A 60948-nucleotide genomic window follows, 5' to 3' on the forward strand; every position below is an offset into this window, starting at 1 on the left:
AATAAAAAAAAAAACCTGCTTACAATACTCAAGCCAAACTTTGTGCTGGTATGTACGATGAACCTGTACTGAGCACACCAAAGGTTTGGCTTGGGGGATGCTGTGGTGCCCTGTAATAGGCTGAATGTGTGTGCCCCCCACTCATGAGTCACCTCCTGAAACCCTATTCTTCAAGGGGACTTTGGATACAACTTAGGGCATGCGTATTTGCTCCTCACAAATAGTATTATTTGTGAAGGGGACTCATTTACTAGCTGTTATTCTATGGCTGGTATTCCATTACAGGCTCTGACCTGTCCTTTTCCAAGCTGCCCTTCCCCCCTTAGTTTATTTTACGTATGAGGCTCACAGGTGGACAAGCACCCCAACAGCAAATGGAGATTATTCTCTTTCAGTGTCACAGACCTGGGTGGGTTACCACGCTGTGAAGCAATTGCAGACTGCTTCCTCAGCCCTGACGGTTTGCTGAGACGGAAAGAACATCCCCAGAGGTACAGCCTCTAACCCATTCACAGAGGGGACGCCCTGCCTTTCTTATCACCAAGAAAGAAATGAAATACTTATAGGGAGGCTTATTTGACTGTTGGAGGCAGAACATTTCTCACTTGAGTCTATTCCTCTGACCATAGGTAGTTTTGAGGGGGACCAGACAGCAGAAGGCTCTGTAACTGGTCCAGTCTGATCTTCCACTTGGGACATGTGACCTCAGACCTGGCGGCATGTGACATATCAGTGGGTTGTATACGGATCAGAGGAAGCTCTGAGTGAGGCCCTGAATGGGAATGGTTGCCATGGGCATGGCCATGTCAAGATAAATGCCTCTGCCTCTGGGAGTGGTAAAGCATTCTCTGGTGAGGCTCAGAGGGATGGGAAGCCTTTTCTTAGGGGGTCCAAGTCACAGGACCCCAATGTTTCTCAGTGTCCTCACTTTAACTGCAGACACCCCTCCAGGGTGAGACATAAACTTGCATCATAAATTAACCAAGTGATGGGTCTTTGCTCTTAATTTTTGACAATTTTAGCCCCAGTGGCTGGAGAAGATCATATCTCTGGGCTCATTTTTCCTCCTTTGTTATTTTATCCAGCAATGCTACCCATAACCAGCCATATTTCTTAGTTTTCCCAGAAATACCTAAAAGCTTTTTATATAGAATCATTAAGTCCCTTGCCTGTCATGAGCGGTGAATCAGGAGCACCTTCATTCTTATGTAATTCATTAAAGAGTTCTCCCCGCACACAATGTCCCCTCTGTTATCGAGAGAAACTTTTTGTAACTGTAGGCATAGTCAAATTAGAGTTGGCTCCCAAAAAAACCTACCTGGGCGTATTAGAAACATTTATCGTTACAGTTTTGTTCCTTAAGGACATTCTTCCCAAGAATTCTGTATTAGTTAAGGTTCTCCAGAGGAGCGGAACCAATAGAGTGTGTGTGTGTGTGTGTGTGTGTGTGTGTGTGTGTGTGTGTGTGTGTATTTGTATGCTTGTGTGCATATGTCTGTGTGTGTGTATGTTTGTGTGTGTATATGTGTGTATGTTTGTGTATACGTGTATGATGTGTGTTTGTGTACATGTTTATATATGTGTATGTGTGTGTTTGCAGACCAGGAGTCCTTCCGTCCAGTCATTTACTCTGCATATCCTCGGCCCAGAACACATATTAACCAACCACTAGGAAATATCCCATAGTACTGACCACATACCCCTAAGTCCCATTTAGAACAGAAGTAGCCCCCAATTAGATGGCCTTAAGTATTGCAGCTTGTTGCCTACTTCGGTCCATTAAATATATGCCTTAGTTAGGGCGACTATTGCCGTGACGAAACACCATGAACAAAAGCATGTTGGGGAGGAAAGGGTATATTTCGGCTACACTTCCATATCACAGGTTGTCCTCTAAGGAAGACAGCAGGAAACTGGAGGCAGGAGCTGATGCAGCAGCCATGGAGGGGCGCCTCTCACTGGCTTGGTTTCTTCAGCCTGCTTTCTACCCAGGACTACTTGCCCAGGGATGGCACCACCCACAGTGGCCTGGGCCCTCCCCAGCAATCACTAATTATAAAAATGCCCGACAGGCCAGCCTACTGCCTGATCTTAGGGAGGGGTCCCTCTTCTCAGATGCCCGTAGCTAGTGTCAACTTGACATAAAACTAGCCAGCACAATGTGCCTGAAGAAATGCATATTAAATGGATGGATGAATACCAAGAACCTTAGAGGTATTCAGCTGCTGACATCTGGGAAAATACTCCAAGATTACATATCTTATTTTTTTAAAGATTTATTTATTTATTATATATAAGTACACTGTGGCTGTCTTCAGACACACCAGAAGAGGGCATCAGATCCCATTACAGATGGTTGTGAGCCACCATGTGCTGCTGGGATTTGAACTCAGATCCTCTGGAAGAGCAATCAGTGCTCTTAACCACTGAGCCATCTCTCCAGTCCCTTACATTTCTTTTTGAATTAAAAAAGAAAAAGCTTCAAACTTGAAATACATCTAGTCCCAAGCATTTTAGGCAAGGGATAGTCTACCTCTAACTTAAATTGTTTTATTGAGATAAAACATTATTTGATTTATTATTTTTAAGTTATTCTTTTTTAAAGTATTATTCTTTTTAAGGTTAATTTATTTATTTTACGTATATGAGTACACTGTCTTCAGACACAGCAGAAGAGGGCATCAGATCTCATGACAGATGGCTGTGAGCCACCATGTGGTTGATGGGGACTGAACTCATGACCTCTGGAAAAGCAGTCAGTGCTCTTAACCACTGAGCCATCTCTCCAGCCTCCTAATGAATTCTTTTCCCTATATATTAATTTGGTATGTTATAGTATGCCAAAAGGTTACTGCTTTCTTATTTGGGGGAAAGTTCCTTGTCTTAGTTAGGGTTTCCATGGCTGTGAACCGACACGATGACCAAGGCCACTCTTATAAAGGACAACATTTAACTTGGGGTTGGCTTACAGTTTCAGAGGTTCAGTCCATGATCATCATGGCGGCACAAATGGCTCTGGGACATAGGGGCCACTGGAGGAATGACTCCATAGCCTTGTGTTAGACACGTGCACTGCCACACCCCTGGCCTTTACTCTTATTTTGAGGTGGACAGATCTTGCTAGGTTGTTTAGGCTGAATTTCAATTCATCTTGTATCCCATTGATGGTCCTCCTACCTCAGCCTCCCAGTCACTAGGGTCACATGAATAAGCTACCAATTATCTAAACATAATTTACTTAAAAATTAATGGGTCAGACATTATTACAACCATTATATGACCCAACAGGGAGTGTGCTAATGGGAAAATTAACTAGAAGGCACACGTACTTAAATGGGTGAAATTGCTTCTTAGCTAACGCAGCCTCCTGGTTAATATGGTGGTGCGGACAGAATACAGCGAGGAATTTGGCCACGCTAGACACTGAGAGAACTAGGAAGGGACAGGATGCAAGATGTTTCAAAAGCGCACGTGACAGGAACAGGCTTAGAAGAAGAACAAAGGAAAAGACTGCAGTTTTTAAATATGGGAAAGTCAAAGAAGTATACCGTAGGAGGGAGATAAATTCGTTTAAAAGTACAGCGAGTTTAATATAAACTCTATTCCTGGAGAATATAATAGGCCTCGGTGTGGTAGGATTCAGAAATGAGCCCTTTAAAACTGTCAGGGGGCAAAATTGAGTTGTGTACAAAGGAAGAACTTGAAAAATACTTTAATTATACCTTGTGCCAGCTGGATGGCATTTTTTTTCTACATTTTTCACTTTCTTTTCCCCCCCTCTTGATCTCTGTTAGCAATTCTGATTTGCATCTTCCTCTCCAAGGAGAGAGATGTGATTATGAAGTACCTAGCTGAAGTTTAAACATGCAACAATCTATCCTAGAGTGAGTTCCCAAAGTGCACTTTGGCTTTTCTGGGACTCTGTTTGAGTCGTTCTGGAGTGGACCTACAGTCACATGAGAAATCCAGTTCTACGGCCTGGGACATGGCTCAGTAGCTGGTACTCACCGCCAAGCCTCATTGTGAACTTGAGTCCCAGAATCCACTTGGTTGAAGAAAAGAGTCAACTCCTGACCATCGTCCACTGATTTTTCACAAGTACACTGTGACACACGTACACACACTATGTATGTATTATAATATATATATATTACAATATATAAAACCTGAACTTCTGTAGAGTTAGAGGGTTCTCACAGTCTACCCTCAGGAGTCTGGGAGAGGGTGTTTGTCTGCCCGTGTCTTCGTAGTTTTGGTTGTTTTCCAAAAAACGAATGATTAGGAATATGTACTGGGTGGTTTTGTGTGTCAATTTAACACAAGCTGGACTTATCACAGAGAAAGGAGCCTCCCTTGAGGAGATGCCTCTATGAGACCCAGCTATAAGTCATTTTCTCAATTAGTGATCAAGTGGGGCGGGCCCAGCCCATTGTGGGTGGTGCCATCCCTGGGCTGGTGGTCTTGGATTCTATAAGACAGCAAGCTGAGCAAGCCAGGGGAAAGCAAGCCAGTAAGAAACATCCCTCCATGGCCTCTGCATCAGCTCCTGCTTCCTGACCTGCTTGAGTTCCAGTTCTGACTTCCTTTGGTGATGAACAGCCATGTGGAAGTGTAAGCTGAATAAACCGTTTCCTCCCCAACTCTCTTCTTGGTCATGATGCTTGCACAGGAATAGAAACCCCGATTAAGGCAGAATATAAATACAACATTATGTCTCATAGCTATTTAATAAGGCCGTCTAATGGTGATGATGATGATGGTGTGTGTGTGTATGTGTGTGTGTGTGTGTGTTGTGTGATTGTGTGCATGTATGTATATAAGCACAGACCCCTACCTATCTGTTCATATCTGGATGCTAGGGGTCAACATGGAGTGTCTTCCTCTATCACTTTCTGCCAAGGTTTTGAGATAAAGTCTGCCATTGAACCTGTAGCTCACCAACTGGATAGACTGGCTTTCGTCTCCTTCTGTTCTGGAGTTACTGATGCATCGCTGCCCTCAGCCTCTTACACAGGTGCTCAGGATCTGGACTCTGGTCCTCATGCTTGCTAGGTCTGCGGCCGTGCATGGACTGAGGCAGATAAGGGGAACCCATCTTTCCCCTGGAGAACTGAGTGGGTGTTAATCATTGCTAAAGCACTGTTGAAATTTGTTAAAAATTAGTTATTATGTTTGCTAAATATATAGTCATATACAATTATAATATAATGTCAGTAATAGGTTCTTTGAGTTTATATCGTAAATACCCCTGATATTTCTTTTTCTGTAAATGAGTAAAGACACTGAGTCTGGGGCAGTTGACAATTTAGCTATTAGACACTCCCTTGCTGCTCTGGCTGCTGTTAAAGAAAAAAGAGCTATCGATGAAATGGCCCGCCAAACTGCACTCTGTCACATTCTGTCATAGTTAGGGTTTTATTGCGGTGAAGAGACACCATGACCAAGGCAACTCTTATAAAGGACAGCATTTAACTGGGGCTGGCTGACGGGTTCTGAGGCATGGTGGCATCCAGGCAGGCACTGTAGGAGCTGAGAGTTCCATATCTTCATCCAAAGGAAGCCAGGAGCAGACTGGCTTCAGGCAGCTAGGAGGAGGGTCTCAATGTCCATCCCCACAGAGGCACACTTCCTCCAACAAGGCCACACCCACTCCAAGACCACACCTCCTAATAGGGCTATTCCCTGGGCCAACCATATTCAAACCACCGTACCTTCCAAAAATACCCAATAACCAGAAGGATTTTGAAACCCTATTATGCTACCTCAGTTCATGCCCAGAGTTGTGGGTTTCTGCTTTGTTTGCTCTGGGCCTTATTGGGCTGCTGATCTGATTTTGATGTGAGGTTTCTCTTAGTTACTGGCTGTCTTTACACTCAAACAACTACACAACGAAGCAGTGGTTGTATCTCACAGGGTGGGAGTTCGTCTCTAAGACCTTCAGTCATGGAGAGAGGGGTCCCACATTAGGTACAATGAGATCAGAAATGAGTCTATAGCGGCGGTTCTCAACTTTCCTAATGCTGTGTGACCCTTTAATACAATTCCTCATGCTGTGGTGACCCCCACTACAAAATTATTTTCATCACTACTTATGACTATAACTTTGCTACTGTTATGAACCAGTGTAGATATCTGATATGCAGAACACCTCATGTGTGACTCCTATGAAAGGGTCATTTGACCCCCAAAGGGGTTGTGACCCACGGGTTAGGAACTGTTGGTCTAGGGTCTCAAGAAATGACCATGTGATCCAAAGTATTTGTTTATCACTGTGATGAACCACCATGACCAAAAACAACTTGGGGAGGCAAGTATTCACCTCAGCTTCTACACCATAGCCTGTAAGCAGGCCATTGAGGAATGCTGCTTACTGGCTCTCTTCCCAGAGCTTGCTGAGATTGCTCTTTTATACACGTCCCCCCAGGACCACCCACCCAGGGGTAGGACCACCCACAATGGACTGGGCTCTTCCACATCAATCAGTAATAAAAACAAAACAAAACAAAACAAAACAACAACAACAAACACCACAGGCCAATCTCGTGTGGGCATTTTCTCAATTGATGTCCTCTTCCTAAATGACTCTATGGTTTGTGTCAAGTTGACAAAAACCAACCAGCACAGAATTTTACCAAGGCAAAAGTTATACTTCTACAGAAGGTTGAATAGCTGTGTCAAATTAAGCAAGCAAGCAAGCAGCAAGCAAGCAAGCAAGCAAGCAAGCAAGCAGGCAGCAAGCAAGCAAGCAAGCAAGCAAGCAAGCAAGCAAGCAAGCAAGCAGTTCATTCCTACGCCTCTCTAACTTGTTAGAGCTTAGCCTCACCTTCTTACCCAGTTGACTAACGTAAATGACACCGTTTATAAGCAGTATGGAATGCAACCTTGTGCATCTGTACTGACTTCAGGAAAATGCTGTCTCAGGAAAGATTTTTGATGAATGACATTCATCCCTAGAGTAACAGAAGCTATAAAACGGACCTCTCTATACATAGAAAGTTTTGTAGGATGACTTACAGGCTATGGTCCAGCTAATCCAAAGATGGCCGTCTATGAACAGAAGATCCAGAAATCCAGTAGTTGTTCAGTCCATGAGGACGGATATCTCCAATTGTCTTGAGTATTCTCCAGGATCCAGAAGACAAAGGCGAATGGACTTGGTAGCTGAGGAGAGAGCATGCACACGAAAGCTTCCTTCTTCTATGACCTTAGATAGGCTTTGGGTGGCAGAAGGTCTGGCCCAGATAAGAGGAGGTCTTCCCACCTTAAAGATCTGGATTTGAAGTGGATCTTCCCACTTCAAGTAAGGCAAAATCCCTCACAGGTGTGCCCCTCCATTTTGAGGTTCTAGTTGATTCTGGGCGTAGACAAGTTGACAATGAACAATACCCCTCACAGACATTTTCTTTTAAAACGGTTGCTTGCCTTGCCTTATTTCTCCATGTTTGATAGAAAAGGCAGTATTTTACATTTCCCACACAGCCTAGCTCCAGGTTCCATGAGAGAGACTCTCTCTCAAAGGAAGAATATAGAGATTGAAGGATCAGGACACACACACACACACACACACACACACACACACACACACACACACACAAGGCACAGCACCAGCAGAAACCTTTTGTACTCAATAAACTTCAGAGGACCCTGCAACCATTTCCATTTTGACCAGAGGGAGAGCACATTCCATGGTCAACAGAGATAATCTAGGTGGTGGTAAGACTGTGATTGGTCCAAACGCAAGTCTCGAGTTTTCTGGTTGGCACCAAGAAGCAAGGCCCCCATTGGTTCAAAACACAACAAGCCTCAGTGACTGATTGGTATTAAGAGACAAGACTGTGATTGACAATGGTTCTCAACCAGTGAGTTGTGACCCCTTTGGGGGTCCCACATGAGATATTCTATATATCAGATATTTATATTACGATCCATAACAGTAGCAAAAGTTACAGCTATGAAGTAGGAATGAGCTCATTTTATGGCCGGGGGTCACCACAACACGAGGACCTGTATTAAAGGGTTGTAGCATCAGGGAGGTTGAGAACCACAGGAAATGGTTGTGTTGATCCAACCATGGGCAAGTCTTTAAATATGCGAGGATTGCCCAGAAGTGTAGGGGAATGAGCCTGCTTAGACTAGCTCAGTGAGCCAGTTGGGAGATACTCGTGTGTTACCCAATGACAGACTTCTCCCCAGAGACCGTCTCTTATCTCTTTTCAGTGGTGTGGGCTGAGCTGGTGACCTGGAGAAAGAAGCAACAGAGACAGATGGCTTGTGGCAGAAGAGAGACAGGCTTCTGGGGGGTGGCAGACACGTTGCACCCAATCAATCTTGGCAGGGTCCTGACTACAGAAGTGGTCCGTGTGGTGGTCTGGCCAGATGCCTAACAGCTGAAGAAACAGAGCCACTGTTTCAGAGCAGCCCAGGGAGTAAAGAATTGGGAAGAAAAGGCAGAGAATCGAGATTATTCGAGGATAAAAAGTCCTACGGGGCCAGAGAAGAGAAACCATAGGCATTTGTCACTGGAAGAATTCCAGGCAGCTGTTATGTTTCCAGGGCCAGTGGTTTCAAAACCAAGACCGAGAGCTTGTAATACAAGCCTAGGCCCAAGGCACGAGAACTGTAACATTAGAGGGTGTTCCAGCCTGCTAAATTCCTCTGCTCATTGCTGCCAAACATGAGGGGGAAATGAAGTCTGTTAGAATCCAGTGCTTGAGGAGCTTCCTGCCTGTCCATAATGTCTAATGTGGTGGAGCAAAGGAGCCCTTAGCTAGCTGATGGTTGATTCCCTTTTGAATTTGTATGGCCTGGTTGAATTGGAGAATGGCGCTTTGCGTCTTATTATTGTGTTTAAAGCTTCTGCTTGTGATTCCCAGTCACCTCTTCATTGTCTGGCCTTCTATGGTACGTCATACACCTTACCCACAGTGAGAGAGTTGAGGAATATAGTTATTGGAAACGCAAGGTTTTGGGGTACCCAGACAGTTTTGTGAGAATATAACTTCCCACTGAAAGAGAGGGTCCTACTCTTTAAAATCCCACTCTTAGGTCCAACTTCTGAATATTCGGGGTAGAGAAGAGCTCATTCCAAGTATCAGGAGATCAACTATGTCTTACCAGCAGCCAACATACTGGCTTGGTCGATATTGTGGTCTCGTTTATGATGTCTGGAGCAATGCGTAATGGCCAGCCTTTCATGCATGAGGACAGCCTCCAAGAGTTTACATACCTCCTATTTTAATGCCTTAATTATTTAGATTGAGCCCTCTCTTTCCTCAGACGGCTCCATAGTGTGGATCATCAAGAATGATATTTTGAATCAGCACAAATGATACCTCATTTCTTTTTTTTTTAAAGATTTATTTATTTTATATATGTGAGTACACTGTTGCTGTCCTCAGACACACCAGAAGAGGGCATCAGACCCTGTTACAGATGGTTGTGAGCCACCATGTGGTTGCTGGGATTTGAACTCAGGACCTCTGGAAGAGCAGTCAGTGCTCTTAACCACTGAGCCATCTCTCCAGCCCGATACCTCATTTCTTTTTCTTTTTCTTTTCTTTCTTTCTTTCTTTTTTTTTTTTTTTTGCAAGCTCCCAAGTTCAGGTGAGAGCTATTGATTTTGTCTCTTGGCCAAATATATCTAGTATCGTCTATGTGGAAGGCTGGGTCACTAATGCCCAGTCAGAATTTGTCTTCTGAGGTCTGGAAAGCCATTTCCAGATGGTCTGATAGATCTGATTTGCTGGGGTTGGGGGTGCGGGTGAGGGGAAACAGCATCAAATACTCGCACATAGTTCTGGAGTGGGTGTCAGAGGCTTGGAGCTTGCAGGCATCAGAGTGGTGGGGGACTTGAGTCCATTGTTTTTCAAAGAGTTACATTGGGGTTATCACATTGTATGTTGGGGGTGTTTACCTAACCTCCTAGGGGGTCAGCCAGTATCCGTCCTATTACTCCATCAGGAGTTAAGACATAAATATGGCGACTGGGCTCAAATATAACATCTTCGGCTCCTTTTAGCAACTCAACTGATACCAGGGCACTCATCCTGGAGGGCCACTGAAGGCTTGTGTTATCTAATTATTTTTGAATCACAGTATTAGTGAGAGGGTGTCTCCTAGTAGCTGCCGGGGACTCCCTCTCCCTGTGGTTAGTGTGCACACTGTCTGAATGGCTTTCATAGAACGAGAGCGGACATTAATTGATCTTCGAGAGCTTTAGGAACAGTTTGATGTACCGTTTATCCGGATTAGGCTCTCAAGGTCTGTTCCTAATTCGGGCCTTTGTTACAAGCCTGTGCTTGTGTACCCATATTCTGTAATAGTCTACCATTTACGGCAGTTTTCACTAGCTCCTGAGGGGGTCTTAGACTCTTGAATGCTGGAATTGCCTGTTTTCTGTTGGCTTCTAAGCTTAGCTAACCTGAAACTGAGCCACTCAGAACTTAGGAGTATGCTCTTGGGGAATATGTTATATCTATATTCAGTGAGGGGATTAAGAGTCTGGATGGTGTTTCCCAGGCAAATTCTTAAGTCAAACTGGCAATTAGCAAGTTGTGGTGGGTCAGAGTCCCAGGCAGCGAAAGAATTCACTTAAACGCAATAGAGGAAAATCAGTGTATTGAGCTTCAGGGCAATCACAGAACAGCAACCTAGATAGCTTCTAGCTGGTGGTCAGCAGTAGCCTTAATTTAGGAGATACAATCTTTTTTGTGTGTGGATTCTCCTCTATAGAATTCTCATCGTGCAAATGAAGGCAATCCTGATTGGCTAATGTTTGACTCTGGGTGGTGATGGTGGGAGGGTTTATAGGGCCACAGCACTATGGTGTTCGGTTATGGTTAACTGGATTGTCCATGTTCAGTCATGTGACCCTCTACTCATGCTATGTACAGAAAGGGGCCAGCGTTTTCTTTTATGGCATTGTTGGGGGGTGCTCCCTGGACCGCTTTGCACTGTGGAATGTCCTCAGTGGGCACCCATCTCTTTTTTTGGTCTCTCCATCATGGTTTTCTTTCTACCCAAGTGATCTGCATGTTCTAAGTAGAGTTTCCTGTTTTAATTATAGCATTTAAAACCCATTTGCTAGTATTTCTTTAAAAAAAAAAAAAAGAAAAAGGTGGGCAAATCTTTAAATACGTGAGGATTGCCCACAAGTGTAGGAAGGTGGGCTTTTAAACTTTTTTTTTTTTTTGGTTCTTTTTTTTTTTTTCGGAGCTGGGGACCGAACCCAGGGCCTTGCACTTCCTAGGCAAGCGCTCTACCACTGAGCTAAATCCCAAACCCCGGCTTTTAAAATTTTTACTTTGAGGGGTGAGAGGTCTGTTCATTAGAACTGATTGTTGCAGGGGTAGGGAGAGATGGCTCAGTGTCAAGAGCCCTGGCTGCTCTTCCAGAGGACCTGAGTTCTATTTTCCCCAGCATGGTGGCTCACGGCTGCTGTGAACGGTATTATTTCCCTATTTTTTTCTCAGTATATTTGTCATTTGTATATAAGAAGACCACGGGGCTGGGGATTTAGCTCAGTGGTAGAGCACTTACCTAGGAAGCACAAGGCCCTGGGTTTGGTCCCCAGCTCCGAAAAAAAGAACCAAAAAAAAAAAAAAAGACCACTGATTTCTGTCTGTTAATTTGTATCCTGTTACTTTGCTGAGGTATAGGAGATTTTTAGCTGATTTTTTAAAAAAAGAGTTTAAAATCATATTATACAAATAAAGACACTCTGACTTCTGTCCTATCTATTTGTAGCTCCTTGATATTCTTCAGTTGTCTTTGCCCTAGCTAATACTTCAAGTACTAATAGGTCTACAGAGTGGCCTACCTTGTCTTGTTCCTGATTTTAGTGGACATGGCTTTGGGTTTCTCCGTTTCAGTTGATTTTTGCTGTGGGCTTGCTGTAGATCGCATTTACTATGTGGAGATGTGTTCCTTGTATCCCAAGTCTCACCAAGACTGTCATCATGGAGGGGTGTTGGATTTTTGTCAATGGCCTTTTCTGCATCTCATGAGACGACCTTGGGGTTTTCGTCTTTTAGTTTGCTCATGTGCTGTATTATATCTATTTATTTGCATATATGAGCCATTCCTATATGAAGTCAACCGGATCATAGTGAGTAAGCTTTATGATGTGCTCCTAAATTCTGCTTGAAAATATGATTTTTTTTGCATCTATACTCATAAGGAATATTGGTCTGTAATATTCTTTTTTGTTAGTCTTTTGGTGATTTGGGTATGTGGTTATAATGGCTTCAAAAAAGCATTAGGAAATGTTCTTTTATTTTCTGTTTTTCGGGATAATTTGAATAGTATTAGCATTAATTCTTCTATGTAGGTCTCCTGGAATTCTGTGTTGAATCCATCTAACCTTAAACCTTTCATGAGAATTTTAATTAGTTTCTATTTTATTAGGTGTTATGGGTCTGTTTAAATTGTTTATTTGATCGTGATTTAACTTAGGTATGTCATATATGTACATATATATGCATATATATATCAAAATTTCATCCATTTCTTTTAGGCTTTTCAGTTTGGGGGATGTTAAAGAATTTTATAGTATATCTTTATGACTGAACTTCCTCAGTGTCTGTTGTAATGTCTCCCTTTTCATCTCTAACTATTCATTTGAATCTTCTCCATCTTTTAGTTAATTTGGCTAAGTGTATATCAATCTCATGGATCTTTTATCAAAGAACCAACTCTTTGCTTACCTGATTGTTTTTGTTTGTTTCTATCTCATAGACTTCAGGCCAGAGTTTGGCTATGTCTTGTCCTCTAATCTCTTTTGGTATTATTTCTTTTTGTTGTATCAGAGATTTCAGGTGTGCCACTAAGTTACTACTATGCGATCTCCCCAGTTTTGTTTGTTTGTTTGTTTTGTTTTAATGTAGGCTCTTTGTGCTATGGACTTGACCCTTAGGAATGCCTTCATCATGTTCCTTAGGTTTGGAAATGCTCAAGTTTGTACCCTTCCTCCTGTTTCTGTTGTTGATATTTAGCTTTCATCCATGGTGATCAGATAGGATGCAGGGTGTTGTTTCATATTTCTCATATCTGCTGACACTTGCTTTGGGTTCTATTATGTGGTCAATTTTGGAGAAAACTCCATGAGCTAGCTGCTGAGAAGAAAGTATATCCTGTAGTCTTTGTGGTGTGTTCTGTAGCTGTCTAGTAGGTCCATTTGACATTATTTAACTCTAACATTTATGCTCCATTTTTGTCTGGATGACCTATTCAGAAGAGTTTGGTACTGAAGTGACACCATCTGTGGCTCAACATGTAATTTTAGCTGTAGCACTATTTCTTTTATGAACTTGGGTGCTCTTATGCTTGGTGCATAGATGCCAAGAGTCATAATATCATCTTGGTGGCTTTTTCCTTTGATGAATGTGCAGTGTCCTTTCTTATCTCTTACTATTAGTTTTGGTTTGAAGTCTATTTTTATCTGGTATTAAAATGTCTACGCCTGCTTGCTATTTGGATCTATTTGCTTAGAATATCTTTTTTTCATCCTCGTACCTGAGATATTTGTTCTTGATGGTGAACTCTGTTTCTTGGGTGGGGTAGAAAGATAGGTCCAGTTTTCTAATCTAGTCTGTTGGTCTGTGTCTTTTTACTGGAGAATGGAGAACATTAATATATAAGTTATTAACGAGCAACATGGGTGACCGGTGACATTCATGCCTGTTTGAAAGCTCACATTAAATCTCAGCCCTCACACCCAAGCCGTGTGACCAGGAACAAATTATTTAGTTCATAGTTTGTAGATTGACTTCCTCATCTACTGGATGGTTCTAAGGAATCAATGAAAAAAACTTAGTTAGGATTACAGTGCTGTGAAGAAACACCATGACCATAAGGAAGTTGGGGAGGGAAGTGTGTGTCTTCATTATGTTTTTATTGCTGTGAAGAAACCAGGACCACAGCAAGTCTTATAAAGGAGAACGTTTAGTTGGGGCTGACTTACAGTTCGGATGTTTAGTCCATTATTATCCTCATGATGGGAAGCATTGTGGCAAATAGGCAGACAGGGTGCTGGAGAGTTCTACATCTGGATCAGTAGGCAACAGAAAGAGAGAATCACACTGGGCCTGGCTTGAATCCTTAAAGCCCACTCCCAGTGACGCATTTCCTCCAACAAGGCCACACCTCTTAAAAGTACCGTTCTCTCTGCGTCTTTGTCGGCCATTTTCACTCACACCACCACAGGGTTATTTGGCTTACATTTCTACATTGTAGGTCATCACTGAAGAAAGTCAGCCCAGTTACTCAAGCAGGACAGAAACTTGGAGGCAGGGACTGATGTGGAGATCACAGAGGAACACTGCTTACTGGCTTGCTCAGCCTGTTTTCTTACAGAACCCAGGACCACCAGGCCAAAGGTGGCACCACCCACAATGGCCTGGGCCCTTCCCTACTAATCACTAATTAAGAAAATTCGAGACAGGCTTCTCTACAGCCTGATCATAAAAAGACCAGGAGACATTTTCTTAATCGAGGTTCCCTCCATTTCAAATGGCTTGTGTCAAGCTGACATAAAACTATCCAGTACAAGAACCTATAAAAATTGCCAGACATAGAGAACACTAGATACATAATTAAAGAAAATACTACACCAGTTGGAGTCTGCCAGGTTTATACTTTGGGAAAAGAATTTTCAGAGAGAATCGTAGATTCAAGACCTCTGGGCTATGATTCAGCCAGAGTCAGCAGTCAAATTTTCCCACAGCTCAACGGAAAGTCACTGAAGTCCATCAAAATGATGGCTTCTCTCCAGCATCAGTCTGCTGAGATTGCCTTGAGGACTCCTGAGGTCTGACACAATACTGTTCTGTCAGGAACTGGAATCCAAGCAGGCTTGGTAGATTTTTTTTTCCAAACTAAAATGCTAAGCATCTCCAACCACTTGCTATCTATCTATCTATCTATCTATCTATCTATCTATCTATCTATCTATCTATCTATCTATCTATCTATCTGTCCATCCATGCATCTATCCATCTACCCACCCTCCCTATCCATCCATCCATCCATCCATCCATCCATCCATCCATCCATCCATGCATGCATCCATCCATCCATGCATCCATCCATCCATCCATGCATGCATCCATCCATCCATGCATCCGTCTACCCACCCACCTACCCCATCCATCCATCCATCCATCCATCCATCTATCCATGCATGCATCCATCCATCCATGCATCCGTCTACCCACCCACCTACCCCATCCATCCATCCATCCATCCATCCATCCATCCATCCATCCATCCATCCATGTTACTATACCCATGATGCACTAAGAACTAAGACTCCGGTCTGTGGGTCAACTTAAGAATCAACCAAAGAAGAAAAATTTAGGCTTCAAACTGTTTCTCCAACAGGGTTAATGGTGTAGTTAGTAATTGTCATAGATTATTCCCAAGTCCCTAATCAAATGTATGGATGCCCTAGGCTCCAGTCAGTGGTGATAAAGTTATGAACATGGATTCTAGGGGTGTGATGGTCACAGGTCTTTGTTGGCTGTGCAGATTCCAGGGTGGCCTGTGCTAAAGAATCAAACAGGAAAGGGTATGGATGTCTCCTTAAAAATACACACACACACACACTCACACACATATGTGTGTGTATATATACACACACACAGACACACACACATACATATATATATATGTATATATATGGCACCAGGTGATATTTTGGTGCATGTGTGTATTACATAATATTTAGCTCAGGCCAAAGATATCTCTCCTTTTTTAAACTTTGTTTTCTAAGAGGCAAGCCACCATGTGATTGCTGGGAATTGAACTCAGGACCTCTGGAGGAGTAGCCAGTGCTCTTAACCACTGAGCCATTTCTCCAGCCTGATACCCCTCTTTTTATTTACTACTTCTTGGAAATAAAAATATTGGCATTAAGTACAAAGAATAGAGGGAAGGGGTCTCTTATTGAAGGAAGGTTTCGAACCCAGGCAAGGACGGGGCTCTGGGGAGGAGAGAGAGAGAGAGAGAGAGAGAGAGAGAGAGAGAGAGAGAGAGAGAGAGAGAGAGAGAGAGAGAGAGAGAGAGAGAGAGAGAGACACGGGTAGAGAGAGAGACGGGTAGAGAGAGAGGGAGGGATCTCACTGTGGACAGACAAGGAGGTGCCACCGGGTGAGACAAGGACATACGGAGAGCGGCCCACTTGAGAGTCTCGCCCAGGCAAACAGATGCGCGTGCTCCTCCGGGTCTGCGTATTTCCACAGCTGCGACTCAAGAGCTGCTTATCTTCGCCCCGAGTGTTTCCTTGGCGCGAAGCCAATGGGAGTCCGGGCTCTGGGAGAGTCTCAACGGAGCAGATGGGCCAGCGACAGCCAGCAAGCTTGTTGCCTTTGGCTGAGAGCACCATCCTGGAAGTGGATGTCTCGTGAGCCCCAGCAGGCTCGGCCTGAGTCAGGCAGCCTGCTTCTAGAAGGTTCCCCCTCTGCTCTGCGTTTTCAGTGCTCGTTGAGAACTGAGTGCTCTTGGTCCCTTGGAGTATTCACGAGGGCATGGAGCACAGGCTCAGGGGGCCCGGGTTCTGGTTGCTCCATAGTTACTTCTCCAAAATACCTTCCTCTTGTGGCCAAACTGTCCTTCCCTGGGGCACAGTGTTGTCCAGTATAAGGTTATTCTTTCAACAGTCTCTGATGTGTGCGCCGTTACCGGCTGACTTTACAGGCGAGGAGGCGGAAGCGTAGACTTTCACATCCTAACGACCCACTTAGACTTTGACTTGCAATGGTGAGCTACATCTGTCACCTCGGCTATTCAGGAGGCTTAAGCAGAGGATCGTTTGAGCTCCAGAGTTCAAGACCAACCTGGGTAGCCTGGCAGGACCGCGTCACCTTTCTTATTTTTATTTTTTCATCATTGGTTTACTAACTGGAGGACAGAAGAGTACGCTCTTATTTTACCTTTTCCTCTACCCTCTCTCCCACAAGACAATGGTTCCGTTAGGAAAGGCGTTTGCTATTGTCTTCATTGTTTAATCACCGTGTCCTCCAAGGCCTAGAATTATGCGTGACACTCAAATATTGGGCAAGTTAAAACAGTGGTGCTTGGTAGGGTTGTAAATTGATATAGATTCGATGGAAGTTCATTCAACAACAGTAACTCGGACATATCCTAACTTTGGACCTTGCACCGTGTAACTGTGAATTCATCCCATAGGTGAGAAATTCATACCTGTAAACAGGATCATAAGTGAATGGATGTTTATTACAACATTGTTTTCTAGTAAAAGACTAGAAACGATCACCTTGTTCACCAATCTAGAGACTCCTTACATAAGCCCCTAGGTGCTTAGGTGGATTCTAGATACAATGAAACAAAAAGTACAAATGTGTATACAATGTTACACATCATCTAAGAGGCATACTATTAAGCAAGAAAAAAAAGAAAGGAACATACTGTTAAATAAGCAAAGAACAGAATATTACTTCTTTCTATTTGTATTAAAGTAAACATATATAATATATTTTAAGAAGTATTTGCTATGCCACAACTATTTCTAGAAAACAAGAAAAATAGCTGTCTTTAGAGGAGGCCTGAAGTTCTTGGTTGGGATGGAAATATATTAAGATGTATTCTGGGGTTGGGAATTTAGCTCAGTGGTAGAGCACCACTCTACCTCAGGTCAAAAAAAAAAATGTATTGCTCTGCTGAGTGGGGTTGGAACATACCTTCTATCGTAAATCTTGAGCAAAGGCAGGAGTAACATGAGTTTTTGGGAGGGGGCTTAGGTATAACCAGATGTCATTTAAAAATCAAACAAAACAAAATAAAAAATAAAATGAAACATGATACATTCACGAACCACATGACTGATGCATTCAAAATGCGTAAACTTCAATGCTTTTTAGAATACTACATAAGTTTTTAACATGATGATCAAAAGTTTACAGGTTGCAAATTTACCCATTTTACCCTTTCAAAATGTAAGGTTGGCTGGCATTGATTAAAGTCATGGGATTAAGCAAACACGTCCTCTCCTCTATAGTCAAAACTTTTCTCGTACATTCTGCATGCAATTATAATGTGTTTTATTTCTAAAAGTTATGTGTGGGTGTTAGTTTTATCTTTATTAAAAAATACTGTAAAAGAATGTAGCTACTTTGGAAATCATGGCAACTTGCCTAGGTTCTCACAGCTCATTCTTTGAAGTAGCAAACATCAAGTTTATTATAAAACATTATAAACCCTTATAGAGAATAAACCTTTGCCAGTACTTCTGGATACTCAGTGGGATGTTTGGTGTCATTGAATGCCCCCATTTTATAAATTATATAACCAGCTCTCAGGGGCAAGATGGATGCCTGAATTAAGCCTGTCATCAGCAGGGTCCCAAATCCAAAGATTCAGAATCAATCATCAGGAAATGTTTTGTTCCCTGACAGAAAGTGGGTTGAAGTGCGGACTTAGCCACTTCTGGTTTGGGGTATCTTTTTTTTGTCTTTTTCTTTTTTTTTTTTTTTTTTTCGGAGCTGGGGACCGAACCCAGGGCCTTGCGCTTGCTAGGCAAGCGCTCTACCACTGAGCTAAATCCCCAACCCCTCAGTGTTAGTCAATGTGTCATGTCCCGGTCAAGCTTTGGACTTGTTGGGCTGGCTCATCAGCAGGGGCCTATTGGTGGGAGTCAAAAGCCTACGGGGGCCTTTGTTTTAAGCCGCTAGACTTTTGTCTCAAGTCAGGAGGTTGAGGAAGAAACCAGCCATCTTGGAGAATCGCCACCTTTATTACCACGGTCCCCCAAGTCACTCTGTCTGACTAGGAGCCTGGCTAACTGCTAGTCTGTCATTTTCCTCTGAGTCCACTGCTTGCATGTTTCCTCACTTCTTTTTTTTTTTTTTTTTTTTCGGAGCTGGGGACCGAACCCAGGGCCTTGCGCTTGCTAGGCAAGCGCTCTACCACTGAGCTAAATCCCCAACCCCTTGGTTTGGGGTATCTTACAAGTTCCAGGAATCTGTCCGGTCTAGTAGGAAAGAATGGGGCTTTGTATCCTGATATCCTTGTTCAGTTTATCAAAAACCTTCAGGGACATTCTCAGTGTCTATTCCTAACAAAATTTCCTTGGTCTCCCTTCCAACCCCCAAATTTCCAAATGTTCTTCTTACATAAACCTTCTGTTTATAGGACAAGTTCACAGCTCCATATTACTAGGTTCAAGATTAGGGTGTGTCGAGGGTTATCGTTGTTAATCAGACCCAGGTTGGATTCCCTGCTGGGAGCCTGCCCCAGCCTTTTGAGGTATGGAGGTGAGGTGGAACACAAAGTTGGATGAACGAGAAAAGATTGATGGTTGCTGGCCTTGTAACTCTCTCTAAGTGTACTGGGGACTGATAGCTTTTTGGAAACTTAACACTCTCTTGATTATTCTGTGGCTGAAAACTGCTGGCTTCTTTTTTTCTTTAACTCTCTGTGCTTGAATAAGCACGGGAGAAACTTAACTCTTTGTTACTGTTCTGTGCATCAGCACGTGCTTAGAAACTCAACTCTTAATATTTAAATAAGCGCTGGGGAATTTAAAAAAGGATTTATTGCTAGTGCTCCTTTCTCTGTCATCCAGAAGCCTCTAGCTAGCCAGGTGAGAGGCTTGGAGCTCGTTGACTCTTTTTGAACCAGAGAGAAAAGAAAGGAAAGCAGTCATTCTGCAGACAACACATATACCAGTTACACCCCCTCCCCCTTCTTTTTGCTTTCAGCCTTTTTACAGCTCTTTAGACTAAAAGTTCTCTATGAGAAAGAAATACCTCAGAGATAAAATGTTACATAAAAGGGGAGTTACAGAAAGGTAACAATAACAAGTTCAAATCAGTGTTTCATACTGTAAGCTCATTATAAGTTCAAAGCAATAGTTTTTACATAGCCTTGCCTTATCACAGTGCACACCTGTGGCTTCATCCTTGGACCTGAGTGTTTTTCCTTGAACATAACTTTGTCCCAAGCCTATATCTCTTTTTAGCATAATTATGTAAGCTCGTTGTATTTCTTATTATGCAGCCTTTACTTACTACTTACAATAGGTGGGTGGGTGGGGGGTTCTATTCTTGCTTCTAACTTTATTGTCTCTTTCTAGCAAAATAACTAAAACCATCTTTGAAAACTTTCTTCCTAAAATGGTTTAAACCAAACGAGGAATTCTATGAAATCATTAATTCATCTAAACAGCATTAATTCATGAAAGCTCATCTTTGATCTACAGGAAAATCTGATCAATGGGGTAGGCTAATGCTCAGGAATCCTTAGGCTATGTAATAGTAACAGGAAAGGCATATCAGCTGCCAGAAACAATCTCTTGGGGCCTTGCCTTTCAGAGCTCACCCACTGCAGACCATACCAAAAATGGTGGGCCACCTCCAGGAAGACCATCTGCTAGACTTAACCTTTTCTAGGTTGTCCCCTTGACAATTCCCAGCACTCACATAACTCTTAATGTATCAACTTGAGTATTTGGGACGCAAAAGTTGCAATCGCAGATTGGTATAACACCCTTCCCCCCATTTTGAAACAGGGCTTTACTACGTAGCACAGACTGTCTTGGCACATGCTAAGTAGACCAGGTTGGCGTTGAACTCACAGAGATCCACCTGCCTCTGCCTCCTGAGTGTCAGGATTAAACGTGTGTACCACTTTGTCCCACTCAGGATAAAATGTTTTATCCCCCAGATTATGAGTCCTTTCTGCCCACAAGTGTAAAATCTAATGGACATGAATTCAGGTGCTTGATTCTATACAGTACACCCCCAATGGGCTGGTGGCTGCTTGGATTGCTCTATGCCATTCAGGGAGGATGAGTGAGGGGAACTGGACTTAGAAGTGTTCCTCGCTGCCCCCATGGTTGATCACAGACTTTGAAGTTGATGGAGATTGTAGCTATCCCTCATTCACCGAGGACATGGAATCCCCCCTCAATGGACAAAGTCTGGCATCAATAAAATCATTCTGTGACCCTCTGTTTCTTCTCCAGTTTGGTTAAAAAGTCTTGTTGTCCAAGGGTTGGAGAGGCGGCTCAGCAGTTAAGAGCACCGGCTGCTCTTCTCGAGGACCTAGGACCATAGCACTCACGTCAGCTTATGATTTTCTATAACTCCAGAGCCCAGCCTGGTACCTAGCCTCCTGCCTCTCCGTCTGGCTCTTTCTTTGTAAAAGCATAGAACCGCCAGAGCCAAGCTGGCCTCTTGCCAAGTCCCTGCAGGAGGTTACACAGCCAAGCAGCTCTCTGAGTCCCTCTCTATTCTTAGCCTGAACTCTCAGTGACTCTGCTCTCTGGCCCTTTCCCTCCTCTTCCCTTTGCTTGGCTTGTTGTGTGTGTGTGTGTGTGTGTGTGTGTGTGTGTGTGATTTGTGTTTTAATAAGTGGAGCTACGTGTAGGAAACAGGCTTCAGCCAGTCCCGCTGCAGACGCCCCCCCCCCCCCCACGAGAATAACCTTGAGACAAGAAGGCCTGAGAAAATAATTGGCTTCCTCTCCTCTCAAGTGACCTCAAGTGTCCAAGAGCTGCTCTCTCTGTCGCCAGTCACAATTGCCAAGGAGGCTAGGCTGCCCACCAGGAGGGCGGAATCGCCAGGAACAAGTCGCAAGGGGGACTGGCTGCTGGTGTTTGCCCCTGAAGCCTCATTTTGTTAAAGACAGAAGCCAGTGCTTCCCAGACTGAACATCTGCTCCAATGTCGCTCCTCAAGTTCTCCGTCAGGGAGCTTCCAAACACGAGCAAACAGCTCGTTTCTGGCACATGATTCACTTCTCAAAAACAACTTCTCTATCTATTTGCCCAAACACCTGCTCTGTTCAAGCAAAAGGCCAAAAGGAACTTGAGCGGCTCCTGGCTTCTAATTACTCTAAAGGACAAACCCAAGAGAGGTTGCAAGACACAACAATGGCATAGAAAGTGACCAGTGGGGACAGCCCTGTCACATTCAAGTCAGGCAAAGGTTGTTCTGGGCAGGAAGTCAGAGGAAGAATTGTTGCCGGGTCTTGTATTTCCAATGTCTATTGCTTGTCACCCATTATGCACGTTGGTTACTATTACCACATAACAGATTACTTTAATATCTGTGGCTTCAGACAACAAACATGTATTATCCAACCATTTCTGTGGTCAAGAATCTAGGTTCAAGAACTGGATGCCTCAGGTTGGGAGTGTCTCCTGCGGTTATCCTCCCATCCTAAAGGCTGGTTGGGGTTAAAGGGAATCCAGTGTCAAGCTCACTGACGAGATCCTTTTGTAGGTTTTGGATCCCCTGATGCAGGCTTCCCTATAGGACAGCTCTCAAACTTTTTTACAGTGAAATAGTTGAGTGACCAGGATAAAAGCCCTGGACCTTTGCCTACCACATTTCGGGAACACCACCTACCACTATTGCTCTCCAGACAGTCCTCGACTTACAGGTTTTAGAATGTTCACCCTTGAGGTGGTGTGAAAAGCGCACACACGGCCACTGTGTGACCTGAGATGCATCAGATGTGTTTTGTGTCGAATGATTTCCGTCTGTAGGCTAACACAATTCAGTAGGGTGGGCGTTTGCAACGCGTTTCAGCTTCATGCTATTCCCAACTTTCGATGTTGCTGTAAACCAAGGAACTATCTGTGCTTTTTTTATTCAAAGAAAGTTAACTAGCTTTATAATCCTCAAATAGGAATGTGACCGCCAAGAGACAGTGACCACTGGGGTCTGTCACAGGAGATTGTACCACATCCTGCCGGATGGGTAAGATTTAAATATACACACGCGTGTCGGAAAGATTTCAAGGGCATGCTCTTCTGTAAAGAGGTGACTTAGGGGGCTGGGGATTTAGCTCAGCGGTAGAGCGCTTACCTAGGAAGCGCAAGGCCCTGGGTTCGGTCCCCAGCTCCGGAAAAAAAAGAACCAAAAAAAAAAAAAAAAAAAAAAGAGGTGACTTAGTGGGAGGTTAACAAGCAACCGTAGCAATTGACTGGCCAACCTTGGACTGGGTTTTCAGTGCCGAAGCCAGAGAATTAAATTTTATCCTTGGGTCATGTCTCGCAGTTACAGAGCGAGGCCGTGTGTGTGTGTGTGTGTGTGTGTGTGTGTGTGTGTGTGTGTAAGGGCATTCGACTGAATACAGATGTGAAATCCATGTCCTTTATTTCTAAATAACCATTTTTTTTTCAAGCACCCAGCACGTCGTGAAGCTGGAAATTGAGACTTAGTCATAATGCCTGCGTAACCCAATTGACGAAACCTTACACACTTGGCAGCCTGCTGAGCTTGGAATACATAGACAAGAAGGCACACGTGGCGTTTGAGAGCAGACAGCTGATTTTTCCATGACCCTAAAGGCTCAGGGACATAGTCTGTGCTTAGGCTGGGTTCTAGTGTAACAACTGACCCTGACCAGTGGGCAGAACTTCCCTCTCCCTCTCTTGGCCTGGATCTTTCCCAGAACTCTGTCTGTATAGCTACACACCCTCAGTATGTAAGTTAATTGGGTAATGAAGTCATAAGGAGACAGCACAGGAGGGGTGGTTTAAACCACAGACACTTATTACCCAGAGTTCTAGGGGCTCCTAGTTCAAGATGGGGGTGTGAGCAGGTTTGACTTCTCTTGAGGTATCTTTTTTATGGGTGTCATGGCTGCGCTCTGTGTCCTCACGTGGCCTCTTCTCTGTGCACTTGTGTCCCCTGTGTCTCTAAAGGGTCCACATGCTGTTAGATCAGGGCTCTGTTGGGCTGTGTGTCCGCCTCACCGGTGGGACACCACTCAGGGAAGACACCGTGGTCCAAGATAGGGGGTCCCAGGCTGTGTTTCCCCAGGTGAGAAATAGCAGGGGCTGGCAAAGGATATCCCTGTGTTCTTAATCTCCTGTGTATCCAGTCACTGCTGGAGACTTTGAGGAGTTGTCTGTGGGTCTGTGCTTTCCCTATGCAACAGGCAGGAAGGGGACAGTTGAGCACAGCATGGGACAGAGTCTGGTTTGTTTCTGAGTAAATGTGGAAAGTACTGAGGGGCTGGAAGAGAGGCCTTCTCTGGCAGATTTAGGCATGGCTTACCCCGGAGGTGATCCTTGATGAAAGAGACAGTCCTTGCTTGTCCAAACTGCTTTCTTCATGTCGGACATGAATGCGTACATCCTATGTAGGGTGAAGCAGGGATTAAATGCCTTTGTAGGAAGGAACACCCAGGTCCACTTGCTCCTCAGGGCCCCACCCTTATAATATTACCTTAGTTACTTTCGTTAGACCCTGTCATTGAAATGCCATCGTGCTGGGGCTCAGGGTTTACAGATGTGAGTTTTCCAGTAGACATCAACGAGACCATAACGGCCGGTTTCTGAGTGAGAATCCTGCTCCCTCGTTCATTATCCTGCAAGGGTAGGAGAGTTTCCCATTTGTGCAGATTTGCTCCCAATTGCTACTGTTACTGCTTCTTTCTCCCCCCCACCCCTCTCTCTCTCTCTTTTCCCTTTTCTCTTTTCATTTTTTTCTTTCCTTTTCTTTTCTTTTTTTCTCTTCTCTTCTCTTCTCTTCTCTTCTCTTCTCTTCTTTTCTTTTCTTTTCTTTTCTGAGACAGGGTTTTTCTTTGTAGCCTGTCCCGGAACTCACTCTGTAGACCAGGCTGGCCTGGAACTCAAAGATCCACCTGCCTCTGCCTCCCAAGTGGCTTACCTGGCTTTCTTCTTTCCCTTAATGGCACTCTGGCTTGCTTTTCCTTTTTTGTTTACTTTTGAGGTTGTATTTTAGTTACAATTCTCCCTTCCTTTTTCTCCCTCCAAACTCCCCCATATTACCCCTCCCCCTGCTTGCCTTCAAAGTCATTTTTTAAATCAATTGCTATTATATGTATGTATGTATACATATATTTATGTATGTATATATTTCTAACTCTAACCTATTGAGTTCATATAATGTTACTTGTATTTATGTTTTCACGATTGTTTGACACTGAACAAACAATTGGTGCTCTGTCTTCCCTGGGGAGAGCCACATCTGCTCTCAGTTTTTTGTGTAGAGCTGGGTTAGGGTTATAACACACACACACACACACACACACACACACACACAGAGAGAGAGAGAGAGAGAGAGAGAGAGAGAGAGAGAGAGAGAGAGAGAGAGAGAGAGAGAACAAAATCCTTACCATCAAAATGTTGTCGGACTATCCTGTAGTCTTCAAGAACAGAAGTAGTTCGTTCTCTCTCCTCTAGAGGTGGGGCAATACACCATGTGGGTTCCCATGCCCTTCAAGCCTCTGACCCCCGGCCAAGCCTTTTCTGCTCCTTCTTGACATTACCTGCCTTTCCTCAGCCTGAGATGCCTCTCAGCACGCTGACCACCTTTGATTCTAAAACTCGCTTCTTACTCTTGTTCTGCCTTCGAAATTTACCAACCTTTCCAGGTTCTTAAGTTTGATTTTCCAAGTCACAAGTATCTGACTGGGAGACAACTGTCAATGAGTTATGTGGATGGGCCAATGAATGTGTTACTTAACAAACAGGTTAACAGTCTGTGGCATTTTAAAGCTTGAAAAATATTCCCTCGACGTGCAACATCTAACATATTTTAACTATAACAGAAATTGCCTAAAGTTGAGGGAATCTCTTTCCATACCATGACAGACAATCTGGGGCTAGCTCAGGCTCATACCACAGGGTAGTTGAGGCGGGACTCAAACATGCAAACCTGCTGTTGTGTTAATTCATTTTTGTTTCTCACAGTGCTAGGAATTGACTTTGGGCTCTGAGCATGCCAGACAAGAACTGTACCTCTGAACTACTTGCCTAAGCCTTGTTTTTCAACACAGTCCCATTAACTCAGGCTAGCCTTCAGCTTGCTAGGGTAACCTTGGATTCCTGCCCTAATTTGCTTCCCTGTTGTTTGAATAAATAGCATGATCCTATCCAAGTTGGGAGAGCAAAGTGTTTATTTGGCTTACATTTCAACATTTCAGTCCATCATTAAGGGAAGTCAAGGCAGGAAGTCTGCGTAGGAACCTGGAGGCAGGAACTGAAGCAGAGTTCATGGAGTATGATGGTTTGTATATGCCCAGGGAGTGCCTTGTTGGAGTGGGCGTGCCACTGTGGGCATGGGCTTTACCACCCTAGCCCTAGCTGCCTGGAAGTCATAATATTTTGCTAGCAGCCTTCAGATGGAGATGTAGAACTCTCAGCTCCCCCTGCACCGTGCCAGTCTGGATGCTGCCATGTCCTGCCTTGATGAAGATGGACTGAATCTCTGAACCTGTAAGCCAGCCCCAGTGAAATGTTGTCCTTATAAAGAGTTGCCTTGGTCATGGTGTCTGTTCACAGCAGTGAAACTCTAAGACACGCAGGAACATGTCATAGTTCCTGGCTTGCTTCCCATAACATGTTCAGCTTGTTTTCCTTTTTAAAGAAATGTTTTAAATTAAAATATAATTACATCGCTTCTCCCTTGCACTTCTCTCTCCAGCCCCTCCTAGCTCCCCTCCTTCACACCTCTCCCATGGACTCACATTCTCAATTTGATAGCCTCTTTTTAATTATATACACACACACTTTCTCTCTCTCTCTCTCTCTCTCTCTCTCTCTCTATATATATATATATATATATATATATATGTATATATATACGTATATATGTGTGTGTGTGTGTGTGTGTGTGTGTGTGTATGACCTGCTGAGTCTGTTTCTGTTGTTTGCGAGTAATGGTTTCAAGGCTGATCACTGCATTGGAGAGTCAAATGGGTCTCACCTCTGGGGAGATACTAATACTCCTTGCCCAGTAGTCAACAGCTGCCTGTAGTTCTTTGTGTAGGAGTGGGAGCCTGTGAAACGTCCCCCTTTTCTTGTAAACACCCGCATTGCTATTGTTATTGTTCCAGTCTTATTTATGTAGCTGTTTTAGGAGAGACTGTCTCACAGCAGACTTCCTGGCGGTCTGCCTCTCATTATCCTTCCCCTTCCTCCAAAAGCCATAGCTGCAGAAACTAAGATGTAACTATGTATCTTTTGGGGCTGGGCTCCCCACCATCTCTCGATCTCTACATTGTATCCAGTTAATTTCTTCGCAGCCATTTCTCCAGTCCTCTCCACGTTCACTTTTGATGCAGGATCCCCCACTACACTCGCCTAGTGGCCGACTGTGCAAGCCCCTCAAATCCTTCTGTCTCTACCTCTTCAGCTATGGGATTACAGGTCATCATCACAGCCAGCTTCTTACATACGTAATGGAAGTCACAACCCAGGACTTCACGCTTCTGGGGCAAGCATTTCACCAAATCTCCTTAGCTTGCTGTTGGTATTTCTGTTCTCATAACAACAAAACTGCGCAGAAACTACCCTGGCTTTTCCTCTACACCATGTTTTTGGTTTATTTTGTTTCCCCAAGCATTTATGTTTCTTATCAGCAGCCCTTCTAATCACCTAACTTCGGCCCATTATTTTCTCGGGGATTGTCTTAGCACCTGTGCTCCTACTGGAAGGACCTGTGGCTACCCTGCTGGAATTTCCCATCACCATCATTGTTAGCTTTCTTCTAGGCTCCGCCCAACAGTTACCTAGCAACAGCCAGGTACAAGCCTTGCTCCTAACCAAAAGGACATCCCCTCCCCCTCTCCATCTACTCTCCATCCCACCTCCCGCCCCCATCCTACGTGTCCCTGGGCTGCCTTTTCCCTCTCCTCTCTCTGTCCTTTTCTGTCCCTTTCTCCGCCCCTACCTCTTTCTAGGTTCCCGCCCCTCTCCCTGGCTCCCTTCCCCCCATAAACTTCCTTTTGTACTAGGCCTGTCACATGATGGTGATTACTCGTGGAGAGGCATCGGCACGGCCCGCTGAGGTACTCACTCCCATCATACCATGCTTCACAAAAACAACAATCACCATCACCAGGGGAATTCCCTTGCCTTCTTCCTGTGATGTTTGTCTGCTTCCTGGATTCCATGTTTTCTCACCGTGTGCTCTCCCCCCTTCCTTCTCCTTCAGGGCATACGTGCTGCGGGAGCTTCCTGAGAATCCGGATATGCAAAGTCTTGCCCGTCTGAGGGTAGCTAATGCTCGGTTACAGGTGAGAAGACATCCTGCCTCAGAAAAGGGTGGCCGTTATCTTCCAGAACGGCCCATGGTCTGGGAGCCTCCAGAACTGCTGTTGAGACCTGAGCCATTCTGAGCCCTGACTCTGTGCAGAACCCTGCAGGATTTCTTTCTCTCAGCATTAGGAAATGTCACTGTGAGATGCCCATCATCTTGGTCTCCCTCGGTGTCCCTTTCATACTGAAAACTCATAACTTTTTGGCTCTGGGACGTTTTCCTCAATTTCTTTGTTGAGCTTCTGAAATTCCTGTTGTTCTGATATTTCGATGAATTTCGCATCTGTTTATTCCTAGTTCTGTCCCTGCCCTTTCTCGGAAATCTCTGTATGGTCTAGATAACCATCTAGTAACGGTTGTACTTTTAGTTTCAAACGTGTGAGTCTATGAAGCATACAGAAAACAGAAGTGAAATAACTTAGCACCCCGACAGAAGTAGTAGTTAGCATAGCAGCATCAGATCAGGTGCTTATCCTTAGATCTCGTTGAAACCCCGCGACAAATGGCTAACCGGAAGTGCCTGCTAAAGCATCACGGCAGACACTGGCTACCAGGCTCTAAGCATCACGAGGACCTGTTAAAGGGTCATCCTGGTCGACATGCCCACCTACCCTAAACCTCTCTAACCCCTGAGCATCCCTCACCCAGCTTCTCTAGTTCCTATATAAGCCAGCCATCTTGGCTACATGTCTTTTTTGTTCTTGGCCCTTCTCTTGGCTCCCGATTCCTCCCTTGGCTTCCTCCTCTCTTGCCCTCCCCACTTCTCTTTGCTCTTACAGCTCGGTTCAATCTGGAATCTGCCAGATGCTTCTGGCTGCGCTCTCCCTCATTGCTAGACTAAAAACCATCTAGACCACACCTAGGGACAGTCATGTCTTCATTTTGTATTCACGTCTAACGTTCAATTGGTGTGACTGGGGCAGCCTGATTTAAAGAGCAAACGAGGACAACATCAAACCTCCAGGCCCACGGTATCCAGCAGAGACTAGAGACTCGCAAGGACAGCCTCAAAGAACCAATCAGGGGAGGTGGGCGGTTCTCGGCTGAGACCTTTCTCCCGGGATGTTTCTGCTTTCCGGTTCCCACTGCAGACATTTTTTAAAACACTTGTAATAAACAATAACGTCCAGGAAAGTCTGTCCTGAACGATGTAATGGTTTCACTACCCTTAGCTGTCCCTTCTTGTACCCTGGGACTCTCTCTGGAACATGTTTTGTTCTATGCCCAGCACAGACCCAGTATGCACCTGAAATAGATTCCCTGAGCCATGCATCCAAAATTATTATTTACAAAAGTCCAGCAATATTGTCAAACAGAAGCTCCATTTGTAGTGATCCCATTGGGCAGGTGCATGGTGTCTACAAGTCTTTGGTGGCCAGGACACCCTTGAGGCCAGGATAAATCCATAAGCTCTGGTACAGAAAGGGATTCAGAGTCCCCAACTGTCACCTTACTTAATAGGCTCAGAATACAAACTCCCTAAGGGCCTGTCTTCAATGTCCTCTCAGGACTTCAGTTTCCCTCCATCTTCCTCCACCAACCCTCTCCTCTGACTCTTGCTGTGTCCCCCTCCCCCACCGCTCAGCAAGCGGCTTCCTGCACCAGCACCCTGTTTTGTTAGTGATATCTGTGTCTGCTTCTAACAGCTGGCCCCAGCCTGGCAGCCCCTAGCTCTGAAGATTATCCAATTATCCCATTAGCCCAGCATGTCCTTCCTTCCTCTGAGCTTTTAGCTCCCCCTCCTCCCTCTCCCTTTCCCGGGGCTCCTCGCAGCCTCCTTACTATTTCCTTAGCCAGTCCTAAAGCCGAGTCAACCTCCCCAGCTATAAGGGACGCACATGTCCACCCATCAGTCTGCTTCATTGTGTAAGGAAGGAATATTACTCTCAAAGCCAGAGTCACATGACCAGTTAATGGCAGCAGAGAACTAACACCTAGAGCTCTGGCCATCATAGCTATGCTTTCGGCTTTCTTCACCACGTGCGTGACCTGTCTCACCAAGCGCATGCGCGACATGTCCCGTCCAGCGCATGCGTGAAGTGTCCCATCAAGCGCCCATTGGGGTTGCCTCTCCCATGAATGAGATACTTCTATGAATAAAGTAGCGCAGAGCCACAGAAGAGGTAGAACCAAGGAGGTGCAGAATCGTGGGAGCTGCAGGCAGTTGTGTCAGTGGCAGAGGTGAAGCCACGGAAAAAAAAACGTGGCTGGAGGACCTAGCAGTGGAGCGAGTGGCAGCTTCAATATCAGCACTCAAAATAGGGCCGTGCAAAAACAAGCTAAAGTCAAGAAGTGGGGAGGAGGCAAAGGATGTGAGCTACTCCTGTGCAGGAAAGGGGTGTCCCCACCAAATGCAGTAGATTTGCACGCAGAGTGCGGGCTGTGTTTATATCGATCTTGGTCCTGCTAGGTCACTAGGGGGAAATGAGCTACTTCCGGTCAGGCTTTCAAGGACATCTAGAGTTCAGTGAGTCTTAAGATGGCAAAAGGTACGGACGGACGAGACTGGGGCTCTACCTTCCAAGGGCTGAGTTAGGCTTCAGCAGTCAGCAGCTGTCAGCACCTGACAGTTTCCTCAAGCCTTCTGTGCGAGCCTATGGGGAATCTGATTGGCTGCTGATTGACCCATACCTCGTACAAGGCCGTTAGGATACCAGGGAAGGGCAGCTGTTAGATGAGGAGTCAAACTGTCCCGGCCTTCAACATCTTTGCTTATCTACAGGACAAATACACTTCAGGAGGGAATGCTTGACGGAATTCTCCCTAAGAGATTTTTAACAGTGAGGAACAGTGCTTCGTAAAAACAGGACTAGCGTCCTTTCTCATCTGTGGGTTTCTGGAGAGTGAGTTGGCTGGGCTGAGGTATATCTCCGTGGCAATGGGCTTGTCTCTCCTCTACGAGGCTGCCTTTACCTTTGCCATTTGTTTCTTTTTCTTTTTCTTTTTCTTTTTTTTTTTTTTTTGGTTTATAAAGATTTGTCTTGGGGGCTGGCGAGAGAGATGATGGCTCAGTGGTTAAGGGCACTGGCTCCTTTTCCGGAGGTCCTGAGTTCAAATCCCAACAACCACATGGCACCTTTTTTTTTTTTTTTTTTTTTTTCCCGGAGCTGGGGACCGAACCCAGGGCCTTGCGTTTGCTAGGCAAGCGCTCTACCACTGAGCTAAATCCCCAACCCCACATGGCACCTCTTAACTATAATGTGATCTCATGCCCTCTTCTGGCATGCAAATGGACATGCAGACAGGATACTCATAGATATAAAAATAAAAGACTCATTTTGGGGGCTGTAATTCCAGTTAGCTGGGATACAGGAAGTCCCTGGTTCAGTCTCCTTTGGGGGATGCTGTGTTGTTTGTTCAGTATAATTTGGCCAACCTAACTTTACTGCAGATGCCAACAATTAGGTTGTCAGACAAGAGCTTTACCTCAGTAGCACGGGCATGTGGTTAATACAAACAGGACCGTCACTGGTCTGATCCTCCAGCATCGAAATAAAGGACTTTGAAAGCTGCTTGCTAAAGCCTCATCTGTCTCGAGAGCTTGTTTGGAGGTTCTAGCAGGAGAGCTCAGCTACTCCTACACCCTTGGCCGAAGACAGCTTCTCCTCCATTAAGGGAAGGTCGCCCTCTTTGACTGAGCATGCGCTTTGCGAGGGGTATGCATGGAGCGGGCGGGGGAGGGAGGATGGGGACCTAGGATGATTCCTAGCCAGCCGTATCAACGGAATCAACCCTGGTGGTCGATGAGGTGACAGAGGTGGCTGCCAGATGGCCCCCACATCGAAGCCTCAGCTACCTATGAGAGCAAGGTGGGAATATGGAGAAGTCAGAAGCCTTCATCCAAGATGGCGCCCGCACCTGCACACTACAGCTGATGGAACCCGGACCAATGCCGTTCTTCCCCGAGCATCTCCCCTGTGACGTCATCAACGGCCATGTAAAATCTCCTTCCCTAGGCTCATCCCACAAATGTTTACTGAATATCTACATGTTTCAGGCAGAAAACCAGCCCCTACCCACCCCTCTGTAGGATCTGCTTCCCTGGTATGACCATTCTTTTCTGGACAACGACAGGAGTGGATAATCCAATAATGCGTGGTGTCTCATCTCAGTACTTCTGTGTTAGGCACGCTAGTATATTAAGACGCTGAAAGGCCTTACCAGAACGTTCACCACATCTACAGTGGTGGATCTAACACATACTGGGATCTGAGGGCCACCGTTTCTACAGCACAGAGGATTAAGGACGGCAGTGTAAACGTGGTCTGGCAATTCCACTGGACTTTGTCATCCAAGGTGCTATTCGGGGACACCTATCGCTGACATGGGTTGTTTATGTAGTTTAGTTGCTGGGCAACAAGGCTGCCTTCTCTGATGGGAACAGGAAGGGTGGGACTATGAAGTACCACCTCCCATCCCTGACACTCTCTTCAACTACAGTTTGAAGCTCAGAAATCTACACATAACTACTGTCTATGTGGTTGGTACGAGGGACACAGCCTGTTCTGGTACTGCACTGCCCACTGCCAGGGGGCTTTATGGGACATGTAGTTTCTCTCGCCACCATCCTGAAACCTAAATCAGGATGGTCAGGTGGCTCCATTATACAAATGTAGGCAGAGAACTGAGTGTCTTGATGTTTTAGTCAGGGATCCACCACCGAAGTGGGAACCACGAGAAAATGGACAGAGGTAGACGACACCATGAAGTTTAGTGCGAAGAACTTCCTGATGGGATGATGGGAAGCCCGGTTACACAAGCCTGAGACCCACAGGGAAGGCCATCAGGAAGGACAGGCTGGTGTGCTTGGGCACTGGGTGTGATCGGCCCCACACATAGATGTTAATGGTGGCACCCACCGTGCTACAGGCAACCCCTTCTGTGTTTGTCATGGGAAACAGAGTCACTGATGTCTTTACCAAATCAAATGGAAAGAATTCCAGAAACCCGGATCCAAAGGGGAAAAGACAACTCGTCCTTAAGCTTCTGTTCCTTTGGGGTTGCTTTTGGCAAACAAAGCCTGTATCAGTTAGACCCAACCAGAGGCAGGACTCACAGGCAACATGCTAGGAGTTGTTATGAGGATGTAGAAGGGGTGTGTGTGTGTGTGTGTGTGGGTGTGTGTGTGTGTGTGTGTGTGTGTGGATGGGGGTGCTGGCTAGGTCAGTCTAATAGCTCCAGGGAGAAATGTCAAAGAGGCAGGGCTGGAACTGCTGTCTACAGAGAATTTCTTCCTCCCATGGAAGGAAGGCTCAGGCTCGAGGGAGCTCTTTAGCACTGTAAACAGACAGAGTGGGGCCCACCCTAGTTTTATGGCATGATCAATCAACAGGCTGTAAACTTTAAATCACATCTGTAAGACACCTTTGCACAGTGTCGGGCATGGTGGCACATAGCTGTAGTCCTAGCTCCTTAGAAGGCTATGACAGAATGATGTTTTGGTCCTGAGTTCAAGGCCAGCTTGGGAAATACAATGGGATCATGCCTCCCACCTCAAATTCTTCGTATCACCTAGTGTGATGGTTTCTATATTCTTGGCCCAGGGAGTGGCACTATTTGGAGGTGTAGCCTTGTTGGACTGGGCGTGGCCTTGTTGGAGTAGGTGTGTCACTATGGGCATGGGGCTTTAAGACCCTCCTCTTAGCTGCCTGGAAGCCAGTCTTCTCTTGGTGGCCTTCAGATGAAGATGTAGAACTCTCAGTTCCTCCTGCACCATACCTGCCTGGATGCCACCATGTTCCCACCTTGATGACAATGGACTGAACCTCTGAACCTATAAGCCAGCCCCAGTTAGGTGTTGTTCTTATAATTTTGCCCTGGTCCTGGTGTCTGTTCACAGTGGTAAAATGCTAACTGAGACACCTAGGTTGGTGCCCGCCTGAATGACTGGCATCTCTAAGTTGACTCAGCTCATCCTAAGAACAGTCCACCTGGTCACAGACATGCTACGGTCTCTGGGACTCTCATCGGCTCTTACTGTCTTCCTACTGGTACACACTTTGCCAAATTGACCCTCAAGGACGTGATGGAACCTGGAGACGGGATCAGTTGAGGAACAAGACACCAGGGAGAAGCAGAGAAAAGCTCAGAACTGGAGCTCAGCTTAAGGTCTGCCTAGTCCACGTGGTATTTCATCATAGATGTAGATGGAGACCGGGGTGGGAAACGGGGAAGTCTATCAAAGCTGCCCACTCCCAGGTATTACCGCCTCCCATCCTCCTCTGGGCCAGCTCCTTTCAGTGGCCTTAATATGACCCTACAGCATCTTAGACTGGGGTAGAATCTGCACTATGAAAAACAACATTCTTAAAGTATACGATCCAGTTATGTTTATTGAAGTTTCAATGCTGTCGGATCACCTTTTGAACCCCAAAACATTTCCAAATCCCCAGAAGAAAAATCTCATATCCCTTATCAACAGTTATCACACACACGCTTGCCCAGTCTACCCTCCTCCTGCCTGGGTATTGAAAACTCTCTCGCACACATGTTTAGAACTTAACCACTGCCCCCGAACCTAACCCGAGCTAGGGGCTAGAACCAGGTCTTCCTTCACAATGTTGGGACTGTAGTTGGGTTTGACAGCTTCGGCAAGCTCCCGGGCATACATCTCAAGTCGGCCCGTCATCTGAAAAGGAAACATAAAGACTTGGGAAGATTTAAAAAGAAAAAGGAAGAAAAAAAAAAATCGATTCCTTACTCGCCACCACCTCTGTCTGGCCACTAGGGGGCAGCCACAGGACAGAAATGCATCCACCATGCTAACTGACAGGGCTATTTGACACAGTCAATAAAGACAAGAATGGCCGCGTTGTGACCCCAAGGCGGATTCCAGTGAAGTTCAAGAGTGCATGATGGTTCCAACAGTCCATCCCAGTTGACCTTCACTTCTCAGCCCAGATGTGGTCAGGCTTGGGGCGTACACCAGCCAGGAACCGAGGCTTAGAACTAGAACTCTGCCTGCTCATCTTGTTATTGACGCAGATGGAGATCCGGGGTGGAAAGCTAGGAGCTCTATCAAAGCTACCCACTCCCAGGTATGCTCTCCCTCACACCCTCCCCTGTGCCAGCCCCTCCCATCAGCCTAGAAATGAGCTCATACTCCTCACCACTGGGAAGGCTTTTGGTCCAAGAAAGGGTCTAAAGAGAAACCTCTCTGCTTGTTTCTGGAGATGGATGGTGAAAGAGCTGGCCGCGTTCTTGGCTCTAACTTTTTTTTTCTTTTTTCTTTTTTTTCGGAGCTGGGGACCGAACCCAGGGCCTTGCGGTTGCTAGGCAAGCGCTCTACCACTGAGCTAAATCCCCAACCCCTTGGCTCTAACTTCTAACTGAGAGGGGATCCTTCTTTAACTCCAGTGGCCCAAGAAGACGACAGAAAGACCTTCTCACGGGCAGAATCTTGTTTATCCAATAAGAATCTGGGCCTCTGGAATGCGATCAAGAACTCATGCTCAGATGCTCAGATAAAGTCAGGGACTAGAGAATTTAGAGTCCACACCAGGGCTCCTCCGGTGAGATGACTTATAGCAAAGCCGTTGAGTAGCACAGAGTGGGACATATATTTTCTGTTTGTGAACGACTGGAAGTGAGTGTGACAGAGCTTACAGTCAGGAGCGCTTCCAGGGGTCCAGCCTTGGCTACTACGGTCTCATCTCACCTGCAACTCCTAGACTGCTGGCCCCACAGGCAGCTTTTGGGACTATTCCTAAGTCCTAGGGATGGGAGATGCTTGCACCGAAGGAACGGAGTAAGGTGGAGTCAGAGGCAGGCAAAGCCCCAGTTTTCCCACGTGACCCGGTTCCCACTATTGTCTCAATGCCTAGACTGTGGAGCCTGGTCAAGGGTTGAACCAGACACCCACATTTATCTTGTGTCGAGTGCAAATGCCTGGGAAGGAAAAACAGATCACAGAAGCCAACCCGTTGCGCTCTCTAGACAAATGAAATTGAGATTAATCTGGGCAAAGACGCCTAGAATCTAAATCAGATGGCCGGAGAATTTATTGAGACCTTACGCATGCGCACCGTGCCACCCAGTGCTTCCACCCGGCAGCCAGAAGAGTCTTAGCCCTCTGCTCAGGAAAGAGCTGCAGAGTCGGGGAGCCGAGGTCCTTTCCCAACTACCCTTTGGAACAAACCTGGCCACTGAAGTTCTGGTACCTGCAGACTGGATGGAGATCGAAGCAGGGTATCGGGGCAACGGAAGGAAGGGGGCATGGGTACCCACCTTGAAAGTCCAGAAATCATTAATCTGCTGGCATAGGTTGAGGTTGAGCTCAGTGACCAGCAGCCCGTCCTGATTGCGTGAGAGGCCGGGGGTCCGGCTACCGTCAGGAGCTGCCACGTAGCTCGAACCGTAGAAGTAGCCGAGGTCATGGTGAGCTTTAAGGAGCGAAGGGAAGTAGCTGTGAGGTTGTACACAGGGTGGGCTCCGAAGAAAGGCGGACAGGCACGGGGCAGGACACGTGGGAGAAAGCATTCGTTACCAACCCCATGTCTGCCAACTTCCAGTCTGCCTCCCTCAGGCCTGAAGGTCCTAGGCAGGGAGGCAGAACTTCGCTTTCACGTCAGTCACTCCCCGCTGCCCCTGAGAACGTGTCTAGATGGCACGCTTTAGGTGGGCTAGCCTTTCATCTTCAACAGAAGCTGCCCAAACCCAAGGAGAGTCTGCCTCTGGGGATGGTCCATGTGTCCCACTTCCTGTGGTAGGTCTGCCCGTGAACCGTACGGTCCGTCCTTCTTTTCCTGGAGCTGATAGACTTAACGCTCTTCTGCGTGCCTGAGCCCTTGACCAGCTACCACAGCGGAGTGAGGTGGCCCCTCTAAGATGGGCTCACCACCGCCTTTCCCACGCCTGTCCGTCTGTCATCAGAAGGCCTGTGGGACTGGAAGCTCTGCAAGTGTGAGGTGCCATCTGGGACTTCAGAGAGTGGGATCTGTTCATCCTCCTAGATCTTCCTGAGGGGGACTCACCCAGCCAGGGACAGCCTTGTGAGCGAAGAAGCTCTTTCCTCTCACGTTCTTGGCTAGAGAGGTGGGACCTCGGAGTGGAGGACTTCTAGCAGAGGTGTGTGTGTGTGTGTGTGTGTGTGTGTGTGTGTGCGTGCGTGCGTGCGTGTGTGTGTGTGTGTGTGTGTGTTGCTGCCTTCAGATCACAACCACCTGAGGACCCCAGGACCTATGACAATCTGTGCTGACTCTGGGGACATCATCAGGACAGCTAGATAGGTGGGGAAGGAAGAAATAAGATGTGTGAGTTCCCCTGCCTCTTCCAGAGAGCTCACAGAGGGGTTCCCACATCTTCATGGTCCAGTTTCATATAGTCCTGAGGAGGCAGAGAGACCAGTCCATTCCCATCTGATGCCCATTTAGGGAACAAGGTGGTCCCCCATGAAGGATCCACACCCCAGCCACAGACTCCCACAGTACATGCAAAGAAACGGAAGAGTCAGGGCTCCTTCCTTGGTGCCCAAGGAGAGGGACCAGGCTGTGGAGGAGACCCTGCCCAGAGGAAGTAGGTAGAATGGGGGACGATGAGGCCCACCAACAGGAAAGTCCATACCTTTCTTTCCATCTCCAGAAGTAAACTCATTGGGGTAGTGTTCCTGTGAATTAAGTGCAAGGCTTAGATGAACCTCTAGGGGGCAGCAGCAGGACAGTCATTTCCGATCACTCAGCCAGACAGAGAGCAGCAGGAGGCCCAAGCAGAAAACAGTTGAACAGAGGCTGGGGTCTGCACTCAGGGGTTTGTTCAATGTTCAGCAGGTCAGCGATGGGACTTAGAAAGCCACCGAGGAATGTGACAGGCAAGACAAGACCTGGATTTTGTATTTGGGTTTAAAACCCCCGGAGCAGGGAGACACTAGGTACCCGCAGTTCTCAGCGCTGGACAGTGCATGTGAGGTCAGTCTTTCTGTGGAAATAATACCTCACCTTGAATAAGGGAGCAGAGAGGAGAGGAAGGGAGGAGAATAAAGGGGAGGGGAGGGGAGAGCCAGGATGAGAGAAGAGAGGAGGAGGGGAGAGGAAGGGAAAGAGGAGAGGTGAGGAGAAGAGGGAAAAGGCAAGTAGAGAAGCAGAAGCAGAGGCAGAGGCAGAGAGGAAGAAGAAGAGGAGGAGGAGGAGGAAGAAGAGGAGGAAGAGGAGGAAGAGGGGGAAGAGGAGGAAGAGGAGGAAGAGGAGGAAGAGGAGGGGGGAAGAAGAGGAGGAGGGGGAAGAGGAGGAGGAGGAAGAGGAGGAGGAAGAAGAAGAAGAGGAGGGGGTAGAGGAGGAAGACGACTACCAGAACAAGCCATTTTCTCTCTTGGGACCCTAAAGTTTGTGGCAAGTGTGTAGAAGGAGCAAGAAGACAGGCGATGCATTCCCTCAGAGGCCAGCAGCCAATGGCCCCCTTTCCTTAAGCAGTACCTCAGACACGTACCTGACCCACACGGTTGAGGGCACAGGTGAAGCAGTGATTAGCGATGGCTGCGTTTCTGGCTTCGATCGGCCACATGGACTCACTGTGAGAGAGGGTAAGAATGAAGTAGGCCGTAGACTTCTCAGCCACTCTGCGGATGCTCAACTCTAAGAGGCAGGGCTGGGTGTGGTACCAATCTAGCACTTAGGAAGCTGAGGCAAGAGGTCTCTGAGTCAGAAACCAGCCCAGGTTACACGGGGAGGAGGACCAGGTCCTCCTGAGCTAGCTAAGACAGGAAACAAAAGATTGACAACCTCCGTCCCAAATCTCTCCCTCCTTCAAAACCTCAGGCGAACGAGATGATGCAGCCTTGGATGCTCATGGAGAAGCTGTTCTACACAGTTGTAGCTTTATAACCGTCATGGACTGAAGGCTGGTAAGTATCAGAGAGGAGCTAGGGGTTTAGGGAGCTAGTGAACGACCTGTGGGGGATGGGCTTGGAGATCATCCCGAGGGAGCCACAACACGGGGGTTTTGCATAATACTGCACTTAAAAAAGAGATGTCAATCACTTATACAAATAATCATATATTGGTTTAAGAAAATTTCCCAGAATCCCCCACCAGTCTAATAAATTAGGTGCTTTTATTTTTCCGTCCTCTAGGACTGTCCTTGCCCGAAGCACCGACCCTACCCCACCCCCAAGTCACAGAGTTCTGACCACACAGTGGGGACGAATCTCCCATCTTCCCATTGCTCATAGACCTTTATCACCACCCTGTATTACCTTCCTAATGACTCATTTTACTGTTACTAACCCATAGGAGAAATGGGTTGAGATTTATTTAACCCTGACATTTCTGCATCATGAATACCGTCACGCCACCACAAACATCTCACACGCAACCTTGCCCTCTGTGACATCACTTCCTTAGGCTCCCGTTCTAGAAGCCTCATCCCAGGAAGCAGACTGCTCTTCCAGAGACTGCTACAGCATGTCATTGCCCTCCCCACCCTTGAAAGTTAGAAGCTTGGGCAATTCTTGGCCAAGGAAGGAAAAGACAAGCATTTTCAGTAAAGCTGCCATGGACGTAAGAAGTTGTGGGCATATTACATTGGGTTGCTTCTGTTTGCTTAGATCCTTTGTATGCATAACGTGAGGTAGCTCTCCAGGTTTGCTCAGAGGCCAGTTCACACCCATATGCTGGAGAGGTAAACTTCAGGTTTCTCTAGGGAAGCCTAGATAGAGTTCCCTAAATGTATTCTAAATTTTTAAATTATATTTCATCTATTTAATTTATCCCCTATCAATCTATCGCCTACTTATCATCTCTCTTACCTCTCACCTATCATCTATCTTCTATCTATCTATCTATCTATCTATCTATCTATCTATCTATCTATCTATCTATCAATCATCTATCATCTTTCTATTATCTATCTTCTATCTAGCTATCTATCATATCTATTATCTATCTACCCATCTATCTGTCTATCTATTTGTCTATCTACCTCTGTGTATACCTTTGGAGATGACAGAACAACTTATAGGCACTTGGCTCTCTCCTTCTACCCTGTGGGTCCTGAGGATTGAACTCAGGTTGTCAGGCTTGGCCGCAGGCAACTTTACCTTCTAAGCCATCTTCCCATTCCCTCTCTAAATCTTATACACAGCCGTAGAAGAAGGATACTCCATGAGGTAGTCCCAAGGTCCCACTAAGACCCAGTGGATGGATGACTAATGGTTACCTTGTCTCTCAACCGACAATGGATAGTTACTTGCATTCAAGGCACCATGAGACCTATATTCTGAGTGGAAACCCTGAGGGGAAATCCAAAGTTTGATCTTTTCCCTTCTACCTCAAAGCACCACTCCTCTTCCATAGGCACTTAACAAGCGACTGGAGAATTTCATTCTAGGTCTCTCAGGAGCCTGCTGTGAAAATTCTGACTGGGGAAGGATGTTACTCAAAAAAGGAGCCTCGTGCTTCAAAGTGAAAGTAAATGAAAAGTTGCCTCTGACATTTACAAGAAACTGAATAAAAAAAAAAAATCCATTGAGAGCGTAGAGCTTTTCCCATGACCCCAACCCTATTGGGACAGAACTCAGACATCATAGCCACAGAATAGAAGACAACATTTCCTGCTTTACCCCTCCTCATGGCTTGGAGGAAGCCAGTTCCAGGTTGGGATGTTGGCATGTAAATTCCTAGAGCTTTTGAAACTCGGTAATAATTTGAAATCACCTAGGAGACATACTTCTGAGGATAGATATGAGGATATTCCCAGAGAGACTTAAGGAGTGCCCCACCCTTATCCCCACATGTGAGCAGTACTGTGCCCCTGAGTCCTAGACTGAATTAAAAGGAGGGGGGAGGAGAGACCTAATTGAGCAATAGCATTAATCTCACGCTGTCTCCTCCTCCAGACACAGATGTCACATTTCTTCTGTTAATGATTTCCTTCCCACGATAGGCTGAACCACAAAACCCCGTGCCTTCAAAATAAACCCTGCTTCCTTCGAGTTACTTCTTGCCTGACTTGTGGTCCCCAGTAACAAGAATAGTAACTATTCAGGACATCGATATAGGAGGGAGGAGGGGGGGTCTTCGCTTCGAGAAACCCAGCTTTATGGTTCATAGGCAATTGGAGGGAACACTGAAGTTTGGAGCTGTGGACCAGAGATGCTAAAGAATACCGTAAGGAGAGTTAATACCGTTTTGGTCAGCATTAAAAGACCCAGATGCTGATATAAATTTAGGTGCTTTAAGACTCTGTTGACGAGGGGCTGGAGAGATGGCTCAGAGGTTAAGAGCACTGACTGCTCTTCCAGAGGTCCTGAGTTCAATTCTCAGCAACCACACGGTGGCTCACAACCATCTGTAATGAGATCCGATGCCCTCTTCTGGTGTGTCTGAAGACAGCTATGGTGTACTCACATACATAAAATAAATAAATCTTAAAAAAAAAAAAGACTCTATTGACGAAGTTTCCAGGGTGTCTTGGTGGGTGGGGAGAAAATAAACACTCTTCCATTCATTTAGAACCTGGCAAAGAATGAGGCTACATTTATGCCAAATATACTTTAGCTGGAACCTTGAATGAAGCTGAATTCAAAAGCAAAGACTGATTTGTCTGAACAAAAGAAATTCCAAGATAGCACAGCTTTGGCAACTCTTTTTTACCAACATTTACAGTGAAAGAGAAAAGGGATGGAAGAAAGGAAATGGGTGTCTTAGGGGGAGAATCCAGCTTGTAAAAATCGAACTTATTTGAAAGAAAAGGGGCTGAATTGAGAACACACTCCATTGGGTTCTATGCTGGAAAACTACTACCTCAGGGAGTGTTTCTCCAGATTCAGCCACCAGGCATACAGAGGCCATGGCGGCTGTAGTAGAAAGAGGAGCAGACTACATCTCAAGCTAGCAACAGAATCTGGTCATGGCACTGGTTTTTCAGGTATGCAAATGTAAGAGTTACAGGGTCACAGTGCCTTACATCAAGATTCCAGAAAGCCACCGAAGCCATGCAGTGTGTAGCAGGGCAGGATTCCTTGCAATGGGGCCTTTTAAGGCCAATGAGTGAAGTTATGAAGCCTAAGTTGCTATGGAGACTCCGGGGCAGTGGAGACGTGGGGACTGTGGGACATCAACTGAAGTAGTCTGCAGGCAAGGAAGTGAGCTGGCCCAAGAGGGAGGAGACCTGGTGTGCCTGCAGTAGAAATAAAGGGGTCGGGGCTTCTCAAGACTGTAGGAGCCCAGGTGATGCCATCAAGAGCCTTAGATGCTAGACATGGAGTTTCAACACTTGGTGCTTTTCCTGCTGGATTTCAGTCTTACTTGGCCTGATCTTTCCTTCTTTCTTTGTTATACTTCCTTTTAAAATAAGAATGTTTGCTCTACGTCACTGTATGTTAGAATTGAACCCCACCCCTTCCCCCTCCATACGCCAAGAGGTTCACAGGTTTCCTTGAGTTGCTCAAAGAGACTGGATTTCTGAACAACGTCAGAAGTGTTAAGACAACGGAAGACTGTGTTATGAGACAGGCTTGAGGCCTGAGGACCAGCAGTCGAGTGTTAGGCGTTAAAAGCCCCCGTGTTCATGTGTCAGTAATAATGAATGGGCTTATGGTGGTGGTAAATCTTCATTGTCAGCTTGACAATGGTTTAGAATTATGTCCGAGACATCCTCTGGTCGAGTCTATGAGAGCATCCCTGTAGATGTTTAAGGGAGGGAAAAGAAAGACCCATTCAAAACCCCAAGCCAGTTCAGCATCAAACCATGAGCTGGGGTCCCGGATGAAATAAAAACTGGGAAACGAGAAAAGCAGGTGAGTACCAATGCCTATCTCCCTTTGCTTCCTGATTGCAGATGCAATGTGACCAACCAGTCACCTCCTATGCCTCCTACCTTCTCCACCATGATGGCGCAAACCTTCAAACAGTACGCCAAAATAAATTCTCCTTTCTTTGAGTCTTGTTAGCAATTTATTCGCAGCAGTGAGAAAACTGACAACCTTACTTGCAAACCTCCAGGTGCTTAGCCAAAGGAGAAGAGATACCCCACATTCGAGTAGCCTTGTGGGGTATCTCAGCTGACTCCTTGCTCCCTGCAAGTCCCACCCAAGCGCTCACCTACTGGGGGAAAAATGGTTAACTGTGCAACAACATCCAATCACAGAGCTGTGACCTAAACATCCTGGTGATGGCGCCCGCTTCCTAGGGTCTACCAAACCCATGCCAGAATCCCACAGATTGACCCTAGGCCTAAGGCAGTGGATGAGCCCTAGAAAGACCCCCAGAACTTTCCCACCAAGAGACCTGAGTTCTCCAATGGTGGCTGAAGGGTTGAAGATGATTTCAGCTCCGTTGACGCTGTACATGAGCCAGTTGAGGGGGTGGTGCCGCCCATAGCAGATGTTCACGGCAATCCTGCCAAACTGGGTCTGGAACACGGGGTGGCCGAGGTTTCCCTCCATGTAGTAAGTGGACTGAAAAAAAAAAATCACAAACAAAGAGCTCCGTGTGGGTGCCTCGGCGTGGAAACACTTCTGTTTTCGTTAGGTTCGGCAGAAGTGGATATCGCCAGCGATCAAAAATTAACTTTTGGGTGTGACTATTTTAAGTTCCAGAATTTCGGTGTGGTAGAGCACACATGAAACCCACACATAACAAAGCAACCCCAAGGGTGAAAAGCACAATGGCCTAAGTATTTAGCCCGCAATCTGCTTTGTGGTATATATCACGTGACTTCCAGGCTAACCTACGGTAAGATTTCAATCAAGGCGCGAGGAGAGGCTGCAGTTAGGTCGTTTGGAAGAGGTTCTTACCCACCACACATCGTTATGCAGAATGCTAGAGGTGAAAAAGACCCCCGAGTCATGGCCAGCAACTCCTCCCTTTTGTAAACTGAATGTCACTTGAACTGGTCTGGGACTTGACCAACTAAGACCAAATCTGAGAGTAGAACACATACCCCCCCCCCCCCCCCCCAGTAGCTTGAGCATCCTGCCTCACGGTTAAGAATCCCTTGCAGGCCAAGCAAGTGGGAACCTCCCTAATTCACCCATTTCTTCTTCCCTGCTTTGATCCCTGAGGCTACCACTTCTGGGGCTTGATGAGGATGCATACAGTCGAGGGGAGGGTAGAGGGCTAGGTGGGTGGCAAACATCTGCTCCTAGAGCTCTTGGCTTTCCGGCATGAATTTCTAAATCGGCTGAGTTAGACAGCAACCAGGATGTGTACACGGAGTCGACCCTGAGCAGATCCTGCAGCGCTCAGACCAGCGCTATCAGCAGGGAGCTAATGATTAACCCCGGGGTAAACGGGCGGCGAGAAGCACATCTATCCCACCTCACCTCCAGCTGCTGCTACTTAGAAACAGGAGCCCTTCTGTCTCCCTGTAGCCATGTAGATGGCATCTCGCCTTGTTGACCAGCCTGAGAGCAGCCTAAATCCCCCCCAAAGCAAGGATGAGGTGTGGGGAGCTAAGGACCAGGGACAGTGCATCCTGAACTCTTGGTCCTCTTGAGAAGTCGAGTTCAAATCCAGATTTAGTATCCTGATGTTATATAAAGTTCATTCTTTCTCTTTCAAACACCCTCTGTTGGCATCCTGCCACTTGTGGATTGGCATTTACCCATCACGGCAGCACCTTTCCCAGAATTCCTATCTCCGGTGAGTCTAAGAAGTCCTGTGTTACCACCACTGTACACAAGCAGCACGTTCAAAGACACCCACCTGAACATGAACTGACTTAGATACCATGTAAGTCACAAAGGCTATCATCTGCTAAAACTAGGATTATTATAGTTGCCTAGGAGCTCAGAGTCCCTTCCTGGGCCCCTTCCCAAGGGCTCACGGGAGTAATTTCACATCTGTGTCCTGTTTACTTGCATGTTAGTTTATAAATTATCTCAAGGGGATGTTGCAGAAAGCCAAGTTACCTCGCACAGGCAAGGCATGGCTAAATCCCATGCTGCTAAAAGGTCTTGTGACTCCAGTCTATCTCAGCTGCCTGTGCGACGCCGGGCAATGCTGTCAGACCCTCTGAAGGCTACACCAGCACTCCCCTGCAGTGTTGCACCTCACAGCCTCTCATACAGAACTCCTCTCTGAGGAAAGCCTCCAAGCTCGGACTAGCACTTACCTCATTGAAGTCGCCCACTCTGGGGATGTGATTCTTTCTGGTCTTTCCCATGACCAGTCCCGAGTTGGAGATCACCACAGCTGTGTTCCATAGAACTCCCCCGTGATCTCTGTCACGCTCCAAGATTGGAGATATCACCACCATGTTGTGCTTCTTTGCCAGCTGGGGGAGGGGAATGGAAAACCATCAAGTTCCTCTTTCGGGTAAATTGTTACTCTTACTTATTTAAATTGGAGAAGAATTTAATAATGCTCTTTTTTTTTTTTGGTTCTTTTTTTCGGAGCTGGGGACCGAACCCAGGGCCTTGTGCTTCCTAGGTAAGCGCTCTACCACTAAGCTAAATCCCCAGCCCCTTAATAATGCTCTTAAATACGTAGACTTAATTTCCGGCTATTCCTTAAAGCAACTGCTTCTTTTAAAGGTTTATTTATTTTATTTATATGAGTATATAAATATATTCATATATATATTTTTTCAGACACACCAGAAGAGGGCATCAGATCCCATTACAGATGGTTGTGAGCCACCATGTGGTTGCTGGGAATCAAACTCAGGACCTCTGGAAGAGCAGTCGGTGCTCTTAACTGCTAAGCCAGCTCTCCAGCCCCAAGCAATTCTTTTTTTTTTTTAAAAGTACTAAATGCCAGTGTTGTCTTAATGCCTACAGCTGTTTACATAAGAATAATCAATAACCAGATGGGATGGTGTACATCTTTAAATCTAGCATTCACGAGGCCAGCATTCACTGATCTACACAGTGAGTTCTAGGCCAGCCAGGACTACATAGTGAGAACATGGAGAGGGGACAGGGAGGGAAGGGGAAGGAGAAGGAGAAGGAGAGGGAAGAGAGGGAGAGGGAGGACAGGGAGAGGGACAGGGAAGACAGGGAGAGGGATGAGAGGGAGAGGGATGAGAGGGAGAGGAAGGAGAGAGATAAATCAATGCTGGGATAAGAATATAAAGTGATACAGGCACTCTAGGAAATTTTGTGGGTGCTCCTTAATGTTAAACAGAGAACTATGACACAATACCACTTGTACATACACACCTCAAAGACCAAAAATGTAGGCTCTCAGTGAGACAGGTCTATGGTATGATGAACCCATAGTCAGAGATGCACTATTTGTTATCATTAAGAGCCAAGAAGTAGAAGCAGCCTTTCTGCCCATCAGCAGATGAAGGACTGAACAAAAGGTGGTGTACGGAGACAATGAGACATTATCCACCCATGCTATGCCAGGAATTCCTATCATATGCCACAACACTGATGGACCCGGAGGGTACTCTGCTAATGATGTCATCTTGCTAAAATGAAATACATGGTTTTCACCTACAGAGGAATCCTAGAGCTAGGAAATTCACATAGAAAGTAGAATTTGCTTCTCAGGGAGGGGGAGAGGTACTAGGAGAATCTCTAATGGATACAGTGTTTTAGATTTTCCAAATGCAACATTTTGACGGTCTGTGGCACAGCAGTGAGGACACATGGACTGTACAGGCAAAAGCATGGTGGATGACAAGTTTCTTCATAGGATTAAAATAAAATGAATTGTACTCTTGAACTACCAAAACCAAGGAGAGGACAAAAAGGTTGGAGCGGCCATGATGGGGTGTGTTCTGTGGAATGGGAGAATTTGGGGGTGCATAGGATCAAGACATATTGTACACATGTATTAAATTATCAAAAAATAAATGAAAGATATTTTAAAAAGTAAGTAAAATCGAGTCAGGGACGGTAGTTCATACCTGTAATTCTAGGACTTGGCAGGATGAGGTGAGAAAGTTATGAGTTTGAGACTAGATTGGGAGACATATCTAGAGAATTCCAGGCTACTAAACCTAGAGTAAGACTCTGTCTCAAAAAGATTCTTGGGCTGGAGGGATGGCTCAGTGGTTAAGAGCACTGACTGCTCTTCCAGAGGTTCTGAGTTCAATTCCCAGTGATGATATGGTGGCTCACAATCATCTGTAATGGGATCTGATGCCCTCTTCTGGTGTGTCTGAAGACAGCGACAATGTACTCATATACATAAAATAAAAAAAATCTTTTAAAAAAGGCATGCGCCACCACTGCCCACCCAGAATCATTTCTTTAAGGTGACATATATGCCACAGGTGTTCAGTCTATTCCCAGAGTCGTGTAATAGCTACAGGGAGCTAACTTTGATACATTCTTACCACTCACAAAGGAATCCTTGCACCCGTCAGCAGTCTTTCCCCTTCTTTCCTAACCCCCTTGCCCTGACTGGGTTTTTTTTTTTTTTTTTTTTTTTTGTTTTTGTTTTTTTTGAGCTGGGGACCGAACCCAGGGCCTTGCAACCACTGAGCCAAATCCCCAACCCCCTGACTTTTCTTTTCTTCTTTTTTTTTTTTTTTAATATTCTGGACAGTTTATATAATTGGGATCAGATCTCACATACAACAAGATTTTAGCTGGAAAAAAAAGAAACCAATCTGTACGCTATGAGACAGACTATGTGTTGAAACTTGCCCTGAATTACGGCAAGTGGGAAGGGCAAAGGTCTAGGGCAGATAAATAGTCCTCACCCCGGAGTGGTAGCTCTGACATTTGCCAGATTTTCCATGAAGTCACTTCGAACCATCCCTCCCCAGGCTGCAGCCTGTCACCAGTGAAGCCGGGAAGGATGCCCTCGTAGCTCGGAACCTACAAACTTGAATGGAAGTGAACCCGACAATAACGAAAGTATTTAAGTCCTATCTAATCTCATCTGGTAAATATTTTCCCCCCTCCCGCTCGACCTTCGTGGCTTTGCCAGCCACCCCCCCCCCCCCAGCACAATTCATGTCACCTTCTGACAGAACCTGGTGGTGAGCCCGTCCTCTGCTGACTCAGCAAATTCTGTCCAAGGAAGTTTCTCTCGTGTACAAAAAGCGAAGGGCATATCTGGAGGGGGGGGGGGAGATGAGCGAGAGAGAGAGAGAGAGAGAGAGAGAGAGAGAGAGAGAGAGAGAGAGAGAGAAAACAGTTAGGAATGAATCACGTGACCCCTAGTGGGCATCCTCAGCCCAGAGCAAGTTACCACTGGGATCTTTTTTCTCTCTTTTTTCAGAAATAAGCTGTTCACTAATCCTATTAAACTGTGGAAGCTACTGGATCTGTAGACACTGCCAGGGACTTAATTCAGTAGAATTTTTTTTTCTTTTCTTTTTTTCGGAGCTGGGGACCAAACCCAGGGCCTTGCGTTTGCTAGGCAAGCGCCCTACCACTGAGCTAAATCCCCAACCCCTAGAAATTTTTTTTATTAAACTGTGCCTTTTTTTTTTTTTTTGGTTGGTTTTATTCCGTTATGTGTGCATGCATGTGGTACTGAATTCAAACTCTGGTCTATGGGCAAACTAACCATCCTAGCACCGTCTTACCACCAGAGTTCTATGATTTCAGTGCTAAGGCTTAAAACCAGAACCTTATGCATGCTAGACACACGCTCTACCATTGAGTCATGTCCCTAAACCTAAAGTCACTGGTTTGTACTTGCTTCCTTCCCAACACTGGATACATATATAGGACCAGTGAAGAATGTGTGTCGTCTCCATATATACGGGGCTCTCATCAGCACCTCTCTGTACATAGGTGTGGTGAGTTGATAGGAATGGCTCTCCTAGACTGTGTTTGAATGGTTGGCCCGCAGGGAGCAATACCCATAGGAAGTATGGCCTTTCTGGAATAGGTCTGGCCTGGTTGAAGGAAGTCTCACTGTGGGAGCAGGCTATGACTTCTCCGAGACTTAAGCCCAGATTCACAGTTCACTCCTCCAGCCTGCGGATCACAGCTACCTCTCCAGCACCCTGACTGCCTGTGTGCCCACCATGCTTCCTGCCATGATGGTAATGGACTGAACCTCTGAACTGTAAGCCAGCCCCAATGAAATGTTTTCCTTTGTAAGAGTTGCTGAGGTCGTGGTGTCTCTTTACGGCAATGGGAATCCTAACTAAGACAATGGGTTAGAGGAATCACAGTAGGAGTGGACCCTGGGGCTCTCAGTTATGTATAATGTTGTTATATTACCCTGGGCAAATGGGACACACTACAGTAAAGCAGTTTTCTTTATATCTACCACTGTGCTAAGCAAACGGATACCTCACCCTGATTAAACGGGTCTTCCTTGTCCCAGAAGCAGCTCACAGGTAGTGCACCTCTCTAGCATACACAAGGCTTAGCTAGACTCCGTCTTTGTACTGCAGAGAGGACTATGCTCCTCATTACTGAGTATCCTGCTGCCTATTTCCTGGCAATTCTGGATTCGTCCTCTCTACCCTGCTCACACTCCTTGCCTCACCCTGGTTGCTTTCTCCTGAGCTCACTGGTGTATCATTGTTGTTGTTGTTTCTTTTTTCTTGAGGTATACATAGGTCGACTGACCCATTCATCAGTCTTTAGCTCCCTGTCTCACATGAACCCATCTCCTTTTGGTTTGAGTTGACTCGCCAAACGGATGTTTCCAGACATTTTCGCTAGTGCTTTTCTGGTTCCAAAGGGATCTATTTTTCAAGAAACACATCACCTCACAATGTGACCTGGCTGAGGTTACCTAGGGGGTCTATTTAGGAATCATGACAACAGCCAACGTGAGTATGGGTGGCTTGGCTCTCACACCTTGTGATCCCCCTCCCTGCTCATTGAAGAAAGAGAAGCCACGAGTTTACATTTGTCTTGGTCTCAGTAAGCCTGGTCCTACGGGGTAGCATGATACCAATGGCACTGCCATCCATCCTGTCCACAACAGGCAGAAGATGTTGCCAGCTAAGTCCAGGAAGTCTTGGTTCCAGGCTCAAGGCTCCCTAAAGTCTTTTTGGTCCAGACAAGAAAACTATTTTAAGGAATCCTGCAAGAAGAGATACTAATAACAAAAATAATCCCTAATGACCATTAATTCTCAGCTTCCAGAATCTAAGAAGTGACTTAAGTGTCCCCAGAGAAAAAAACATTTCTCATGCTGATTTCATTTCAAGTTGTTAAGGGTTCCAAATTTCGGTTTCCCTTTGAAAGGCTTCTTTTCCTGTGTACATAAATATCCCAACACAAATAAATTTCTCAAAAGAAGATAAAGCATGGAGATCAGAGGAAGCCAGGGACTGTAAAATCCCAATAACTTTTTTTCAAGGAGAAGGGGAAGGGGTTCCACATTCTCAGACCTAACATTGAGTCAGCCTCGTGATGAAGACATTGCTCTGTTCTTAGGAACTGCTGGATTAGAGAAAAAACACGTTGATCATACACTTGGAATCCCAGGACTCAGAGGGTAAGGCAGGATGATCCTGAGTTTGAGGCCAGTCTGGGTTACACAGAGAAACTCTATCAAAACAGTAAAGGGAAAGAGGTAGCTAAGGATGACTAGTTGCCTTAATAGGTATGAGGAAAATATCATAATACAGGGGGGTTTATCTCAGATTACAGTTCCAGAGGGAGGGTCTATAAGGGCAGGGTGCAGGGCATGGCAGCAGGCAGGGAGAGCAGGAACCTTGGAGATCACATCTCTGATCTCAACCACATATAGAAAGCAGAGAGACAGAGAGAGAGACAGAGAGAGAGAGAGAGAGAGAGAGAGAGAGAGAGAGAGAGAGAGAGAGAGAGACAGAGACAGAGAGACAGGCACACAGACAAACAGAGAGAGGAAGAGGAAGAAGAAGGAGGCAGAGGAGGAAGAGGAGGAGGAAGAGAAGAGGAAGAGGGGCTGGACTGTGATAGTTCAATGTTGTCTTCTCAGTGACCAACTTTCTCCACTAAGGCTTGTATTTTCTCATTGCTATTCTAAGGTTGGTCCCTGGCTTCCCCAAACAGCGCCAACCTCTGGGGACAGAGCACTCAAATATCTGAGCCTATGGGGGAACACTTCTTCAAATCACCACAGATGGCCATACTTCCTAGTAGGTGAGGGTGCTCTTGGGTGGGAGTGGGGTCTCCAGGGTCTCACGAAGGAGAAAGCACTGTGCTAGGCACTGATGGCTGAGCAGGAGTTCTAGAAACAAAGCAAAGAGTTGCTTAGATCATCTACCAGACATCTTAGTGCTTTCTGTACCTCAACTACTGCAGCCATTGTAGCTAAGGCAAGAGGGTTTTGTGTGTGTGTGTGTGTGTGTGTGTGTGTGTGTGTGCGCGCGCAAAATAATAAAAAAAAAAAAAGAGCAATGGCCTCACGGAACTGTTAGTCTAATGGAAGCTGCAGACAAGAGCCAAAGAAGAGGGGAAACATGAGTGTGGCAAGAACAGGAGAAATTCCATAATAGTCACCATGACCTTTGTCCTCTTTCTGGTCTAGACTCCATTTTTCTAGAGAATCTGACCAGTCCAAAGGAAATAATCAGGAAATAAGGAACACTGGAATCACCAATGTCAGAGTATTCTAAACAGCACTCAGAGGATAAGCCTCTCCAAGACACTTGAAGTTCTTTAATCCTCAATCTTCAAAACATAGGCTGATGTATGAAAGAGGGGGCGGCTTAGAGTAAGTAAGGAGCATGCAAGGGGACAAAGTGTTACTTAATGTTAGCATCCTTGGAGGTGAGAGAAGAGAGTGCAAACACGGGACAAGACCAAGGTATGATGGAGCAAGGACTTCCAGAGTAAAGGAATTCCCATAAATTCAGAATAACAACAGAAAGGAAAGAATGAGGGCTAGGGAGACCGCTCATGGATAAAGCGGTGGCTCGTGGGTAAAGCGGTGGCTCGTGGGTAAAGCGGTGGCTCGTGGGTAAAGCGGTGGCTCGTGGGTAAAGCGGTGGCTCATGGGTAAAGCGGTGGCTCATGGGTAATGTGGTGGCTCATGGGTAATGTGGTGGCTCATGGGTAACATGCGTGTCGTGCAAGCATGAGAATCTAAGTTTGGATTCCCAGGACCCACATAAAAAACTGGGTGTGTTGGTGAGGTAGGGATGGAGACGAGCAGATTCCTGAAGCCTATTGGCCAGAAAAATCTAGCAAACTCGAACTTCAGGCTCAGTTACTGTCTTGGTGGGATCTTTGTCAATGGGGACAAGCTAGAGTTATCTGGCAAGAGAAGCGTCAGTTGGGCCGATGTCTCCATCAGATTTCGTGTAGGTAAGTCTGTGGAGGCACCATCTTGATTAATGATTAACAGGGGAGGACCCAGCCCGCAGGAGAGTATGAAAAGCCCCGGGCAGGTGATTATGAGTTGTATGAGAAAGGCTGAGCAAGCCACGGAGAGCAAGCCTGTAAGGATTCCCTCATGGTCTCTGCTTCTGTTCTTGTCTCCAGGTTCCTGCCCTGACTTTCCCCCAGGATGGACTGTAACTTAAAAAAGATGCAATAAATCCTCTCCTCCCTAAGTTGCTTTTGGTCATGGTGCTTATTATAGTGGTGGAAAAAAATTAATATAGCAGTTGGTACTAAGGGTGGGCAGAGGCAGGCAGACCTCTGTGAATTGAGGCCAGCCTGGTCTACAGAGGGAGTTCTAGGAAAGCCAAGGCTACACAAAAAAAAGCAAAAACAAAAACAAAAAAGTTGATAGAAGGAAGAAAGACGATTAAAGCAAACCCAAAACCTCAGGCCCCAGATGCTCTGGCGAGAGAATACACATGGGATTTAAATAAGAACCAGGACAGACTCACTCCAGGCTTCCTGGAAACAGATGATGTTGACTCCGCACATTGCTGCCACCTCAGCTATTTCCTCTATGCGTTTGTGGAGGGCAGAGACCTGACGATTCAAAAAGCAAGCGTTAGAATACGTTTACTGCTACTGTGCAGACGGCTTCAAAGAATTCACCCCGGTGCAGACGGAGCAGTGACACTCCCAACCTGACCGAGTGTAAAAAAAGGGGTGGGGTGGCCAGGAGGAGGTTTAGTGTTTGCTGTGGTAATTAGACTAAAATCTGCAGATAGATGGGAGAAAATAAAATAAAATAAAATAAAATAAAATAAAATAAAATCTGGTGGAGCCGGGCTGAAACAGTAAAGAGTATGTTTTTTCTTTATGTTCATAGTCTCTTCCCAAGAGGCTATGAGCTCCAATCAGGCCTCTGAACCTAGATTTATTTGTTCAGCGCCATCAACACGCAAAGAATACTTCTAGGTACAGCGGGGCTCAGAATGTCCCTGTCTTTGTAGCTGACAATGTAGATGACAGATTTGTTCATGAACAACAAATCCAGGGAGAAAAGTGAGCTGAGAATCACATTGTCAGTGTGCATGCGTGTGTGTGTGTGTGTGTGTGTGTGTGTGTGTGTGTGTGTGCCTGCATTGGGATCAAACCACTTGAATCACTGATTGACATCCCTTGTCCCTGTCATCTTTTAATAGGACTGTGGATGTGACTCAGTGTGATAGTGCTTGCCTAGCAGGTGAGCTCCCTGGACTCTACCAGCCTACACGTGATTGTGTGTGTGTGTGTGTGTGTGTGTGTGTGTGTGTATGTCTGAGTATGTGAGTGTGTGTGTGAGTGTGTGTGTGTCTGAGTATGTGTGTGTGAGTGTGAGTGTGTGTCTGAGTATGTGAGTGTGTGAGTGTGAGTATGTGTGTGTGAGTGTGTGTATGTGTCTGAGTGTGAGTGTGTGTGTGTCTGAATATGTGAGTGTGTGTGTCTGAATATGTGAGTGTGTGTGTCTGAGTATGTGAGTGTGTGTGTGTGTCTGAGTATGTGAGTGTGTGTGTGTGTGTCTGAGTATGTGAGTGTGTGTGTGTGTGTCTGAGTATGTGAGTGTGTGTGTGTGTCTGAGTATGTGAGTGTGTGTGTGTGTGTCTGAGTATGTGTGTATGTCTGAGTATGTGAGTGTGTGTGTGTGAGTGTGAGTATGTGTGTGAGTGAGTGTGTGTGTGTGTGTGTGTGTGTGTGTTCTTTTACTCTTCTTTCATACATATGGACCAGTCTGGCTTGGGATCCAAGTGGCCCAAGGTTTCTTGCAAAACGCTTAAGAATTAATTATCAAGTATGCTCAGGTAACCTCAATAGACAATGCCATCGAAGTTCCAGGAAAACTGTTTGGTTTTGTTTTTAAAAATATCTGTGAAAGGCTGGATAAATAAACCACCTGCATCTGTGACAAGATCTTTTAGAGAGCTGTAAAATGCTACCACGTTGATTAGCTCTACAACAAAGGGATGTCTACCGTATTCCCATGACCTGAGCATAACTCTTGGCAAACATGGAATCCCACAATAGTAAACACTCGAGGGCAGAGTGAGCCCCCCTGGCTTTATGATAAGCAGAAAGAATCAGGTATGATACTGGTCAGTGCATGCTGGCAGGCGCTGGCCTTTTGCCAGGAAGCCTCCTGTGGAGAGAGCATGCTCGATCAGAGGGGCACTTTCTCAGTTGGTAATGACGTTTCAGGTCAGGATAGCAGAAGGACCTGAAGGGTGGGTAGGAGGATGAACAAGCACTGAGAACAAAGAGAAGATCTGGGGGACAAGATCGGGAGGAAGAAGAAAGGGCAGAGACGAATGACCCAGATGCCCTTCAGGTACCGGTGCTACAGACCCTCAGTTCAGCCAGCCAGTGACTGCACAATGGGACAAGCCAGAGCCCCATTTGTGTGTGTATTGTTTAAAAATAATAATAAAGAAAGACTGTACCTGTTCTGCCACAGGGGCGGAAGTGGGGAGCGGGATTCTGTTCTGAACGAGCCCCACGCGCACGATCTGGGGACATCTCTGCTGTTCCTTGGCTGCCCCGAAGGCGTATCCCTTCAGTTCGAAGTTTCTTTCTGAGGCAGCTTCTAAAGCTTTTCTGGGCAGATCAAGATTCCTGAAAAGGTAGCAGAGAAGAGAAAGACGTTTCAAAGAGTCCGATATACTGAACCCCTGCCACGGGGATGGGTGGGGGCATCAGACCTTGTGTGGAACCCCGGGTCAGATCCAACACTGAAAAGAAAAATCCCCCTACCTCTCTGTAGTTGTTTTATCAGATTAAAAAGAGTTGTAGGGGATCTTGTTTGAGAAGCTTCCAGCACAGGGTTCAGAGACCTTCAGAGCCGTAAGGTTGGCACGTGAACGGACATTTCACTGACAGTAAACTGGGAGACTCTAACACCGGGGTGGGGGGGTGGGGGAATGGGGGGGGGTCTGACTAGGACTGGCAAAGGGAGGCGGTGTTCCAAATCAACAGGCTGGGGTTTGGAGTTACAGAGGGTCAGGGCAAAGACTGAAGTTCCCAAGGCCAGCACAGACAGGAAGGAATTGGCTCTAAACATGTTTTTGAACCAGAATCCGAGGGCTGTGTGGGTCCTAGGGTTTGGGCCAGCCTTACCAGGGAAGGGCTAGGGGGCTCAAGAGATAGGCCGGAAGGAGCCCAGAAACTGCTAGAAAAAGCAACATTTGGCCCGTCAGGATGCTGAGTTTCTGGTAGCCCAGAGCTTTGTTCTCGGATAGGTCCCTGCCCAGCGCTGGGTGGGCGCTGGGTGGGTTTGAAAGGGTGTGAGTGTAAATGTTTGCCCACCTTGGTGGTTCATCACTAACCATTAGAGGATTATTTACTTTCTACCACAGAGACCAAGGGTCAGGCAGCAAATACCTCTTGAGGCCCCATGCATGCCCAGGGCTGGGGTGAAACCCGAGGGGCATAGTTCACGGCCCGGGAGCCAGGAAGGGCTTACCATCTAAAGACAAAATGATTATGAAATACCAAGAACACATCAAAAAAAAAATAAGCTGACAGGCATTACCTAATAATAATATTTCTCTCCTACTTTAAGTCATTCTCTTAGAGACATTTCTTTCAAAATCACAGCCCTGTCAGTCCAAGCCCCCTGTCTCCACCCCCTGCCAGGAGCTTCCATGACAGCTCTGAGCTGGGTTCCGCCCCTGACAATCAGCCTGCTTTTCAAGCACTCAAGGCTCCCTTTCCTCAGGCAGATTAGAAATAGCTGCAGTGCCCACACCTGGCCTCCCCTCGCGGTGCCGCCTCAGAGTCTTCCCACCCTTGGGTGGAGGGGCCCGTCTTGTGAGTGTCAGTCTGTGGGAAGTCGTCCTTGGTGAAAACAGCCACACAGCTTCCCAGGAGCTACACGCTTAGGACCTCTGGACCAGACCCAAAGCGAGAAAGGCTTTGTGTGCTGGTTTCCCAAAAGGCTATGCGCTCGGCTCGGGAGCCAGGCTGCCTACCCTTCTAGAGCGTCCTGTGGGCTCGGTCCAGGAAGATGGCAGGCACAGCAAGCCTGGCTCCGTGGCGGGCATCTTTATCACACCCCATAGCTGTCTGCTGTCATCCAGGACCGCCCGTTGTTCTAATCTCCCCTTCCTTCCTGAATTCCATCAGAGTCGGGTGCTGCCCTCACCTCTGCCTGAGGTGAGACTGTGCCCTTGAGATTTCCCAGCTCTCTGCAGACACTTGGGCCTGAGGGGAGTTGGGCCAGCCTGCTCCGTCCTCCGGGTCACCTGCCTTTTGGCTGCGTGTTTTTGCATCTTCCTGATCTATTTTCCTGCATCTCTTTTTATGGTTACCACCTGTAAGATCTCTCCGCCATTCTGTTACGCCAAGTTGCAAATCCTCATTCCCTACGCTGCTTAATTCAAGAGTTCCAACTCTTCGCTCCAGGCAAGGCTTTGGTTTAGAGGAGTCTGGGACGCTGCACGGACACCTTGAGCAGATGAATACGTGCCCCCACCTACCCACCCACCATCATTTGAAAGACTGAAATCCTAACCTCTAACGGGACCTCGAGTGTGACCAGCTGTCAGTATGGACTCCTACAAATGGTATGGGCACTCTAGTAAATTCCTGGATAATGTGGCTTGCCTCCTGACCTCACAGCCACAAGAACTCACCATTTAGGAGTCCAGAGAGGGGACCTCACCGGACTCTAAAGCCTACCAATGTCTCTGAATCTTTAGAGACATAAGAAAATACATTGTTCTGAAAAACAACACACTTGCTGATATCAAAGCTAAAAAAAACAAAAACAAAAAAACCAACAACAAAGACAAAAACAAAGTGATAGGCACTTAATGGAACCATAGCCCAGGAAAGAACAGAACTCAGAAAACCAGCCTCAAAATTTACTCAGGGGTCTCGCGAGGCATACAGCTGTCTGTCTCTGTAGTTCAGTGGTTCTCAACCTTCCTAATGTTGTGACCCTCTAATACAGTTCCTCATGTTGTGCCGAACCCCAACCAAAAACGTATTTCCTTGCTACCGCATAACTGGTATTTTGCTACCCGTGTGAATCGTGACAGAAATAGCTGATCTGCAGGAGACCTGATGTAGGACCCAGGGTCCACAGGTCGAGAACCACTGCCGTACTTGAGGTCAACTCCTCTGCCTCTCACTCTTGCTGTGAAGAGCTTCCCTTTCCTCACCTCCAGTTTCAAGGAGGAAGACTTGGGCTTGCTGCTTCTCATCCTGGCTCCAAAACAGTCCTGGGTCTCCCTCCTTAGTAGCTTGGCGACAGACCTATCCTAAGAGCTCTAGGCTTCTGCTTCCCCAGCTACCTCCTGGGCTGGAAACTTCCTCTCTCATCCTCTGATGTCTCTCTGCCATGAGTACTTGAAATTATTAAGCTGGAGCACCGTTACAAAGGAAGCCAGTTTGTGGGGCGAGCAATCACAGCACAGGGGGAGAAAATGAAAAGCTTGCCTTCTTCAAGTTCTAGCTCCAGACCTCAAAGACGGCCCTCTTAATGTTTTGTGTGTCCTTCCAAAGAGATACAGAAGTTACCAACGTAATGGCAGCTTCCTGAACTTTCCCTTCATCCTGCCTGTTTCACTGGGCAACCTAGAGGCTTGTGGACACACTGAGTTTTCTATCAGTGAGGGACTGCATGGGGTACGTCAGCCCCCTGTGACTATGGTGGATCAAAAGCTCCTGTTATCTTGGGACAACCTAATTGTCATGACGACCTAGTACATTATATATAACTGTGGTACACAACTGCAGTACATTATATAACTGTGCTTGACATGCAAGAGACCCTGAGTTTGGGTCTCAGTACAATAATGATGATGATGATGATGATGATGATGATGATGATGATGATGATGATGATGATGATAAAACAAAAGGGCAGGAATCATGTGCTACAAATAGTCCCTCTAATGTCCTAGGCAAAAAGAAGTGAAAAGGCAGGGGTTGGGATGGAGTGGGGGAGAGTGGTGCAAGCCTTTAATGCCAGCACCCGGGAGTCAGAGGCAGGTGATCTCTGTGAGTTCAAGGCTAGCCTGGTCTACAGAGGGAGTTCCAGGATAGCCAGGGCACAGAGAAACCTTGTTTCAAAACAAAACAAAAACAAACAAAAGATGTGAGCAACAATTGTTTAAGGGATTGACAATGTAATGAATGCTTCTTGGTTCTGTCCTCTGGGTGGTCTTGTCTGTCCGATGTAAGCAGGCAACACACACTCATGTAGCTCTCTCGCTTAGTGAATATTTAATAAATGTTGCCACCGTGTATTGGGCACAGCAAGAAATCTGGGGCTAGGATGATTTGGGGAACTAGCCAAGCACAAGCTTGCCTCAGAAGAACGAACAGGAGTTTAAGTGGGAGGGGTTTTAAAGTCTCTTAAAGACAGAATAATTTCCTATCTTCGGTGGAAAAGTCTATTCACGGCCAAACCTCACCCAATCATAAGAATTAAGCAGGCACGAAGGTTCACACCTTAAGGGAAGAAACGTGAAAGGTTCATCAGGGAACAAAACCCGAGAGAAGAATGGAAAATAGGCAAAGGAACTTGTTCAGCTATTGGGACCCAAACCCCCAGGGTTAGTGTGGTGAGCACTGTATCCTCCGGTACAGTTCTGCCCTGCTCTGTGATTCTCCAAATGCTGATATAATTCCTCTCACTCGGTAGTCCCTGACCCGGCCTCAGCCCTACCTAGAATGTGTACTTCTATGGGAAACGTTTCTTTCTTCATAATGCCCCTTGATTTTACCTCTGACGCCAACACAATCATTCAATCCCAGGATAACGTGCTGACTTTACCCTTAAAACAGAACAATTTCCATCCCTAGAAACTGGGCTAAGATACCCCTGCTTGGTTTTTGGTTTTGTTTTTTAAATCTTCTTTGGAACCCTCAATTCATTCTTTCATTCTTTCTTTCTTTCTTTCTTTTAAAGATTTATTTATTACATATAAGTACACTGTCTCTGTCTTCAGACACACCAGAAGAGGGCATCGGATCCCATTACAGATGGTTGTGAACCACCCTGTGGTTGCTGGGAATTGAACTCAGGACCTCTAGAAGAGCAGTCGGTGCTCTAACCACTGAGCCATCTCTCCAGCCAGGGACCCTCATTTCTAACACTGCTCATGTGACTAATGTGTTGCTGCTGTTGTTTGGGGGGTTTTGCATGAGGTTGTGGAAACCCAGGCCTTTGGCATGCCCAGCAGGCCGCTGAGCTACATACATCACCCACCCAGGTGACTGGCTGATCTTGTAAGTCTGCTAGAAAGTGAGAGTATTTTAGGTTTGTCTAGCCCCTCACAGATTATAGAGAGGGTTTGGGGGGACATGAAATGCCAGTGAAGCTCTTCTACCATCTACTTGCTGTGGTAGATTTAATGGATCGGGCCTCTCCGAAGGAACCCTGAGATTGCCAGGAACCATTGATTTAGTCAATTATCCTTGGCTGATCAAGGGTCTAACGCAAGGCCCCTGGCATGCGGACCAGAGGGATGTGACCTGAGAGCAAACAAGCTAGACTGGAGAACGCCTAAGCAGGCCAATATAAGCAAGAACTGGACAGAGAATTAGCAAGGTCAGAGTGCACATTTTGTTCTAACAGCCTAGAAAACCCTCTTACGGGCTTTGAGCAAAGGACAAGGACACAGTCCATTTAAAGACAGCTTTCTGATTGCTCCAGAAAATCGGATTGAAAATAAAGACCAAGTGGGGTGGGGGGTATTTTTTTTTCCCAGCTCAGATGCCCAACTCTAAAAAAAAAGAAAGAAAGAAAGAAAGAAAGAAAAGAAAGAAAGGAAGGAAAAAAGAAAAAGAAAGGAAAAAAAAATCTGGTGAGCTTGCCTAGAATGAGGAGACTTGAGCTACCAATTCTCTTGTCTGGAAAGTCCGGAAGCTTCCTTAGTTTGATCCAGTATTCTTTCCTCTACCTCCAAGCTGCTAGGAAGGGTGGTTCAGGGGATCCTAGCTGCAGGTATTGGACAGACCCCCAAGGAGAAAGCTGGGATCTGAGTCAAAGCTAGTAGCTTAGAGAAAGGAGTATTGGCCCTGGAGATAGAATTAAGAGACAAATTCATTTCCGGTCCTATTTTGTTCCACACAAGGTGGGCGATGGCGGGGGCGGTTGGAGGGAAGCAGGGAGTCTGGGGGCATTGAAAACACACGGTTTGTAAGAGTCACCCCCTAAAAACCCTCATCGGTCCTGATATGTGGCCTCTGTGAGCCTACAGGGTTCTTCATCACTGCCCCCCACAGAGCCATTTGCATCCGAGAAAGCCTGAGAAACCCTCCCCTTGCTCCGCCAGCCCATGTCTGGGTGACTCCATATGCCCCAAACTCAGCCTCTGGGTCTCTGACCTAGTTTGCTTGCCGTAGAGAATTCGCTTCACCTGGCTCAAATCGTCAGGCGGCAGATGCTTTTCCAGGCACTGCTCCAGGGACTGCCACTCAGGTCCCGCCATGGCCAGAGGCTAGTTGCAGGATCTGAAGTCCCACGCGAATGGCCTGCCCTCTGCCCCCAGTATGGGAAAAAGGAGGCAGCAGCCTGGCAGTTCTCCAGAGGCCGCTGGATTTGGTGCTCCGTGAGGAGGGTTCACATGCAGACAACACCCTCCTCACGCCTCTGCTGAGGGCAGCCAATCTATGCTCAGGACATTCCTGGCAGACTCTTTCTATTGGCTCTCCATCTGGTGACCAGACTGGGTCAGTGTAGGTGACCCCTAAAGGCTCTCCCTAGCTCAGGTGTCTCCTTCCTCTCTCTTCCTTAGATCTTTGATGGG

The 60948-nt window shown here is 46.3% G+C and overlaps 1 protein-coding gene and 3 long non-coding RNA genes across 17 annotated transcripts; 2 read left to right on the forward strand and 2 right to left on the reverse strand.

Moving 5' to 3' along the window:
- Positions 1-13923: 13923 nt before the first annotated feature.
- On the reverse strand, positions 13924-31913 carry LOC102556392 (uncharacterized). Of its 11 annotated transcripts, none has more exons than XR_015645713.1 (5): positions 27853-27929; positions 25110-25172; positions 24197-24338; positions 24026-24106; positions 15786-17199 (listed from the first exon to the last, which is right to left on the reverse strand). It is a non-coding gene; the product is annotated as an uncharacterized LOC102556392 (long non-coding RNA). The 11 variants fall into 11 exon arrangements; XR_015645715.1 differs by lacking the exon at positions 15786-17199 and adding an exon at positions 18870-21059; XR_015645720.1 differs by lacking the exons at positions 15786-17199; positions 25110-25172; positions 27853-27929 and adding exons at positions 13924-14044; positions 31462-31905.
- Positions 27725-29169, forward strand: LOC147998581 (uncharacterized). The gene is made up of 3 exons (XR_015645706.1): positions 27725-27785; positions 27932-28013; positions 28815-29169. It is a non-coding gene; the product is annotated as an uncharacterized LOC147998581 (long non-coding RNA).
- A 40-nt stretch (positions 31914-31953) lies between the features above and the next one.
- LOC102556333 (uncharacterized) lies at positions 31954-39528 on the forward strand. Of its 3 annotated transcripts, none has more exons than XR_015645707.1 (4): positions 31954-32331; positions 37800-37937; positions 38784-38869; positions 39369-39528. It is a non-coding gene; the product is annotated as an uncharacterized LOC102556333 (long non-coding RNA). The 3 variants fall into 3 exon arrangements; XR_015645708.1 differs by having other exon boundaries at positions 31964-32331; positions 37797-37937; XR_015645709.1 differs by lacking the exon at positions 31954-32331 and adding an exon at positions 35510-36222 and having other exon boundaries at positions 37797-37937.
- Upb1 (beta-ureidopropionase 1) lies at positions 34350-60736 on the reverse strand. 2 transcript variants are annotated; one of them, XM_087596757.1, is made up of 10 exons: positions 60527-60736; positions 54631-54802; positions 52669-52756; positions 47629-47986; positions 45082-45243; positions 43254-43423; positions 38455-38536; positions 37597-37639; positions 36262-36416; positions 34350-34663 (listed from the first exon to the last, which is right to left on the reverse strand). In XM_087596757.1, the coding sequence occupies exons 5-10, from the start codon at positions 45223-45225 to the stop codon at positions 34553-34555; spliced, it is 705 nt and encodes a 234-aa protein (XP_087452883.1). In that variant the 5' UTR covers positions 45226-45243; positions 47629-47986; positions 52669-52756; positions 54631-54802; positions 60527-60736; the 3' UTR covers positions 34350-34552. The 2 variants fall into 2 exon arrangements, with proteins under 2 accessions (XP_087452883.1, NP_446297.1); NM_053845.2 differs by having other exon boundaries at positions 47892-47986; positions 60527-60664.
- Between the last annotated feature and the right edge of the window lie 212 nt (positions 60737-60948).

The sequence above is a fragment of the Rattus norvegicus genome, chromosome 20 (assembly GCF_021556685.1).
Source record: "Rattus norvegicus strain SHRSP/BbbUtx chromosome 20, alternate assembly SHRSP_T2T, whole genome shotgun sequence".
Classification (NCBI taxonomy): domain Eukaryota; kingdom Metazoa; phylum Chordata; class Mammalia; order Rodentia; family Muridae; genus Rattus; species Rattus norvegicus.

Excerpts from the sequence above, each read along its gene's own strand:
- Upb1 (NM_053845.2), bottom strand. The coding sequence starts at position 60,630 with ATGGCGGGACCTGAGTGGCAGTCCCTGGAGCAGTGCCTGGAAAAGCAT. Across the intron at positions 43,424-45,081 it reads GAGTGGGCGACTTCAATGAG|TCCACTTACTACATGGAGGG; the intron begins GTAAGTGCTAGT and ends TTTTTTTTTCAG. Across the intron at positions 37,640-38,454 it reads CCCTCAACCGTGTGGGTCAG|GAACACTACCCCAATGAGTT; the intron begins GTACGTGTCTGA and ends CTTAATTCACAG.